The sequence below is a fragment of the Pristiophorus japonicus genome, chromosome 6 (genome assembly GCF_044704955.1).
Source record: "Pristiophorus japonicus isolate sPriJap1 chromosome 6, sPriJap1.hap1, whole genome shotgun sequence".
In the NCBI taxonomy this organism is placed as follows: Eukaryota; Metazoa; Chordata; class Chondrichthyes; family Pristiophoridae; genus Pristiophorus; species Pristiophorus japonicus.
The window spans coordinates 77559041-77631129 of NC_091982.1; the positions used below are offsets into that span (position 1 = coordinate 77559041).

Below are 72089 nucleotides of genomic sequence, written 5' to 3' on the forward strand. Positions count from 1 at the left end.
TCCCTTCCGGCAATTCTTGTCCCCTCCTGATAGCCAAGTTGTGCAGCATGCAGCACACCTGCTCAGGGTGGTATTGTAACTCACCTCCTGTGTGGTCCAGGCATCTAAAGCATTGCTTAAGCACCCCAATGGTCTTTTCAGCGATATTGCGTGTGGCTATGTGGCTTTCGTTGTATCGCTTCTTGGATTTTGTCTGGGTGTTACGCAGGGGCGTCATCAGCCAGGTGGCAAGGCCATTTCCTTTGTTACCAAGCATCCAGCATTGACCTTGTGACTAACTGGTAAACATGTCAGATACAGCGCTCTCACGCAGGATGTGAGCATCATGGATGCTGCCCTGAAATTTGGTATTTATTGCCATTCTAATTTGCTTATGGTCGACAACGAGTTGCACATTCAGGGAGTGGAATCCCTTTCGGTTCCGAAAAACCTCTGCATCCTGAAAAGGTGCCTGCATGGCGATGGGAGTACAGTTTATTGCTCCCTGCACCTTGGGGAAGTTTGCTATTCTGGAGAATCCTAGAGCCCTCTCAGTCTGTGCCTCCCTGGTCATAGGGAAGCTTTTAAAGTCCATCCGGCGTGCATAAAGGGCTTCAGTCACCTGTTGAATGCAGCAATGTGTGGCATGTTGAGATATAGCGCAAATGTCACCAGGTGAGGCCTGAAAGGAACCCGATGCATAGAAGGAAAGTGCCGCAGTTACCTTGACCTCAACGGACAGTGAGATCCTGATGGTGCTGGTAGGCTGCAGATCTCCTCTAATGAGCTGGCATATCTCACTGATGACCTCTTTCTGGAAGCGCAGTTTCCTAAGGCATGTATTATCAGACAAGTTCAGGTAAGACCACTTCTCCCTGTAAGTGCATTGGGTGTAAGTTCTCGTCCTCCTCAGCAGTCTGCCACCTCTTTGATTGGGCACATAATGCTCTTCAATATACCTTCTGCCATCTTTAGTTTGCAGCATGTGTGTTGTCATCAAGACAGGCAGAGAAATTACAGGCCCCATTACAATAACAATCAGTATTATACCTATTGTTCACAAACAATAAATTTACCTACTAAAACACCTAAAACAAATTCAAATCATCTACAGTATGATAAGATGTTTGTTCAGATTTTCAAATCATTTTAAAGTAACTCCACATTACATCAAAACTCCCCTGAGGTTGAAGCAGCCTTTTATATAAAAAGTCCTCCGATTTACAAAATGGCGTCCATACCGCTGGGCTAAGGTCAGGTGAGAGCAACTTTTTTTTCAGCATTTTTTTCGGCGAACGATATTTTTGCCGATATGTGGGCGAGATGCCAAAAGTAATGCTCGCCGATATTATGGGCGTTAGTTTCAGCTATTCTGATCTTTACGGCAAAAAAAAAATAGGTGGGCGGTATTATTAATTCTCAACGTTAACCAAATGCTGTAAATAACACTGAGCAATAAGTGAGCGATAAATTAGTGTTAGTTTCCATTTTTTTGTAAAATGGGTAATATCTGGGCGGTATACCTCATATCCACGTTAAAATAGACATTAAGTGGGCAGTAGCGATGCAAAACTAATGGAGTCTAGCCCCATGAAACTATCTGTTTGTCGTAAAAACCCATCTAATGTCCGTCCGGGAAGGAAATCTGCCGTCCTTACCTGGTCTGGCCCATATTGCCCATCTGATTCCAGACCCATAACAATGTGGTTAACTCTTAACTGTCCTCTGAAATGGCCTAGCAAGCCACTCACTTGTACACAACCACTATGAAAAACAGTAATAAGAATAAAACCGGATAGACCATTTAGCAACAGCTTCGGACATGACAACAGCAGCTACCTAGCCCAGTGGATCCTGCAAATTCCTCCACATTAACATCTGGGAATTTGTACCAAAATTGGGAGAGCTGTTCCACAGACGAGGCAAGCAACATAGTCATATTCACAGAATCATACCTTTCAACCAAAGTCCACTATTCCTCCATCACCATCCTTGGGTATGTCCTGTCCCACCGGCAGGACAGACCCACCAGGTATATCGGCATAGTGGTAGACAGTCGGGAGGGAGTGGCACTGGGAGTCCTCAACAATTATTCCAGACCCATGAAGTCTCATGGCTTCAGGTCAAGCATGGACAAGGAAACCTCTTGCTGATTAGTACCTACCGCCTCTCACATCTTATGAATCAGTACTCCTCCATGTTGAACACCACTTAGAAGATGCACTGAGGGTACCAAGGGCACAGAATGTACTCTGGATGGGGGAGTTCAATGTCCATCACCAACAGTGGCTCAGTGGCACCACTACTGACTGAGCTGGCCGAGTCCTGAAGGACATAGCTGCCAGATTGGGCTTGCGACAGCTGGGAGAGAACCAACATGAGGGAAAAACCTACTTGACTTCGTCCTCACCAATCTACCTGTTTCAGATGCATCTGTCCACGACAGCATTGGTAGGAGTGTCCACCACATAGTCCTTGTGGAGACAAAATCCCGTCTTCACACTGAGGACATCCTTCATTGTGTTGTGTGGCACTACCACTGTGGTAAATGGAAACAGATTCAGAACAGATCTAGCAGCTCAAAACTGGGCAGCCATGAAGTGCTGTGGGTCATCATCAGCAGCAGAATTGTATTCCACCACAATCTGTAACCTCATGGCACAGTATATCCCTCACTCTACCATTCCCATCAAGTCTGGGGACCAACCCTGGTTCAATGAGGTCTGCAGAGGAGCATGCCAGGAGTAGCACCAGGTATACCTAAAAATGAGATTTCAAACCTGGGGAAGCTGCAACACAGGGCTACATGCATGATAAACAGTGGAAGCAGCATGTTATCGACAGAGCTAAGTGATCGCACAATCAATAGATCAGATCAAAGCTCCACAGTCCTGCCATATTCAGTCATGAATAGTGGTGGACAATTAAAAAACTAACGGAAGGTGGAGGCTCCATGAATATCCCCATCTTCAATGATGGTAGAGCCAAACATGTGAGTGCAAAAGACAAGGCTGAAGTGTTTGCAACCGTCTTCAGCCAGAAGTGCCGAGTAGATGATCCATACCGGCCTCCTCCTGAGGTCCCTACCATCACAGGAGCCAGTCTTCAGCCAATTCGGTTCACTCCACGTGATATCAAGCACTGAATACAGCAAAGGCTATGGGATCAGATAACATCCTGGCTGTCGTGCTAAAGACTTGTGCACCTGAACTAGCTGCGCCAGCAGCCAAGCTGTTTCAGTATAGCTACAACATTGGCATTTACCAGGCAATGTGGAAAATTGCCCAGGTATGTCCTGTCCACAAAAAGCAGGGCAAATCCATTCTGGCCAATTACCGTCCCATCAGTCTATTCTCAATCATCGGCAAAGTGACGGAAGGTGTTGCGACAGTGCTATGAAGCAGCACATTCACTAACAACCTGCTCACCGATGCTTAGTTTAGGTTCCGCTAGGACCACTTGGCTCCAGGCCTCACTACAGCCTTGGTTCAAACATGGACAAAAGTGCTGAATTCCAGAGGTGAGGTGAGAGTGACTGCCCTTGACATCAAGGCAACATTTGACCGAGCATTGAATCAAGGAGCCTAAGTAAAATTGAAGTCCATGGGAATTAAGGGAGGAACCTCTCCACTGGCTGGAGAAATGCCTAGTACAAAGGAAGGTGGTTGCAGTTGTTGGAAGTCAATCATCTCAGCCCCATGACATCGCTGCAGGAGTTTCTCAGGGCAGTGTCCTAGGCCCAACCATCTTCAGCTGCTTCATCAATGATCATCCCCCCATCATAAGATCAGAAGTGGGGATGTTTGCTGATGATTGCACAGTATTCAGTTCCATTCTCAACTCCTCAGATAATGAAGCAGTTCATTCCCGAATGCAGCAAGACCTGGATGACATTCAGGCTTGGGCTGATATGTGGCAAGTAACATTCACGCCACACAAGTACCAGGCAATAACTATCTCCAACATGCGAGAGTTTAGCCACCGCCACTTGACATTCCATCGGCAAATCCCCCACCATCAACATCCTGAGGGTCACATTGACCAGAAACTTAACTGGACCAGCCACATAAATACTGTGGATACAAGGGCAAAGGCAGGATATTCTGTGGCGAGTGTCTCACTCCCTGACTCCCCAAAACCTTTCCACCATCTACAAGGCACAAGTCAGGAGTGTGATGCAATACACTCCACTTGCCTGGATGAGTGCAGCTCCAACAACACTCAAGAAGCTCGACACCATCCAGGACAAAGCAACGCGCTGGATTGGCACCCCATTCACCACCATAAACATTCACTCCCTCCACCACTAGCGCACCGTAGCTGCAGTGCAGCAACTTGCCAAGACTTCTTCGGTAGTACTTCCCAAACCCGTGACCTCTACCACCTAGAAGGGCAGCAGGCACAGGGGAACAACATAATCTCCAGGTTAAATATATATTGCCGTGCCTTCATCGTCGCTGGGTCAAATTCCTGGAACTCCCTCCCTAACAGCATTCTGGAGTAATGCCTAGCACAAAGGAAGATGGTTGCAGTTGTTGGGGGTCAATCATCTCACCCCCAAGGGCTTCTCCACATGGACTGCAGCGGTTGAAGAAGGCAGCTGACCACCACCTTCTCAAGGGCAATTAGAGATGTGCAATAAATGCTGGCCTTGCCAGCGATGCCCACATCCCAGGAACGAACAGTCATTTAAAAAAATCTCCAAAGTGAATAGACTTACCATTTTAAACCATTCTAAGTACTAAGATTTTTTAAGCTGACAATCATTTACATGGCCGTCTTCTGATCCTTTCCAAAGCTTATACATTACCAACCATATGAGGAGAGCAAACCTGGATGCAGTATTCTAAAACAAAAGCAAAATACTGCAGATGCTGGAATCTGAAATAAAAACAGAGAATGCTGGAAATCTCAGCAGGTCAGGCCACAATCTTCTATTTCAGAATCTGTGTTGAGTGTCGTTGATAACACATTATTTATCCAGCATCTCATCATCCCTTCCAGCATCTTTTCTATAACTGATGTCAGACTAATGGTCTTACAGGTCCCTTGATTGGGCTTATCACACTTACTGAAAATCGGGAGTATCTTTTCAATCCAAGGGAACAATTCCAGATTCTAGTGAACTGTTAAAGACATGAGCAAGTGACTTGCAAACCACATATCATCTCTTTAATCACCATTGGATGGATGTTATCTGGACCAGCAGTCTTCACTATTTTAAGGTTCTTTATTCTGTCTATGATATCCTCAGCTATTTTTTATATTTACAATTTTCTTATCTACAGTGCAACCCATAGCTGCTAGTCAATAATTTAACCTTTCAAATATAAATTTTGCCCAATTGCGCTTCAAGGGATAAACTACCTTTTAAGTTGAAATTCTAACTGAGGCCAAACACTACATTCTCCTGGTGTGTTTTATTCCTCTGGTCTCTCACTGCTCAGAATTATTCTCTCATTATTAAGTTATATTGTCTTAAATTACACAATAACTGAACTGCCACAAAAATAACAGCCAATCACAGTACTGTCTCACGATTATCAAGATCCATGACGAGGCCTTGGACAACATAGACCATTTCCATACCTCGGGAGCCTACTGTCAATGACGAAGTCCATAACTGCCTTCAGTGTGTCAGTGCAGCCTTCGGTCACCTAAGGAAGAGAGTGTTTGAAGACCAGGTTCTCAAACCCGGCACCAAGCAGATGGTCTACAGAGCAATAGTGATATCCCCGCTCCTATATGCTTCAGAGACATGGACTATGTACAGCAGGCACCTTAAAGCACTGGAGAAGTACCAGCAATGCTGCTGCCGCAATATCCTGAAAATCCATTGGCAGGATAAGCGCACCAACATCAGTATTCTCACTCGGGCCAGCATCAAAGCATTGACCATGCTCGATCAGCTCCACTGGACTTGCCACATTGTCCGCATGCCCGATACGAGACTCCTAAAACAAGCGCTCTACTCGGAGCTCCGACATGGAAAGTGGGCCCCAGGTAGACAGAGGAAATGCTTCAAGGACACCCTCAAAGCCTCCTTGAAAAAGTGCAACATCCCCATCAATACCTGGGAATCCCTGGCCCAAGAACCCTCAAAGTGGAGGAGAAGCATCCGGGAAGGCGCCGAACACCTCTAGTCACTTCGTCGGGAGCACACAGAAGGCAAGCGGAAACAATGGAAAGAGTGCACAACAACCCACGCACCCCACCCACCCGTCCCTCCAACCACCGTCTGCCCCACCTGTGAAAGAGACTGTAGGTCCCACATTGGTCTCATCAATCACCTGAGAACTCATATTAGTGTGGAAGCAAGTCATCCTCGACTCTGAGGGACTGCCTAAAGAAGAGAAGAGTTACAGTACTTATTTAATCAGTTAATAACTATCTGCAAATCAGCCAAGGATAATACACCAAATAAACAAGTTTAAATGGTTCCTTGTATTGAATAATTAGAATGCAATTAATTAAATTCAAAATATAATAAAATAAATCAATAAAAATGCCAATACGTATGCTCTAATCACTCCCTAACACTGGCTGATATATGTCCCCTTCAGATCCAAAGAACTCATACTTTAGAACTTCTTTTTAATATTTAACTTATTTTGATTCCCTTCTATCAACCATTTTTCTAATTATTTCACAACAGGATCTGTTTGCTACCATACACCTCCTTCAGCCATGAAAAAGGGATGCTATTACACATATGCTGCTAATAACTTGCTGTTGATGCTGATCCAAGATCAGACGGTTGATTGTTGTGCTGATAGTGGAGTAAGTGAGTTATATCAGATTTCTGTTCTCCCAGAAGATGAATAGCTCTTCATATTGAGTGAGCCCCACTTAATAACCATAGCCAAGAACAGACAAGGCTAACGTTATCATTGGTATGTCCAAGTGATTGGCATCTCTCATACTTAAACCTGAAACCATCTGGTTAGGAATACATATTTAAGCTGAGAAACTATGTGAAGGGGCGAGCAGCAGCCATGGGCAGCGGGGAGGGCCCGACCTGTGAGAGAACATCAGCGGCAGGTCGGGGCCATAAAAGGAGTGGCGAGTGGCGGCCATGGCAGCATGGAGGCCCCGACCTGCAAGGGAACATCAGCGGCAGGTCGGTGCCATAAAAGGAGCGGCGAGCGGCGGCCATGGGCAGCGTGGAGGCATGTCACTACAAGATACAGCGTGAGCTGGTGCAGGAGGGCGACGGTTGCGAAGAGTGATGTCATCAAGGTCCAGATCGGTAATTGGAGCATGGGCAGATACAGCAGGTGCGGCGAGGTTGGGGCGAAGGAGCGGCGAGAAACTATGGAGGGACGTGATCGGGGCCCAGGGGAGGCGCGAGTTCGGGGCCAGGGACTCAGGGGTAGCACAGACCAGCCCACACTGTGATATGTGTGCGCACTAGGTCAGTGCAGCAGAGCTGGTCTCCAGTTGTCTTGAGTAACCCTTGCCACTGGACCAAGACCTAGCTCTGTCAAGCCCATGTGGTGGCTGGTGTGCAACTGCTACCCCACGTTAAAAAAATGTACGCACAGGCATCTTCCACCCTTCAGGATGTAGTTCGGGTCCTTCATTGAAACACCTGTGAACTCGTCCTTTTTTTGGCATGGAAGCAAGTCATCCTCGTTTCGAGAGACCGCCTATGATGATGATGATAATGCAGGACACCACCAAGCTTGAAAAATGTCAGAGAGTGGATGAGATGAATCAAGAAATAGTGATCAGGGTTGCCAACCTTGTCTGTTAAAAGCTGTAGATTATAGAAGGAAGTGAAGACTGAGGGTGATAAGGAGTTCCATAGTTTTATTATTAATAATAACTTTTATATGTATAGCGCCTTTAACATAGTAAAATGTCCCAAAGTGCTTCACAACAGTGTTACAAGACACAGATAAATTTGACACCGAGCCACAGAAAAAGAAATTAAGGCAGATGACCAAAAGCTTGTTTAAAGGAGGTAGGTTTTAAGGAGCTTCTTAAAGGAGGAAAGAGAGGTAGAGAGGTGTAGAGGTTTAGATAGGGAGTTCCAGAGCTTAGGGCCCAAGCAGCTGAGGGCACGTCCACAGATGGTTGAGCAAATGTTCAAGAGACCAGAATTTTAGGAGCGCAGACATTTTGTGGGGTTGTGAGGCAATGGGAAATAATAAATTGAAACAAACGATGCAATGAGTCTTGGCTTTAATGTTATGTACAGAGAAAAAAATATGCAGCACAGCTTATTTGGAAATTGTGAACGAGAAAAGAATTCAGTGTAGAAATAATCGTAGTCGTATTAATAAAAGAGAGAGAGGTTGGTGAAGGAGATTGAGATGGTGAAGAAAGCTAAAGATGAAAGAAGCCCAGCTAACAGTTGACAGTCTAACTCATATATCCTGCCCAGAAGTGCATTAGAAATGCTAGATGAGCCTCACCAGATAGGGAATCCGTATTCGGTACTTGGACTTTGGCAATAGAGAGTAGGCGGAGTAAATAACAATTATGGAATGAATAAGGCAGCTGAGCTTCTTGGAATCAGCTTTAGGAGATGTAAGCAGTTCATTTGAGAACAATGAAGACAACAAGGCCAAAATGTCAATAGATGAAGAAAGACTCCTATCATAGAATCATAGAATAGTGCAGCACAGCTACTGCCTAAAGCTACTAGTTCACTGGTTATAATTTTTTATTCCTGGTACTTCAACTTCGTAAAAGCTATTAAATATCCTGAATATCTTCTCACATTCACTAGATTTTTAAATTTACATTAATTGGCATTGCTTCAATCTAGTATACCTACTCGAGCACTTCAAACTGTTGCTTTCAGGACCCACACTTTATGTCTTGGAATTGAACTTCCTTGTTGGTTTGACTTTAGTAGATATCAGGATACTTTCTCTCCATGTAACAATTTAATCACAGAACGATTTTATTCTAATTGCTTTCCTTTTAATGACTCCAGTTGTACATCTGACATGGTCCTGTTATTTTTATGTTACTATATAATCTTCTACTGGACATAATGGCCCGGAATTTGCGCTCGCCGCCATTTTGCCTTTGAAACTGACCGTAACTTCAGGATTTAGCGTATATGCAGCCTAACAAGGGAATCCTAAAGTTACGCTTGTCATTCACTGTTGCTCGACAGGCTGCGTTATCTCCCCACGATCCTCCTCCACGCCCCCCGCCTCCCCACCACTCACTCCCTCCCCAGAGCAGATAATTAGTGTGATCTGTCAAATCAAGGAAATTGATGAAAATTCGGCTCTTCAGCGGTATTGCCGCTGTTAATTACCCCATTAAAAGTTAAGACCTTTTTGGATTAGGTGTAACTGGGGTTTTGACAGTGTATTGACTGCTAACCAAAGGTTATGACCCTGAAAAACTAATTTTAATTTTCTGGAGTGTCAAATTTATCCATTTTAATAAAAACTAAAATTTTAAGAAACTTAAAAAAAAAGTTTTAAGTTTGTTCATCTTTATTTCAGGTTTGCCTCAGAATCGCATCTTTGTTTTGCTCCCTCTAACATTTAAAAAAAGTTAGAATCAAAGGAGCTTACCCCGGCTTCCTGGTTTACTGTCTGTGGGAATTCTGTGTTTTGATTGGCTGCTGAGATAGTTTGTTGATGTCACAGCAGCTCTTTGCTGGAAACTCTTTTTGGGCCAATCGTTCCAATTCTTTGTCAAATCACAAACGCCAGAGGTCACCTTGCACATGCCAAGGATCACTCTGCGCCAATGCTCTTAGCCAAAAGGCCTAGAGCCACTGCACCGTTCCTGGAAGTACTGCAATACCAGGTTCGTGCCATGGAGGTGGATGGGTCAGGTCCCCCACACACCTCCGTGGAGGTGGATGGGTCAACCCTCCCCAATATCCCCATTTCAATTACGCGTCGGAAAACCCAAACTCCTCACCACAGAGGTCGCGAGATCTTTGTCTAAAGCTTACTTCGGAGCCAATGGCGAACGCCTTTGCTTCGCCGCTGACTGCAAATTACGGGCCAATGTAATAATCATTTCGTAAGTTCTTAGTCTACATTTGGAATTAATACCTTTTCCTGGATACTGTCGTTTTCTTTCTTCATGTGGTATGTATTCTTTAACTTCGGATAAGGCAAACCTGTCCAAAACGAGGCTCACGATTAATTGAGATAGTGCTTTGATTGCTTCTGGATGAAGTTCTAATTGGTAAGGGACCCTGTCACCAGGTAACATTTTTGAATCTAGTTTTGTGTCTTTGCCTGTGAGTTTTTTTGTTTCTTTGCCTGTTTCTGATTTTGTGTCTTTGCCTGTTTCTGGTTTTGTGTCCTTGCCTGTTTCTGGTTCTGCATCTTTGTCTGCTGGTTTTTTTGCGTCTTTGTCTGCTGTTTTTTTTGCGTCTTTGTCTGCTGTTTTTTTTGCGTCTTTGTCTGCTGGGTTTTTTGTGTCTTTGTCTGCTGGTTTTTTAATGTCTTTATCTGCTGCTTTTTTTGGTTTTTTGCCTGCCACTTGTTTTGTGACTTCCTCTGTCTCTTGTTTTGTGACTTCCTCTATCTCTTGTTTTGTGACTTTCTCTATTTCTTGTTTTCTGTCTTTCTCTATTTCTTGTTTTGTGGCTTCCTCTGTCTCTTGTTTTGTGACTTCCTCAGTCTCTTGTTTTGTGACTTCCTCTGCCTCTGGTTTTGTGTCTTCCTCTGTCTCTTGTTTTGTGTCTTTCTTTATTTCTTGTTTTGTGTCTTTCTCTGTCTCTTGTTTTGTGACTTCCTCAGTCTCTGGTTTTGTGACTTCCTCAGTCTCTGGTTTTGTGACTTCCTCAGTCTCTGGTTTTGTAACTTCCTCAGTCTCTGGTTTTGTGACTTCCTCAGTCTCTGGTTTTGTGTCTTTCTTTATTTCTTGTTTCGTGTCTTTCTCTGTCTCTTGTTTTGTGACTTCCTCAGTCTCTTGTTTTGTGACTTTCTCTATTTCTTGATTTGTGACTTCCTCAGTCTCTAGTTTTGTGTCTTCCTCAGTCTCTTGTTTTGTGTCTTCCTCTGTCTCTTGTTTTGTGTCTTCCTCTGTCTCTTGTTTTGTGTCTTCCTCTGTCTCTTGTTTTGTGACTTCCTCTGTCTCTTGTTTTGTGTCTTTCTCTGTCTCTTGTTTTGTGACTTCCTCTGTCTCTTGTTTTGTGTCTTTCTCTGTCTCTTGTTTTGTGACTTCCTCTGTCTCTTGTTTTGTGTCTTTCTCTGTCTCTTGTTTTGTGACTTCCTCAGTCTCTGGTTTTGTGTCTTTCTCTATTTCTTGATTTGTGACTTCCTCTGTCTCTTGTTTTGTGTCTTTCTCTGTCTCTTGTTTTGTGTCTTTCTCTGTCTCTTGTTTTGTGACTTCCTCTGCCTCTGGTTTTGTGTCTTCCTCTGTCTCTTGTTTTGTGTCTTTCTTTATTTCTTGTTTTGTGTCTTTCTCTGTCTCTTGTTTTGTTACTTCCTCAGTCTCTGGTTTTGTGACTTCCTCAGTCTCTGGTTTTGTGTCTTTCTCTCTTTCTTGATTTGTGACTTCCTCTGTCTCTTGTTTTGTGTCTTTCTCTGTCTCTTGTTTTGTGACTTCCTCAGTCTCTGGTTTTGTGTCTTTCTCTGTTTCTTGATTTGTGACTTCCTCAGTCTCTGGTTTTGTGTCTTTCTCTGTTTCTAGATTTGTGACTTCCTCAGTCTCTGGTTTTGTGTCTTTCTCTGTCTCTTGTTTTGTGACTTCCTCTGTCTCTTGCTTTGTGTCTTTCTCTATTTCTTGTTTTGTGACTTTCTCTGTCTCTTGTTTTTTGACTTTCTCTGTCTCTTGTTTTGTGCCTTTGCCCGTGTGTTCTTTTGTGCCTTTGCCTTTGTGGTGTTTTTTCTCTTTGGCTATGTGTTGTTTTGTTTGTACTTTTTTGTCTTTACGTCGGCATCTTTTTGGTATGGTTTGTGTCTCTTTTGGGTTTTTTTCAGGATGAAGATCAACAGTCGAAGTTCCCTCAGACTTCTTGAACAATTTCTCCAATAAGCTCCCTTTAGGAATGTCTTTTGGTTTATAAGCAAGTTCCTTCTCATTAAGATCATGTTTGATGGGTGGCTTGGAATCCCTCCTGGGTGTACTTGGAAATGTTGTACCTTTTTCTGGTTCATCAGGTTTCTTGTCAGCTTCAGAGCTCTGCTGAATCACAGGGGCAGCCTCAGGCATTTGTCGTCCTGGTGGAGTTTTGACTGGTGGGATATCACTAACTTCCTCCATTTGTGGATAAATCACCATTCCAGGAATATTCAGAGCTGGGAGTGTTTCATTTTTAGGTGTAGAAATCACTTGCTCAGCTGGCTTTTTATGTGATGTCTTCAGTTTAGGTTTCGCCTCTGAGGGGGGACTTGAGGATCGTTTATGTTTTACTATCTTCTCCAATTTTAGTTTAGTGAAATTGTCAGCTGTTTTACCACAAAGAGACTGCAAAATAGCACCAATTATTTCATCTACTAAAATAGTTTCATTTAGCAGTGACATATCAGTTCCAGTTTTAAGTCTTGCAACAATTTTTCTTTTTACCTCATTATGTATTGCTTTCAGTATATAAAGTACTATGTTCTTGGCGTGCTTACTGAAATCTATTTCTGGGTTTTCACATGGTGACACAGGAGGATCAGCGCATATAATTGGCTTCAACTTAGCAGATGTGATAGTCTCAAGCCTTATCGACACAAATTTATTCATGTCTTCAATAATTTTGAATACCTCTGAGCCTTCCAATTCTGAAGTGACCTGAGGTATTTCCGTTGTTATTCCCAAACAGATTTCATGTATATATGTTGTGGAAGACTCTTGTTCTATATTAATTAGACAAAGATCGTCATTTTTGTCATTTTCTGCTTTGATCTCAGAATTATGAACCTGTTCATTTTTAACTGTTATATTATCTTTATTATGTAAACTTGAGATGGTTGGTTTGCCTTTTAAAATAGCAGCAACTACATCACTTGTTAGAATACAATGCAGTTTCTGAAGAATATTATGTATAATATCTGTGGCAAGACAACGGACTTTGCAATTCAAAATTAATTTCTTGGAATTCAAAGATGTTTTCTGAGTACTGGGAAAACCAGTGAGAATGTATACGAGGTGAGGGTATGCAGTTGTTAATTTTTCGAGACATGCCCTTATAACTTTTTCAGCTGCTGGAAGTATTTGTGATCTGGAAATACCCAGAACATCCTTATTATCCACATCTGTCTTTTCTAGAGGTTTACGTAGGATTTCTGAAACACATTTGAGCGAGGGGAGTAGTTTCATAGGTGGGCTGAATGGATCCTCATTAACTGATGTAATTACATCATTTACCATTTCGTCAGCTATGTCACTGATTTCTGATGGAGAAATCTGACCAGTTGACATAATATGCTCCTTGAAACTTTGTCTTTCTGTGTCATCTTGCCTTTGTGCGATGGTTTGGCTTTCATTTAGATATTGACTTTCAAAGGAATCTTGGCTTTTGAAGGAACTTTCGCTTTCTGCAACACTTTGGCTTTTTGTGATGTCTTTTTGACTTTTGACAGCATCTTGGCTTTCAACATCTTGAACTTTGGTGACATCTGGGTCTTTGGAAACTTCTTGGCCTTTGGTGACTACTTGGCCTTTGCTGGCAACTTTGATTTTGGTGGTATCTGGGATTTTAGCAGCTTTTTGGACTTTGGCAGCAATTTGGCTTTCAATGGCTCCTTGTCTCTTGTTGGAATCTCGGGTCTTGGCAACATCTTCGTTCTCAGAGTATTCTTCACATTCAGTGGAGTAGCTTACACCAGATTCTTGGCTTTCAGCAGATTCTTCGCTTTCAGCAGATTCTTGGCTTTCAGCAGATTCTTCGCTTTCAATAGATTCTTTCCTTTCACTAGATTCTTTCCTTTCATCAGATTCTTTCCTTTCATCAAAGTCTTGGATTTCAGTTTCAACTTCCTTTTCAGCAAATTCAATTAGTCTAGTTCCAATTTTCTTTTCAATAAATGCAGTTTTTTCAGTTTGAATTTCCCTTTCAGAGAATTCAAGTGTTGCCTGTCGTTCAGTTTGAACTTCCTTTTCAGACAATTCAAGTGTTACCTGTCGTTCAGTTTCAACTTCCTTCTCAGACAATTCAAGTTGTTCAGTTTCAACTTCCTTTTCAGACAATTCAAATGTTGCCTGTCGTTCAGTTTCAACTCCCTTTTCAGACAATTCAAGTGCTACCTGTCGTTCAGTTTCAACTTCCTTTTCAGACAATTCAAGTTGTTCAGTTTCAACTCCCTTTTCAGACAATTCAAGTGCTGCCTGTCGTTCAGTTTCAACTCCCTTTTCAGACAATTCAAATGCTACCTGTTGTTCAGTTTCAACTCCCTTTTCAGACAATTCAAATGCTACCTGTCGTTCAGTTTCAACTTCCTTTTCAGACAATTCAAGTTGTTCAGTTTCAACTTCCTTTTCAGACAATTCAAGTAGTTCAGTGCCGACTTGCCTATCAGTCAATTTGAGGCCTTTGGCAACAACTTGGGTTTCCATGAGATCTTGGGTCTCAATGAGTTCTTGACTATCATCGACAGATTGCCTTTCAGTGAGAGCTTGCCTGTCAGCGAGATCTATTTTCATTTCTTCATACTTCTGAATAGCTGGATAGATGATGCTGGTCAATACTGCCACTACAAATGTTATTATATTCTGAATTAATTTGTTGAGTTCTTCCATAGTCATCTATACAAAAGGAAACATGTCATATTATAATCAAATATTGTTTTCAGCTTATTTGAGACTTACAATTACAAATATAGAAACATATTTTTTTAATTTGTAGTTATTTAAAGTTATTCATACATTTGCAACTTGAATAAAATAATGGGGTAAACTTTTTACTGCAGAAGATAGAGGTACGCGGAGTCAGAGGAAATGTATTAGCATGGATAGAGAATTGGCTGGGGAACAGAAAGCAGAGAGTCGGGATAAATGGGTCTTTTTCGAGTTGGAAATCGGTGGTTAGTGGTGTGCCACAGGGATCGGTGCTGGGACCATAACTGTTTACAATATACATAGATGAGCTGGAAGAGGGGACAGAGTGTAGTGTAACAAAATTTGCAGATGACACTAAGATTAGTGGGAAAGCGGGTTGTGTAGAGGACACAGAGAGGCTGCAAAGAGATTTGGATAGGTTAAGTGAATGGACGAAGGTTTGGCAGATGGAATACAATGTCGGAAAGTGTGAGGTCATCCACCTTTGGAAAAAAAACAGTAAAAGGGAATATTATTTGAATGTGGAGAAATTACAACATGCTGAGATGCAGAGGGACCTGGGGGTCATTGTGCATGAATCCCAAAAAGTTAGTTTGCAGGTGCAGCAGGTAATCAGGAAGGCGAATGCAATGTTGGCCTTCATTGCGAGAGGGATGGAGTACAAAAGCAGGGAGATCCTGCTGCAACTGTACAGGGTATTGGTAAGGCCGCACCTGGAGTACTGCATGCAGTTTTGGTCACTTTACTTAAGGAAGGATATACTGGCTTTGGAGGGGGTACAGAGACGATTCACTAGGCTGATTCCAGAGATGAGGGGGTTACCTTATGATGATAGATTGAGTAGACTGGGTCTTTACTCGTTGGAGTTCAGAAGGATAAGGGTTGATCTTATAGAAACATTTAAAATAATGAAAGGGATAGACAAGATAGAGGCAGAGAGGTTGTTTCCACTGGTCGGGGAGGCTAGAACTAGGAGGCACAGCCTCAAAATATGGGGGAGCCAATTTAAAACCGAGTTGAGAAGGAATTTCTTCTCCCAGAGGATTGTGAATCTGTGGAATTCTCTGCCCAAGGAAGCAGTTGAGGCTAGCTCATTGAATGTATTCAAGTCACAAATAGATAGATTTTTAACCAATAAGGGAATTAAGGGTTATGGGGAGAGGGTGGGTAAGTGGAGCTGAGTCCACAGCCAGATCAGCCATGATCTTATTGAATGGCGGAGCAGGCTCGAGGGGCTAGATGGCCTACTCCTGTTCCTAATTCTTATGTTCTTATGTTCTTATATTTAACTATCAAGAAGCTGACTGGGGAAACATACCATCCAGCTGCCCAATATGAGTGAGGTCAACGTGAGGCCCGGCCCATTTCAAGGGTTGGGCATCATTAACATACATTCAGTGGGCTGTGGACGCCAAACAAGCATCCTGTGCAACTCACTGACTCTGGGCTAGTGCAATTTTGGGTGGCCCAGAGATGACCTGGTTGGGAAAATGGTAGGTTCAGGAGGGAGTTACAATCACGGCGGGGCAGAAGCCCAGTCGGCAGCAGTCGACATTATTCTTCTGGAGCTCGGAGGACCGCTCTTGTTCCTCCTGGCTCTACAAAATAATTTAAGCACCTAACTTTGAGATGGTAGCAAAAGTAAGCATTGGTCCTTTAGAGGCTGAGACAGATGAAATTGTAATGCGGAATAAGGAAATGGCAGGGACTTTAAACAAATATTTTGTATCAGTCTTCAAAGTAGAAAACACAAAAAGCATACCAAAAATAGTAGGGAAATACGGGGCTAATAAGAGTGAGAAACTTAAAGTAATTAATATCAGTAGAGAAGGAGGAGGTGCAGGAGGAGGCGCAGGAGGAGGAGGAGGCGCAGGAGGTGCAGGAGGAGGAGGAGGAGGCACAGGAGGAGGAGGAGGTGCAGGAGGAGGCGCAGGAGGAGGAGGAGGTGCAGGAGGTGCAGGAGGAGGAGGAGGCGCAGGAGGTGCAGGAGGAGGAGGAGGAGGAGGAGGTGCAGGAGGAGGTACATGAGGAGGCGCAGGAGGAGGAGGAGGCACAGGAGGTACAGGAGGAGGAGGGAGGAGGAGGAGGAGGCACAGGAGGAGGCGCAGGAGGAGGAGGAGGTGCAGGAGGAGAAGGAGAAGGAGGAGGCACAGGAGGAGGTGCAGGATGAGGAGGAGGAGGAGGCGCAGGAGGAGGCGCAGGAGGTGAGATAAGAACTCATGCGGTTGGGAATAATATATTAGCATGGATATAGGATTGGTTAACGGACAGAAAACAGAGAGTAGGGCTAAACGGGTCATTTTCAAATTGGCAGGCTGTAACTAGCGGGGTGCCGCAAGCATAAGGAAGGATATACTTGCATTGGAGGCAGTTCAGAGAAGGTTCACTAGATTGATTCCGGAGATGAGGGGGTTAACTTATGAAGAAAGGTTGAGTAGGTTGGGCCTATACTCATTGGAGTTCAGAAGAATGAGAGGTGATCTTATTGAAACATATCATCATCATAGGCAGTCCCTCGAAATCGAGGAAGACTTGCTTCCATTCCAAAAGTGAGTTCTCAGGTGACTGAACAGTCCAATTCGGGAATTACAGTCTCTGTCATAGGTGGGACAGACAGTCATTGGAGGAAAGGGTGAGTGGGGAATCCGGTTTGCCACATGCTCCTTCCACCACCTGCGCTTGTTTTCTGCATGCTCTCGGTGACGAGACTCGAGGTGCTCAGCACCCTCCCGGATGCTCTTCCTCCTCTTAAGGCGGTCTGTGGCCAGGGACTCCTAGGTGTCGGTGGGGATGTTGCACTTTATCAAGGAGGTTTTGAGGATGTTCTTGAAACATTTCCTCTGCCCACCTGGGGCTCGTTTGCCGTGTAGGAGTTCCGAATAGAGCGCTTGCTTTGGGAGTCTTGTGTCCGGCATGCGGACAATGTGGCCCGCCCTAGATTAAGAATAAGGGGTCGCCCATTTAAAACTGAGATGAGTAGGAATTTCTTCTCTCAGAGGGTTGTAAATCTGTGGAATAATCTGCCCCAGAGAGCTGTGAAGGCTGGGTCAATGAATATATTTAAGGCGGAGATAGACAGAATTTTGAGCGATAAGGGAACAAAGGGTTATGGGAAGCGGGCAGGGAAGTGGAGCTAAGCCCATGATCATATCAGCCATGATCTTATTGAATGGCAGAGCAGGCTCGAGGGGCCAAATGGCCTACTCCTGCTCCTATTTCATATGTTCTTATGTTCTTATCAGTGCTTGGGCCTCAGCTATTTACAATCTATATTAATAACTTCGATGAAGGGACCGAGTGCAATGTATCTAAGTTTGCTGATGATACAAAGCTAGGTGGGAATGTAAGCTATAAGGAGATGCAAAGAGGGTGCAAGGGGATATAGACAGGCTAAGTGAGTGGGCATGAAGATGGCAGATGGAATATAATGTGGGGAAATGTGAAATTATCCACTTTGGTAGGAAGAATAGACAAGCAGACTATTTTTAAAAGCTTAGAGACTAGTAAATGCTGGTATTCAGAAGGATTTGGGTGTCCTTGTACATAAATCACAGAAAGTTAACATGCAGTTACAGCAAACAATTAGGAAAGCAAATAGTAGGTTAGCCTTTATTGCAAGGGGTTTGGGAGTATAATACAAAAGAAGTCTAGCTGCAATTACATAGAGCTTTGGTGGGACCACAACTGGTCTCTTAAGATTTATTTCACATAAGAAACTACTTGGCTGATTTTCTGTCATACAGCAAGTGGCACTTCATCCCAATTGATTAAAGGGGCATTGTGCTGGAAATTTTCAAGTTATCTTTGGTTGGATGATGCACTGCAGTACGTCTGCAGTACAATTAGAAACTAATCTATCTATGTCCCTCAACCCCACTGGATCACCAGCCTGGTGTGGTTAGAGCAACAGCAACAGTAGTGGCAAAAAGTGCAGGAGGGAATGGGCTCTCAAGCGTCAAGGCCACAGATAGGGAAAGAGCAGGGAACAACACTTGGCAAAAACAGCTAAATAGCTAGCAGAGTAAAGAGATAAACGCTGAAAATTGACTCAAAGCAAACTTGGGGAGCATTAATGGTGCTCAGCAGGAGGGAACTAACCACAAAAAGGACAAGGAAGGCAGCTGCAGTGGGTGCTGTGATCTTAGCAGGGGAGTGAGGTGGGTGGGGAGGAGTAACACAAATGTTTTCATTGAGTAAATAAAACATTCCAACACAAACCAAGCTCATGGTCTACAGAGCAGTCATGATTCCCGCCCTCCTATATGCCTCAGAAACATGGACTAAGTACAGCAGGCACCTCAAAGCACTGGAGAAGTGCCACCAATGCTGCCTCCGCAAGATCCTGCAAATCCATTGACAGGACAGGCGCACCAACATCAGAGTTCTCGCTCAGGCCAACATCCCCAGCATCGAAGCACCGACCACACTTGATCAGCTCCATTGGGCGGGCCACGTCGTCCGCATGCCGATACGAGACTCCCAAAACAAGCGCTCTACTTGGAGCTCCGACACAGCAAGCAAGCTCCAGGTGGGCAGAGGAAACGCTTCAAGGGCACTCTCAAAGCCTCCTTGAAAAAGTGCAACATCCCCACCGACATCTGGGAATCCCTGGCCCAAGACCGCACAAAGTGGAGGAAAAAGTTCCGGGAAGGCGCTGAACACCTCGAGTCTCTATGCCGAGAGCAAGCTGAAAACAAACGTAAACAGCGGAAGGAGCGCACGGCATCCCAAGCACCCCACCCACCCGTTCCTTCAACCACTGTCTGCCCCACCTGTGACAAAGACTGTAGGTCCCGCATAGGACTCATTAGTCACATAAGAACTCATATTTAGCGTGGGAGCAAGTCATCCTCAATGCCTAAGAAGAAGAAAACATTTGGGTCAAATTATGAGCAAAAATATTAATTGTGCAATTCCAAAATGCAAACCTGACAGAAAAATTCAGCTCTGAAATAAAATGACTTTGGAGCAGTGAAAGGCATCAAAGTGTTCCAAATGTGCAGGCCATGACCAGAGCATGGAACTGCAGAGAGACGCAAGCCAAATCTTTTAGAAGCAATCTGCATAGTTAGGCCTTTGTGACTGAAAAGTGTGACAACAAGTTGAGTGTTGTAATTTGGAAACCCTATTACAGTGTCACCATAGGCAATTGCAAATGGTGTGGGCACGATTAATATGGAAATCTTCATAAGTAATACTGACAGGTGACAGAACATACTGATTTTAATAATATATAGACATTCACTGTTATTGCCTACTCAATTATGTAAACTTATACAATAACATCAGATTCACTTATCTACACACCATAGGTTTCGTGGAACCTTTCAACTTCGACTTTTCTGTAATCACTGCTGAACGACCTTCGGGGAGTAATGCACATTCACCTAGAAAGAAACAATTCTCAAATCTTTAATTGAATTAAGATTTTTGGGGGCATTTTTTTCTTAGGCAGGTAGAGTTCTTGTATAAGCCAGAAATGATGATAAAATTTCTATGGCAAAGTTCCCTCAGGTAGTCTACATGAACAAGTTTGTACTGAGGTTGATGTTACTCCTGCAATGCAGTTTGCCAATTATCCTGGATCAATTAAAAGACTGAAATAAATTGTTTCAACAGCACATATTATCAGTGATATAATAACACCATGAGCCTTGATTCTCTTTGCCTATTAGTCTTATTCTCAGGTACCTGTATATCACTGCAGCCAGATAAGGAAAATTGGCAATAGTCCTACCCTGTTAAAAATGCGCAATGTTTGCATTCAAACACATTTTCTGATGGGCAGAACTAGAGGCAGTTGAAATGACCACTACAAATGGTGGGCACTTCATTTCAACATATATTTCGGGGATGTAAATCCTGCAATTGTGGTATGCAGGATGCCTAACATAAAGAACTGAATGGGTATCCATGATTGCTGGAAATCAAGGAAAGAATACAGTAGTACTAAGATAAGTACATTTTAATTATTTTTTCCTGCTGACATTTAGGCTCTCATAAGCCTTTGTGCCAATGGATGCAAATAATTATCCCCTAACATCTTGGCACTGCTTGGTTTCTTAATAAAAATTCCATTATCCTATGTGTTTAGAAGAACAGAAGGACCTACGGAAGATGCTAGGCAAGATAGCCTGCACGAGAAATACTCTGTGCCTACCCACTGGTACCTGTATACCTGCATCTGCAGATAGTGATGCACACAACTTGCTTTGATAATTGCTTAGTATTGGTAGAGGTTCCTCTTCTCAAAGAAAGCTGGGAGAGCAGATGCAATGGTTAATGACCATATTTTGGGATACTTCAGAAGCACTCCAATCACAGTATGTTATGCTTTTAGTACTGCTGCATGAAAGAAAGCATACTACGGTGACTACACACAAGTAACACTCAAATGGCCACGCTTGTCAAGACACTACCAACCATTTCTACAGGCCCTGCCGCCTATGTGGTAATGACTATGAGGAACTGTTTTCTTCGAGGCAGATCAGCAGAGGGGCAAATGCAGTGCTTAAACTAGCTGCTGCAAGGACACCTGCAAGTATCATGTAGCAGATGGCTATTACATTTGGTGACAGTAATGATCAGCTATGACCTGAAAACTGGCTGCACCTCCTTACATACATGGAAAATGCAGGGCTGATTTGTGAAGAGTAGCATAAAGGTCAACCCTCCTTACAATCACTTTAGGGTCAATTGCCTGCAGACTCATCCCAGCATCCTGCGTTACCTTTCTCTTCATTTTTGTCAGTTATTTTAATTGCTATGCACCTTCAACCTTAGCAAAGGATAATAATCGGTTTAGATGCCTTTTGAAACTCTCGAAGGGCTTTCAGAATGAATCTGCGTTTTACACATTAAATTATGCTAAGGAGCTGATTTTGGGAAATGGCTGGAAACAGTTCACTTCCACCAGAGTCTGTCTAAAACTTTCCAATAGTCATTCTGGTCATAATACAGAATCAACGTGCAAAATCCGGAATCCTCTTGACTGAGTCCGTTCCAGCTTTTGAGGTTTTCCGGATTTCAAACAAGAACATCAATAGTCTGAAATCCAGAATCCTCAACCGAATCCGTGCTGGATTTTGAGTGGCGAGGTCCGAAATCTGGCAAAACTTGAAATCCGGCATGGATTCGGTTGAGGATTCCGGATTTCAGACTTAATTTTCTTGTCTGAAATCCAGAATCCTCGACTGAATCCATGCCAGATTCTGGGTTTTGACTCAAAAATGTCGGGTTTTCGGACAATAATTACGGATTACGGATGACTCCATCAGCTATGTGCAAAATGTCCGTTTTTTGGACAATTTCGGTTTTTGGAGTTCCGGATTCGGGATGTTGCACCTGTAATGCCAAGAGAAAAAACTTCAGGTTACACATGTTGTGCCCTCCTCCGTGTGCAAAGAAGCTAAACAGCACAGGAGTTATGGTGGTGCATAATACTATGAATAAGGAAAGGGTTGGGTATCTGAGCAGTGTGGCAAAATGTGCTTCATATTGTTACCCTGGTGAGCGTGCTCACATTCCAGCCTTAAGGGTATATCTGAACCATTGGTTCCACAGTGTAATGTCTTCAAGCCTTTCCTTTCTTTCTTCAAATTCTTTTTACTTCAATGTTAAAAACTGAACAATCAGGTACTCCCAGACTCCAATTTCACAAAAGGGTGCTGATTCAGACGCAGGACCCATATTAATATGTTTTAATGAGGTCAGCATTTGTTTCAGACCGCCACCAGGGACTAAACGAGCGCTTGGCCCAATGTGGCTTAAATCCTCTCCCACACAGTCATATACTTAATACCCCTATCCTCACCCAGATCCACTAGCCCCCTATGGTCTATTGCATCAACTTCAAGGTCCTCATTCTTTTTAAATGCATCTGCAGTCTTGTCCCACTATATCTCAGGCATATGTTGCAGCTCTCACCCCTGTTCTTCTGACTCTGGTTTATAGATTATCCACTGGCTTCTCCACTCCACGACCAGGGGCTGATCTTTTACACAGGGCTAGAAATTCGTTGGCTTAGCGCCACCCGTTAACAGGCCACATGTACCGCCTGAGCACCGCTCTATGACAGCCTGCCGCAAACTTCATTGCTGCTTTAGCGGCGGTGCTGTCATTTAGAGCTGCGCACTCTAGCGCCATCCATTTGGTGACATCACACACTGCAATGCCCTCTTAGCGCCGCGTTCACCAACTTGAGTGCTTTCGCCTGCCGTATCGTCTGGCGCTACTCCCGACAGGGAAAGAAAGCACTGCAAAGAGGATCCTGGAGCTGTAGGACTGACCAGGTAAGTGTCCAGATTGCAATTCATTTACAATTATTTACCATTCTGACCTCTAGAAGACTTGCTAATGTTTGATCCATTTCCTTGTCGTTTTTGCCTGTTCCGCCTCACCTCCTCTTTAGGCACCAGGATTCCGGTATCCTAGCGTCTCAACTTCAGTATCACTCTCATGCTACCGTCCCGTTAGTGCCCTAAGAGGTGTGTGGAACATTTCAGTTAGCGCTCCACTCCCCTCTTGGGGCGCTAAAAATAAATATCCCGGTTAGAGGCGGTAAACATCACTCGGTGCTAAAGTTAGCGACCAGGTGGTGTCACTGCCTCAAACCAGGCTATACTGAATTTTTCACCCTATGCCCTTACTCCTGTTCTTTGGAATACTCTTCCAAAATCAGATTGTCTTGATATTTCAGTGCTGGACAAATGGCTCCATGCAGTGGATATACCATAATAGTTGCTACTACTTGGACCCACACAAGACATAATGTGGTTCAGATTCAGCAGGGAGACTGTACCATCTTGTCTATGGTGAACTGCAAAGAGAATCAACCATTCATATGCCAATTAAGATCACTACTGCCTTCAATTATTATGTCACAGGGACCTTCTAGAAATCACAGGGAACATCGTGGCAGTCAACTACTTTGTCACATATCACTCTATTAAGGAGTTACCTAAAGCACTATCTTACTATGTGCCACATTGCATGTACCTCAACAAGAACAAGCAGTAGGCGAGAAATCAAGCGGTCTCATTGTCAAGATCTTCCAATGGGCTCTGCAATTAAGTACTCTTGTTTTCTACTGACCATATTTACAACCTGGTAATTTCTAATTGCTTTACCTATTTACTTGTGCTTAAGGATTGTGTATGTTCAGTTTAGTCTACTTTTTGTTTAAATTATGTTTTTTTTTCTGAATGACTATACAAAAGATGAGGGACAGGAAAGACCAACAGGTCCAATAAAGGAATGGCAGACTACAAGATATATCATAGAATCATAGAGCAGTGGAGAAGCCATTCGGCCCATCGTGCCTCTGCAAGCTTTTTGGTAGAGATATCCAATTAATCCCATTCCTCTGCTCTTTCTCCATAGCCCTGTAATTTTTCCCTTCAAATATGTCCTTCTCAACGGCAATTAGGGATGAGCAATAAATGCTAACCTTGCCATCAGTGCCCACATCCCATGAACAAATAAGAAAAATATATCCAATTCTCTTTTGAATGTTACTACTGATTCTGCTTCCATCACCCTTTCAGGCAGTGCTTTCTAGATCACAATAATTCACTGTGTAAAAAAAATGTTTCCTCATGTCGGCTCTGGTTCTTTTGCTAATCACAATCTGTGTCCTCTGGTTATTGCCACTGCAAACAGTTTCTCTTTATTTACTCTATCAAAACCCTTCCTGATTTTGAACACCTCTATCAAATCTCATCTTAACATTCTCTGTTCTAAAGATAACAACCCCAACTTCACCAATCTCTCAAAATGTATGACAGAAGGAGGCCATTTGGTCCATCGTGTTTGTTTCGCCTGAAAAAGAGCTTTCCAGCCTAATTGCACTGTCCTGCTCTTGGTCCGTAGCCCTATAGGTGATTGCACTTCAAGTGCACATCTAAGTACTTTTTAAATGTGATGAAGATTTCTGCCTCTACAACTCTTTCAGGCAGTGAGTTCCAGACGCCCAACACCCTCTGGGTGAAAAACGTTCTCCTCAACTCCCCTCTAATCCTTCTACCAATTACTTTAAATCACTGCCCCTGGTTATTGACATATCTGGTGAGAGAAATAGGTCCTTCCAATTCACTCCTGTCTAGACCCCCCATCATTTTATACGTCTCAATTAAGTCCCCCTCAACCTCCTCTGTTCCAAAGAAAACAACCCCAGCTTATCCAATCTTTCTTCATAGTTAAAATTCTCCAGTTCTGGCAACATTCTCTTAACCTTCTCTGTACCCTCTCTAGTGCAATCACATCTTTCCAGTAATGTGGTGACTAGAACTGTATGCAGTACTCTAGCTGTAGTCTAACTAGAGTTTTATACAGTTCAAGCATAGAAACATAGAAACATAGAAAATAGGTGCAGGAGTAGGCCATTCGGCCCTTCTAGCCTGCACCGCCATTCAATGAGTTCATGGCTGAACATTCAACTTCAGTACCCCATTCCTGCTTTCTCGCCATACCCCTTGATCCCCCTAGTAGTAAGGACCTCATCTAACTCCTTTCTGAATATATTTAGTGAATTGGCCTCAACAACTTTCTGTGGTAGAGAATTCCACAAGTTCACCACTCTCTGGGTGAAGAAGTTCCTCCGCATCTCGGTCCTAAATGGCTTACCCCTTATCCTTAGACTGTGACCTCTGGTTCTGGACTTCCCCAACATTGGGAACATTCTTCCTGCATTTAACCTGTCTAACCCCGTCAGAATTTTAAATGTTTCTATGAGGTCCCCTCTCATTCTTCTGAACTCCAGTGAATACAAGCCCAGTTGATCCAGTCTTTCTTGATAGGTCAGTCCCGCCATCCCGGGAATCAGTCTGGTGAACCTTCGCTGCACTCCCTCAATAGCAAGAATGTCCTTCCTCAGGTTAGGAGACCAAAACTGTACACAATACTCCAGGTGTGGCCTCACCAAGGCCCTGTACAACTGTAGCAACACCTCCCTGCCCCTGTACTCAAATCCCCTTGCTATGAAGGCCAACATGCCATTTGCTTTCTTAACCGCCTGCTGCACCTGCATGCCAACCTTCAATGACTGATGTACCATGACACCCAGGTCTCTTTGCACCTCCCCTTTTCCTAATCTGTCACCATTCAGATAATAGTCTGTCTCTCTGTTTTTACCACCAAAGTGGATAACCTCACATTTATCCACATTATACTTCATCTGCCATGCATTTGCCCACTCACCTAACCTATCCAAGTCGCTCTGCAGCCTCACAGCATCCTCCTCGCAGCTCACACTGCCACCCAACTTAGTGTCATCTGCAAATTTGGAGATACTACATTTAATCCCCTCATCTAAATCATTAATGTACAGTGTAAACAGCTGGGGCCCCAGCACAGAACCTTGCGGTACCCCACTAGTCACTGCCTGCCATTCCGAAAAGTACCCATTTACTCCTACTCTTTGCTTCCTGTCTGACAACCAGTTCTCAATCCATGTCAGTACACTACCCCCAATCCCATGTGCTCTAACTTTGCACATCAATCTCTTGTGTGGGACCTTGTCGAACGCCTTCTGAAAGTCCAAATATACCACATCAACTGGTTCTTCCTTATCCACTCTACTGGAAACATCCTCAAAAAATTCCAGAAGATTTGTCAAGCATGATTTCCCTTTCACAAATCCATGCTGACTTGGACCTATCATGTCACCTCTTTCCAAATGCACTGCTATGACATCCTTAATAATTGATTCCATCATTTTACCCACTACCGATGTCAGGCTGACCGGTCTATAATTCCCTGTTTTCTCTCTCCCTCCTTTTTTAAAAAGTGGGGTTACATTGGCTACCCTCCACTCCATAGGAACTGATCCAGAGTCAATGGAATGTTGGAAAATGACTGTCAACGCATCCACTATTTCCAAGGCCACCTCCTTAAGTACTCTGGGATGCAGTCCATCAGGCCCTGGGGATTTATCGGCCTTCAATCCCATCAATTTCCCCAACACAATTTCCCGGCTAATAAGGATTTCCCTCAGTTCCTCCTCCTTACTAGACCCCCCGACCCCTTTTATAACCGGAAGGTTGTTCGTGTCCTCCTTCGTGAATACCGAACCAAAGTACTTGTTCAATTGGTCCGCCATTTCTTTGTTCCCCATTATGACTTCCCCTGATTCTGACTGCAGGGGACCTACGTTTGTCTTTACTAACCTTTTTCTCTTTACATATCTATAGAAACCTCCCTGCTGTTATATTCTATGCCTTGGCTAATAAACGAAAGTATCCCATATGCCTTCTTCACCACCTTATCTACCTTCAGGGATCTATGGACATGGACTGCAAGGTCCCTCTGTTCCTCGACACTTCTCAATATCCTAGCATTTATTGTGTATTCCCTTGCCTTGTTAACCTTCCCCAAATGCATTGCCTCACACTTCTCCAGAATGAATTCCATTTGCCACTTTTCTGCCCGCCTGACCAGTCCATTGATATATTCCTGCAGTCTACAGCTTTCTTCCTCATATCAACAACACAGCCAATTTTTGTACCATCTGCAAACTTCTTAATCATTCCCTCTACATTGAAGTCTAAATCTTAGATATATACCACAAAAAACAAGGGACCTAGTACTGAGCCCTGTGGAATACTGCTGGAAACAGCCTTCCAATCACAAAACATCCATCGACCATTACCCTTTGCTTCCTGCCACTGCGCCAATTTTCGATCCAATTTGCCACTTTCCCTTGGATCGCATGGGGTTTTATGTTTCTGACTTTGGAACTTTGTCAAAAGCCTTGTTAAAATCCATGTAGACTATATCAAATGCACTACCCTCATCGATCCTCCTTATTACCTCCTCAAAAAAGTCAATCAAGTTAGTCAGGCACGACTTTCGCTTAACAAATCCATGCTGACTGTCCTTGATTAATCTATGCCTTTCTAAATGACGATTAATACTGTCCCTCAGAATTATTTCCAATTATTTGCCAACCCAAGGTGAGGCGAACTGGCCTGTAATTATTCAGTCTATCACTTTCTCTCTTTTTAAACAACAGTACAACATTAGCAGTCCTTCAGTCCTCCGCCACCACACCTGTAGCCAGAGAGAATTGAAGAATGATGGTCAGAGCCTCTGCTATTTATTTCCTCCCTTGCCACAGCCTGGGGCACATTTCATCCAGGCCTAGTGGTTTATCTACTTTCAAAGATGCTAAACCCCTTAATATTTCCTCTCTCACAATGTTTATCTCATCTAATATTTCACACCCCTCCTCCTTAACTACAATGACTGCATTGTCCCTCTATTTTGTGAAGACAGATGAAAAGTATTCATTAAGAACCCACATCTTCCTCCTCAACGCACAGGTTACCTTTTTGGTCTCTAATAGGCCTTACTCTTTTTTTAGTTATCCTCTTGCTCTTTATGTATTTATAAAACATCTTTGGGTTTTCCATGATTTTACTTGCCTATATTGTTTCATGCCCTCTCATTTGCTTTCCGAATTTCCTTTTTAATTTCACTCCTGCATGTTCTATACTCATCTAGACTTCAAGCAGTACTTAGTTCTCAGTATCTGTCAAAAGCCTCCTTTTTTTCCCTTATCCAGCCCTGTTTGCCCCTTGACATCCAGGGGATTCTAGATTTGGGAATTCCACCCTTTTTCTTTCTGGGAACATATTTGCTCTGAACCCTTACTGTCTCCTCCTTGAATGCCTCCCACTGCTCTGACACTGATTTACCGTCAAGTAGCTGTTTCCAGTCTATTTTTGCTAAATCGTAGTAAAAAAGGCCTTTCCCCAATTGAGAACTTTTACTCCATGGGACCCGAACTTGGTGGCCTTACCGCCCACTGCCGCTGAGTTTTCTGGGCGGTCTCCCCTCGGTGCCATTTTCGTGGAGGTCTCCTGCCGGCGGGAGTACCACTGGGAACCGCCCGCTGACGGCCGCTGGCTAGCAAGTCGTGTAAGTGACCTCCCGCCTGCCGAGCTGCCATATTGGTGCGGGCGCAAGTCGGCGCCAGCAGGGTGAAGGACCGTTGGGTGAAGGCAGATCCCACCCAACGGTAAGTATGAAGACCTGCAAAAAAAGGTTAGTAAACTTGTGTTATTTTTTCAGCGAATCAGGTGATGGGGGTCCCCTGAAGGTGTTCAACTGGGGTTTTTTTTGTGTTAAGTTTTATTTTTATGTGTTCCCCCCTCCCTGGACATGACTCAATCCTCAGCGGCACTTTGGCGAGGATTGGAAGCTCCCGCCCACTGCCGCCCAGATTTAGGGTGTAAGTTGGTATTTTGCTACCAGGCGGTACTGGCAGATCTTTTAGAGGAATCTTCCTGCCAAAGTACCACCCGGTCTCTTGGCGGTTCTTTGGGCGGCACTTGGGCGGGCCTAGGCTTTCACCAAGTTCGGGCCCCATGTCTAATTGTCCTTTTCTATAACTACTCTAAATCTAACTGAATTATGATCGCTATCACCAAAATGGTCTCCCACTGATATCCTTTTCACCTGCCCAGCTTCATTCCCTAAAACAAAGTCCAGAACTGCTCCCTCTCTTGTTGAGCTTGCTATGTACTGGCTAAAAAAGTTCTCCTGAATGCATTTTAAAAATTCTGTACCCTCTATACGTTTCACACTGATTCTATCCCAGTTAATATTAGGGTAGTTGAAATACCCTACTATTACTGCCCTATTGTGTTTGCACTTCTCAAAAATTTGCCTGCATATTAGCTTTTCTATCTCCCTCCAACTATTTGGGGGTCTATAGTATACTCACAGCAGTGTGATTGCCCCTTTTCAGTTCTTCAAAAGAAAAGGACGCCCATTGTTCAATTACAGTTTAATCGATCAATTTTTCATTCCAAGGTGATATGATTTTAGTTAATGAAACAATGCTTATAGTGCCAGTCTTTAACATATTTCCTGAAATGTTTTAAACTATCTCGCATGATTCATGCAATTCTCTGTATTGGCTGTTGAAGTGGCTTCCTTCTCGGTGCTCAGCTGGCTGCAGGATTCATCATTATCATAGGCAGTCCCTCGGAATCGAGGAAGACTTGCTTCCACTCTTAGCATGAGTCCTTAGGTGGCTGAACAGTCCAATACGACAGACCCTGTCACAGGTGGGACAGATAGTCGTTGAGGGAAAGGTTTGCAGCACGCTCTTTCCGCTGCCTGCGCTTGATTTCTGCATGCTCTCGGCGATGAGACTCGAGGTGTTCAGCGCCCTCCTGGATGCACTTCCTCCACTTAGGGCGGTCTTTGGCCAGGGACTCCCAGGTGTCAGTGGGGATGTTGCACTTTTTCAGGGAGGCTTTGAGGGTGTCCCTGTAACGTTTCCTCTGCCCACCTTTGGCTCGTTTGCCGTGAAGGAGTTCCGAGTAGAGCACTTGTTTTGGGAGTCTCGTGTCTGGCATGCGAATTATGTGGCCTGCCCAGCAGAGCTGATCAAGTGTGGTCAATGCTTCAATGCTGGGGATGTTGGCCTGGTCGAGGACGCTAATGTTGGTGCGTCTGTCCTCCCAGGGGATTTGTAGGATCTTGCGGAGGCATCGTTGGTGGTATTTCTCCAGCGACTTGAGGTGTCTACTATACATGGTCCATGTCTCTGAGTCATACAGAAAGGCAGGTTTTAATACAGTCCTGTAGACCATGAACTTGGTTGCAGTTTTGAGGGCCTGATCTTCAAACACTCTTTGCCTCAGGCGGCCGAAGGCTGCACTGGCACACTGGAGGCGATGTTGAATCTCGTCGTCCATGTCTGCTCTTGTTGATAAGAGGCTCCTGAGGTATGGGAAATGGACCACGTTGTCCAGATCCGCGCCGTGGATCCTGATAACTGGGGAGACAGTGCTGTGCGGCGAGGACAGGCTGGCGGAGGACCTTTGTCTTACAGATGTTTAGCGTAAGACCCATGCTTACGTACACCTCAGTAAATACATCGACTATGTCCTGGAGTTCAGCCTCTGTATGTGCACAGACGTATGCGCATCCGCGTACTGTAGCTCGACGACAGAGGTTGGGGTGGTCTTGGACCTGGCCTGGAGATGGCGAAGGTTGAACAGCTTCCCACTGGTTCTGTGGTTTAGTTCCACTCCAGCAGGGAGCTTGTTGACTGTGAGGTGAAGTATGGCAGCGAGGAAGATTGAGAAGAGGGTTGGGGCAATGACGCAGTCCTGCTTGACCCCGGTCCGGAAGTGGATTGGGTCTGTAGTGGATCCGTTGGTAAGGATCACGGCCTGCATGTCGTCGTGGAGCAGGCGGAGGATGGTGACGAACTTTTGGGAGCATCCGAAACCGAGGAGGACGCTCGCGGCTGATAGTGTCAACGGCCTTTGCAGGTTGCAGGATAGTAATGGATTGTAATGGGTTGTCTGCTGAGCCATCTATCTAGCGGTCTGTGAAATAGAAGATACTCTACCACCTTTTGCAAGTAACTCTGATGAACCTCTCTTCTTTTAGGCAGTCTCTCGGAGTCGCGGATGACTTGCTTCCACACTAAAAATGAGTTCTCAGGTGACTGATGAGTCCTATGCGGGACCTACAGTCTCTGTCACAGGTGGGGCAGACGGTGGTTGAAGGAACGGGTGGGTGGAGTACTTGGGTTGCCATGCGCTCCTTCCACTGTTTATGCTTGGCTTCAGCTTGCTCCCGGCGAAGAGGCTCGAGGTGTTCGGCACCTTCCCGGAAGCTTTTCTACCACTTTGAGTGGTCTTGGGCCAGGGATTCCCAGGTGTCAATGGGGATGTTGTACTTTTTCAAGGAAGTTTTGAGAGTGTCTTTAAAGCGTTTCCTCTGTCCACCTGGGGCCCGCTTTCCGTGTCGGAGCTCTGAGTAGAGCACTTGTTTTGAGAGTCTCGTATCGGGCATGCGGACGATGTGGCCCATTCAACAGAGCTGATCGAGCATGGTCAATGCTTCGATGCTGGGGATGTTGGCCCGAGCGAGAACACTGACATTGGTTCGCCTATCCTACCAATGGATTTGCAGGATCTTGCGGAGGCAGTGTGTGTGGTACTTCTCCAGTGCTTTGAAGTGCCTGCTGTACATAGTTCATGTCTCTGAAGCATATAGGAGGGTGAGTATCACTATTGCTCTGTAGACCATGAGCTTGGTGCCGGGTTTGAGGTTCTGGTCTTCAAATACTCTCTTCCTCAGGCGACCGAAGGCTGCACTGGCACACCGGAGGCGGTGTTGGACTTCGTCATCGATATCGGCCCTTGTTGACAGTAGGCTCCCGAGATATGGAAGTCCAAGGCCTCGTCGTGGATTTGATGATCAGTGTGCAGTACTGTGTGGCGGGGGCAGGTTGGTAGAGGACCTTTGTCTTACGGATATTTTGTGTGCGGCCCATGCTCTCGTCTGCTTCGGTGATGGTGTTGACGATGGCTTGGAGTTCAGCCTCCGAGTGTGCGCTGACGCAAGCGCCATCTGCATACTGTAATTCAATGACAGTGAATGGGACTGGAGGCGATGGAGATTGAGCAGTTTCCTGTTTGTTCTGTAGATTAGCTCCACTCCAGTGGGGAGCTTGCTGATGGTGAGATGGTGCATTGCAGCAAGGAAGATCGAGAAGAGCATTGATGCGATGTCACAGCCTTGCTTGATCTCAGTCCGCACGTGTATTGGATCTCTGATGGATCCGTTGGTCAGGATCACGACTTGCAAGTCATCAGAAAATAGACGGAGGATGGTGACAAACATTTGAGGACAACCGAATTTGAGGAGGATGCTCCATAATCCCTCACATTTGACAGTGTCGAAGGCCTTTGTGAGGGCAAAGAAGGCCATGTACAAGGGTTAGTGCTGTTCCCTGCATTTCTCTTGGATTTGCCACGCAGTGAAGATCATGTCCATTGTGCCCCTCAGTGGGCGGAATCCACGTTGCGACTCTGGGAGGAGCTCTTCAGCCACAGGGAGAAGGTGATTGAGGAGGATTCTTGCGGCGCGAGTGTCCTCAACTCCAGCCCGCAACATGCTACCCGCCATCATCTCAGCACAACCCCAGACCGGCATGAGGTAGAAAAGGCCATCCGACAATTGAAGAACAACAAAGCCTCAGGTGCAGATGGAATCCCCGCAAAAGCACTAAAACATGGCGGAGAAACACTATTGGTTCGAATACATGATAACATTTCTCTTATCTGGAAGGAGGAGAGCATGCCAGGGGATCTCAGAGATGTCATAATCATGATCACCTTCAAGAAAGGTGACAAGTCCGATTACGGTAATTGCAGAGGAATTTCCCTGCTGTCGGCCACAGGGAAACTCATCACAAGAATCCTGCCCAATCGCCTTCTCCCTGTGGCTGAAGAGCTCTGATGGACCAACAACTTATCAGCAGTTCAAGGGTTGCCATGTGCAATAGTCTCTGGGAGCTCATTACTTCCTGAGGCACTGCCTGAAATTACTTGTGCGGGGCTAGCTCATGAATGCTATTCACATTACTGTACTCAATTGTTCCTTTGCTTCTCTGTGCTGCTGGAGGCTATGACCTCATGAAGTCCAATGAACCATGTGAGTGTAATACAATCGGCCTCTCAAGGATTTCGACGTAAAATTGAAGTCAATGGGGACCTGAGGGAAAACTCTCCACTGTCTGGAGTCATACCTAGCACAAAGGAAAAGAGTTGTGGTTGTTGGGGACCATCATCTCAGCCTCAGGACATTGCTGCATGAGTAGCCATGCGTCTAGCTAAGCTGTTTCAGTATAGCTACAACACTGGCATCTACCCGACAATGATTACAGTTGCCCAGGTAGGTCCTATCCACGAAAAGCAGGACAAATCCAATCGACTAATTACCTATCAGCTTAGGTCCTGCTGCAACTGTACAGGGTATTGGTGAGGCCGCACCTGGAGTACTGCATGCAGTTTTGGTCACCTTACTTAAGGAAGGATATACTAGCTTTGGAGGGGGTACAGAGATGATTCACTAGGCTGATTCCGGAGATGAGGGGGTTACCTTATGATGATAGATTGAGTAGACTGGGTCTTTACTCGTTGGAGTTCAGAAGGATGAGGGGTGATCTTATAGAAACATTTAAAATAATGAAAGGGATAGACAAGATAGAGGCAGAGAGGTTGTTTCCACTGGTCGGGGAGACTAGAACTAGGGGGCACAGCCTCAAAATACGGGGGAGCCAATTTAAAACCGAGTTGAGAAGGAATTTCTTCTCCCAGAGGGTTGTGAATCTGTGGAATTCTCTGCCCAGGGAAGCAGTTGAGGCTAGCTCATTGAATGTATTCAAATCACAGATAGATAGATTTTTAACCAATAAGGGAATTAAGGGTTATGGGGAGCGGGCGGGTAAGTGGAGCTGAGTCCACGGCCAGGTCAGCCATGATCTTGTTGAGTGGCAGAGCAGGCTCGAGGGGCTAGATGGCCTACTCCTGTTCCTAATTCTTATGTTCTTATGTACTATAAATCATCAGCAAAATAATCGAAAGGGTCATCGACAGTGCTATCAAGCGACACTTACTCACCAATAATCTCCTCATCAATCCTCAGTTTGGGTTCCACCAATGCACTCGGCTCCAGACCTCATTACAGCCTTGGTCCAAACATGGACAAAAAAGCTGAATTCCAGGTGTGAGGTGTGTTATGCATGTAAACATTGTAACTGTGTAAGACTCGCCACTAGAGGGCGCAACTGTTTGAGGCCTAAGGGTCACCTGCACACCTCGTGCAAGGGAGTATATAAAAAGGTTATCTGCCATGCTGCTTTGGCACTCTGGAGTTATATTAAAGAGACTAAGGTCACATCAGTTTTAGCTCACAGTACTCAGTCTTGTGGAGTTCTTCCATACTTAACAATTGGCAACGAGTAACAGATTACGAACTTTCACACGGTCATGGCTACCATTGGCATTTTAAAGAGATTTGTAGAGGGTGATGATTGGGAAGCCTTCATTGAGCGTCTCGACTAGTACTTCGTGGCCAACGAGCTGGATGGGGATGATAAAGCGATCAAGCGCAGGGCGATTCTCCTCACTGTGTGTGGGTCCACAATATAAGGCCTCATCAAGAATCTGATAGCACCGGAGAAACCAATGAAGAAGACATATACAGAGTTGTGTACGCTGGTTCGGGAACACCTCAAGCTGAAGGAGAGCACCTTAATGGCCAGGTATCGCTTCTACACGCACCACCGCTCCGAGGGCCAGGATGTGGCAAGTTATGTCACTGACCTGAGACACCTTGCAGGAACTTGCGAATTGGCTGGATTTTGCCGGGAAATGCTGCAGGACTTTTTTGTGCTTGGCATCGGCAACAAGGCCATGCTTCGCAAGCTGCTGTCCGCCGAATCCCGAGACCTGAGCAAGGCCATCACAATAGCCCAGGCATTCATATCCACAAGTGATAACACCAGACAGATATCTTCCCAGCATCGAAGCTCACCGGCAAGTACTGTGCATAAAATAACGTCGCTAGCAGGCAGAACTGCATATGGCAGGGCCCACAAGTTTGCAGCTGCAAGACCTAGGATGATTCAGAGTCTGCCATCGGGCGTGAATGCAAATCCATTAGCACCATGTTGGCGCTGCGGGGGTAATCATCGAGCCCATCAATGTCGATTCAAGTATTACGTGTGCAAAGGTTGCAAAACAATGGGGCACCTCCAGCAAATGTGCAAGAGTGCTGCGACTCACCACGTGGCCGAGTCAGCAGAGGGTGATCGTTCCGGCGCGGATCACGCAGAACAAACAAGAGAGACAACTCAACCCGAGGAAGAAGTGTATGGGGTACACACCTTTACCACCAAGAGCCCTCCTATTATGCTGAAAGTCAAATTGAATGGTATTCCGGTATCAATGGAGTTGGACACAGGGGAGAGCCAATTATGAGCCAGAAGGCTTTTGAGAAACTGTGGGGCAACAAGGCACAAAGGCCCAAACTGAGCCCGATTCAGACAAAGCTGTGCACCAAAGAGCTCATACCAGTCACTGACAGTGCGGCAGTTAAGGTATCGTATGATGGAGCTGTGCATGATTTATCACTGTGGATTGTACCAGGCAATGGCCCAACGCTATTAGGCAGAAGCTGGCTGGGAAAAATTTGATGGAACTGGGACGACATCAAGGCACTGTCTTCAGTGGATGATGCCTTGTGCGCCCAAGTACTGAGCAAGTTTCCATCGCTATTTGAACTAGGCATCGGCAACTTCACAGGCGCGTGCCAAGGTGCAGATCCATCTAGTCCCCAATGCAAGACCCGTTCATCACAAGGCTCGAGCGGTTCCATATATGATGAGGGAGAAAGTCGAGATCGAATTGGACAGACTTCAACGAGAGGGAATCAATATCGCCAGTCGAGTTCAACGAGTGGGCCAGTCCGATTGTTCCGGTGTTGAAAAGCGATGGCACGGTCAGAATCTGTGGAGACTACAAGGTAACGATCAACCGAGTCTCGTTACAAGACCAGTACCCGCTACCCAAGGCAGATGACCTGTTCGCAACGTTAGCGGGGGGGGGGAAGTCGTTCACCAAGTTGGACCTAATCTCCGCCTATATGACACAGGAGCTGGCTGAATCTTCGAAAAGATTGACGTACATCAACACGCACAAAGGACTGTTTATATACCACAGCAATCTCTGGATTGCTACCTGTTCCACGTGCTAATCAGAGTAGAGGGAGCAGGATAGTTATAATAAATACGTGGCTTGAGCAGTGGTGCAAGAGGGAGGGATTCAAATTCCTGGGACATTGGAACCAGTTCTGGGGGAAGTGGGACCTGTACAAAAGGGATGGTCTGCACTTAGGTAGGACTGGAACTGATGTCCTGGGGGTAACATATGCTAATGCAGTTCGGGAGTGTTGAAACTACTATGGTAGGGGGATGGGAACCAATGCAGCGAGACAGGGCGAAGTAATATGGAGTCAGAAACAGATGGTAGAAAGGTAAAAAGCAATAGTGGAAGGCTGAGTAAACAAAGGCAAGAAACAAAAAGGGCCACACTACATCATAATTCTAAAAGGACAAAGGGTGTTAAAAAAAACAAGTCTGAAGGCTTTGTGTCTTAATGCAAGGAGTATCCGTAATAAGGTGGATGAATTAACTGTGCAAATAGATGTTAACAGATATGATGTGATTGGAATTACAGAGACGTGGCTCCAGGATGATCAGGGTTGGGAACTCAACATCCAAGGGTATTCAACATTCAGGAAGGATAGAATAAAAGGAAAAGAAGGTGGGGTAGCATTACTGGTTAAAGAGGAGATTAATGCAATAGTTAGGAAGGACATTAGCTTGGATGATGTAGAATCTATATGGATGGAACTGCAGAACACCAAAGGGCAAAAAACGTTAGTGGGAATTACGTACAGACCTCCAAACAGTAGTAGTGATGTTGGGGAGGGCATCAAACAGGAAATTAGGGGTGCATGCAATAAAGGTGCAGCAGTTATCATGGGTGATTTTAATATGCATCTAGATTGGGCTAACCAAACTGGAAGCAATACGGTGGAGGAGCATTTTCTGGAGTGCATAAGGGATGGTTTTCTAGACCAATATGTCGAGGAACCAACGAGGGGGGAGGCCATCTTAGACTGGGTGTTGTGTAATGAGAGAGGATTAATTAGCAATCTCGTTGTGCGAGGCCCCTTGGGGAAGAGTGACCATAATATGGTGGAATTCTACATTCGGATGGAGAATGAAACAGTTAATTCAGAGACCATGGTCCAGAAATTAAAGAAGGGTAACTTTGAAGGTATGAGGCGTGAATTGGCTAGGATAGATTGGCGAATGATACTTAAGGGGTTGACAGTGGATGGGCAATGGCAGACATTTAGAGACCGCATGGATGAACTACAACACTTGTACATCCCTGTCTCACATAAAAATAAAAAAGGGAAGGTGGCTCAACCGTGGCTATCAAGGGAAATCAGGGATAGTATTAAAGCCAAGTAAGTACATTGGCCAGAAATAGCAGCGAACCCGGGGACTGGTAGAAATTTAGAACGCAGCAGAGGAGGACAAAGGGTTTGATTAGGGCAGGGAAAATAGAGTACGAGAAGAAGCTTGCAGGGAACATTAAAACGGACAGCAAAAGCTTCTGTACATATGTAAAGAGAAAAAGGTTAGTAAAGACAAACATAGGTCCCCTGCAGTCAGAATCAGGGGAAGTCATAACGGGGAACAAAGAAATGGCAGACCAACTGAACAAGTACTTTGGTTCGGTATTCACTAAGGAGGACACAAACAACCTTCCGGATATAAAAGGAGTCAGAGGGTCTAGTAAGAAGGAGGAACTGAGGGAAATCCTTATTAGTCGGGAAATTGTGTTGGGGAAATTGATGGGATTGAAGGTCGATGAATCCTCAGGGCCTGATGGTCTTAAGGAGGTGGCCTTGGAAATAGCGGATACATTGACAGTCATTTTCCAACATTCCATAGACTCTGGATCAGTTCCTATGAAGTGGAGGGTAGCCAATGTAACCCCACTTTTTAAAAAAGGAGGGAGAGAGAAAACAGGGAATTATAGACCGGTCAGCCTGACATCGGTAGTAGGTAAAATGATGGAATCAATTATTAAGGATGTCATAGCAGCGCATTTGGAAAGAGGTGACATGATAGGTCCAAGTCAGCATGGATTTGTGAAAGGGAAATCATGCTTGATAAATCTTCTGGAATATTTTGAGGATGTTTCCAGTAGAGTGGACAAGGGAGAGCCAGTTGATGTGGTGTATTTGGACTTTCAGAAGGCTTTCGACAAGATCCCACACAAGAGATTAATGTGCAAAGTTAAAGCACATAGGATTGGGGGTAGTGTGCTGACGTGGATTGAGAACTGGTTGGCAGACAAGAAGCAAAAAGTAGGAGTAAATGGGTACTTTTCAGAATGGCAGGCAGTGACTAGTGGGGTACCGCAAGGTTCTGTGCTGGGGCCCCAACTGTTTACATTGTACATTAACGATTTAGACGAGGGGATTAAATGTAGTATCTCCAAATTTGCAGATGACACTAAGTTGGGTGGCAGTGTAAGCTGCGAGGAGGATGCTATGAGGCTGCAGAGTGACTTGGATAGGTTAGGTGAGTGGGCAAATGCATGGCAGATGAAGTATAATGTGGATAAATGTGAGGTTATCCACTTTGGTGGTAAAAACAGAGAGACAGACTATTATCTGAATGGTGACAGATTAGGAAAAGGGAAGGTGCAACAAGACCTGGGTGTCATGGTACATCAGTCATTGAAGGTTGGCATGCAGGTACAGCAGGCGGTTAAGAAGGCAAATGGTATGTTGGCCTTCATAGCAAGGGGATTTGAGTACAGGGGTAGGGAGGTATTACTACAGTTGTACAGGGCCTTGGTGAGGCCACACCTGGAATTTTGTGTACAGTTTTGGTCTCTTAACTTGAGGAAGGATATTCTTGCTATTGAGGGAGTGCAGCAAAGGTTCATCAGACTGATTCCCGAGATGGCGGGACTGACATATCAAAAAAGACTGGATCAACTGGGCTTGTATTCACTGGAGTTCAGAAGAATGAGAGGGGATCTCAAAGAAGCGTTTAAAATTCTGACGGGGTTAGACAGGTTAGATGCAGGAAGAATGTTCCCAATGTTGGGGAAGTCCAGAACCAGGGGTTACAGCCTAAGGATAAGGGGTAAGCCATTTAGGACCGAGATGAGGAAAAACTTCTTCACCCAGAGAGTGGTGAACCTGTGGAATTCTCTACCACAGAAAGTTGTTGAGGCCAATTCACTAAATATATTCAAAAAGGAGTTAGATGTAGTCCTCACTAGTAGGGGGATCAAGGGGTATGACGAGGAAGCAGGAATGGAGTACTGAAGTTGCATGTTCAGCCATGAACTCATTGAATGGCGGTGCAGGCTCGAAGGGCCGAATGGCCTACTCCTGCACCTATTTTCTATGTTTCTATGTTTCGATGTTTTGGGATTCGCTAGGCTGCTGCCATCTTCCAGAGGAACACGGAGAGTCTGCTGAAATCGGTTCCGTGCACTGTTGTGTTTCAAGACGACTCCTGATCACTGGCCGTGACACCACCGAACAGCTGCACAACCTGGAAGAGGTTCTGACTAGACAGAGTGGGACTCAGGCTGAAAAGCTCCAAGTGTATTTTCCTGGCGCCAGAGGTCAAATTTTTGGGCAAAAGATTGCGGCAGATGGCATTAGACCCACGGACTAAAGACACAGCCATCAAGAATGAACCCAGATCACAGAATGTGACGGAGCTGCGTTCGTTCCTGGGACTCTTCAACTATTTTGGTAACTTTTTACCCGGTTTAAGCATTTTGCTGGAATCGTTGCACATGTTGCTATGTAAGGGTGACGACTGAGTTTGAGGTAAATCTCAAGAGACAGCCTTAGAGAAGGCCAGAAACCTACTTTGTTCTAATAAGTTACTTGTACTGTCTGACCCGTGTAAACGATTAGTGCTAGCTTGTGATGCATCTTCGTACGGGGTCGGCTGTGTGTTACAGCAAACCAATGTATTGGGCAAACTTCAACCGGTTGCATACGCGTCTAGAAGTCTGTCTAAGGCTGAAAGAGCCTACAGTATGGTCAAGAAAGCGGTGTTAGCATGTGTATATGGGGTTAAGAAAATGCACCAATACCTATTTGGACTTCGGTTTGAGCTTGAAACCAACCACTCATTTTGCTGTTTTTGGAAAGCAAAGGTATTAACACCAATGCTTCGTCCCGTATCCAAAGATGGGCACTAACATTGTCCGCCTATGACTATGTTATCCGCCACAAACCAGGCATGGAGAACTGTGCTGATGCCCTCAGTCGGCTACCATTGCCCACTACCGGGGTGGAAATGGCGCAGCCTGCAGACTTGCTTCTGGTCATGGATGCTTTTGAGAGCGAGTGGTCACTCGTCACTGCTCACCAGATCAGGACCTGGACCAGCCAGGATCCTGTGCTATCATTTGTAAAAAGTTGCGTCCTCAATGGGAGCTGGTCAGCCGTTCCCGGGGAAATGCAAGATGAAATTAAGCCGTTTCACCGACGCAAAGATAAAATATCCATCCAGTCGGGTTGTCTATTCTGGGATAATCGCGTGGTTTTGCCAAAAAGAGGCAGGGAAACGTTTATACGCAACCTACACAATACCCATCCAGGCATAGTTATGATGAAGGCTATAGCCAGGTCGCATGTTTGGTGGCCCGGCATTGACTCGGACTTATACACCAGTGCAACACGTGCTCACAATTGAGCAATGCACCAAGGAAGGTTCCATTGAGTCTGTGGTCATGGGCTTTCAAACCGTGGTCCAGGATCCACGTAGATTTTGCTGGCCCCTTTCTCGGAAAGATGTTTTTAGTTGTAGTTGACGCTTATTCTAAATGGATTGAATGCGTAATCATGTCATCCAGCACATCCACTGCCACCATTGAAAGCCTCCGGGCTATGTTCATCACCCATGCCTTGCCCAACTTCCTTGTCAGTGACAATGGACCGTGTTTCACCAGTTCGGAATTTAACGAGTTTATGACCTGCAATGGCATCAAGCATGTCAGGTCTGCCCCGTTTAAGCCTGCATCCAACGGTCAAGCGGAATGGGCAGTCCAAACTATCAAGCAGAGCTTGAAATGCGTGACGGAAGGCTCCTTGCAGACCCACTTATCTCGGGTTCTGCTCAGCTACCGGACGCGACCCCACTCTGCAGGGTTCCCCCTGCAGAATGGTTAATGAAGAGAGCACTCAAAACGCAGGCTCTCCCTAGTCCACCCGGATCTAAATGATCATGTGGAAGTGCGGCATCACTGGCAAAACATGTACCACGATCGCGGGGCTGTATCACGTGACATTGATGTAAACGACCCTGTGTTTGTCCTTAATTATGATCATGGTCCTAAATGGGTCGCTGGCACTGTTTTGGCCAAGGACGGGTATAGAGTGTTTATAGTCAAACTATTGAATGGACAAATGTACAGAAAGCATTTGGATCTGACCAAACTGCGGTTCACCGACAACCAGGGACAACCTGAAGAGGACATCACCATCATCGATCCACCAACACACACCCAACCAGCAATCGACCTCGTTGTCAATCAAGAGGATGAACCCATCATTCCCAACAGTCCTGTCAGACCAGCTGCGCTGCGGTTCAGCAATGGTCCGACCAACTCACCCATGCCAGGGTTTGAACTCAGACGATCAACCAGGGAGCATAGGGCCCCGGATCATCTCAACTTGTAAATAATGTGTATCAAAGACTTTGGGGGGGGTGGTGTGGGGGGGTGGGTGGTGTGGGGGGGGGGGTGGTGGGTGGTGTGGTGGGGGGGGGGGGGTGGTGGGTGGTGTGGGGGGGGGGGTGGTGGGTGGTGTGGGGGGGGGGGTGGTGGGAAGAGAGTGATGTTATGTATGTAAACGTTGTAATTGTGTAAGACTTGCCACCAGAGGGCGCAACTCTTGGAGGTCCAAGGGTCACCTGCACACCTTGTGCAAGGGAGTATAAAATGTTGTCTTCCATGCTGCTTAGGCACTCTGGAGTTGTATTAAAGAGACTAAGGTCACATCAGTTTTAGCTCACAGTACTCAGTCTTGTGCAGTTCTTCCATACTTAAGGTGAGACTGCTTTTGACATCAATGTAGCATTAGACCAAGTGTGGCATCGTTACAGGAGTTCCTCAGGCCAGTCCTAGGCCCAAACATCTTCAGCTGCTTCATCAATGACCTTCCCTCTATCATATAGTTAAAAGAGGGGATGTTCACTGATGATTGCACAGTGTTCAGTTTCATTCACAACTATTCAGATAATGAAGCCGTCCGTACCCGCAAGCAGCAAGACCTAGACAACATCCAGGCTTGGGCTGATAAGTGGCTAGTAACATTCGCGCCTTACAAATGCCAGGCTATGACCATCTCCAACAAGAGAGAGTCTAACCACCTCCCTTCGACATTCAATGGTATTACCATCAGCGAATCCTCCACCATCAACTTCCTGGAGGTCACCATTGACCAGAAACTTAATTGAACCATCCACATAAATACTGTAGCTACAAAAGCAGGTCTGAGGCTTGGTATTTTGCGGTGAATGACTCAACTTCTGACTCCCCAAAGCCTTTCCACCATCTACAAGGCACAAATCAAGAGTATGATGGAATACTCTCTACTTGCCTGGATGAATGCAGCTCCAACAACACTTAAGAAGCTCGACCCCATCCACCATTTTAAACATTCACACCCTCCATCACCGACGTACCGTGGCTGTAATGTATACTATCTACAGATACAATTCGCCAATGCTTTTTCAACAGCACCTCCCAAACCCGTGACCTCTACCAGCTAGACGGACAAGGGCAACAGGCGCATGGGAATGCCACCACCTCCAAGTTCCCATCCAAGTCACATACCATCCTGACTTGAAATATATCTCCGTTCTTTCAAAATCCCAGAACTTCATCCCTAACAGCATTGTGGGAGTACCTTCACCACAAGAAGGCGACTTACCTCCAGCTTCTCTAGGGCAACTAAGCACTGACAATAAATGCTGGATTTGCAATCGATGTCCACATCCCGTGAATTAAAACATTTTAAAATTTAAAAATCCCTCTGTGGCGATTGGCTGTTAGCAATGGGGAGAGGGAGGGAATCAGAGTGAGGAGAGAGAGGCTCGGAGGGGGAGAGAGAGGATGGGGAAGAGAGAGTGGATCAGACAGGGAGAGAGAGAGAAACGGAGAGGGAAGTGAGAGAGAGAAATCAGAGGGAGAGAGAGAAAGGGCATAGGAGGAGGAGGAGAGAGAGGATTGTAGGGGGAGAGAGAGGAGGGGGTTGCAAGAATTCGGCGATAACATCAACAGCAAAAGCATAAACTTTTGGACTTATACTTTTGGACTTTAAGTTTTGGAACTTGGTTGTTATTGCAGTCGGGCAGACAGCACTGATGTGGAACTGGTCTAAACATGTCCCACAGGAATACACATCAGGTGGGCAGGAACTGATGGCTGAAATAGCAGGAAGATGGTTGATGGGGGCAGGGGGGGGCGGGGGCGGCTTTTGTCATGTAATCAGTGAGAGGTCAAGAAGATTGGTCGGTGCTCAAGACACAAAGGAAGCTTTTTAAGCACCTAGGCTTGTTGGAGCCTTATTGAGGAAACAGCCCAGTATAAAAGAACAGGCCAAAGACATGATTTTGCTCTTTCAGTTTCACTGCCTGAGACAAAGGACTGATTTTTGGAGCGAAGTTTCAGAAGCATTTTGCAGGTATAAGAGAGGCAGTATCGGCTGCCATCTCTCTCTCTCTCTCTCTTCTCTTCTACGCTTACTCACTTCGTTCAACGCACAAGGACTGAGCACTCCGTCTGGGACGGAGAGAAGAAACACCATCTACGAGCAAAGAGAGCCTCGCTATTTCAACTGAGGGAAGCTGACCTTGAGACTGGACTTGAATACCACATATTGGTACAGAACCAGAAGATACGCCTCATCGGGAGAAGCAGCGAGTAAGCCAGAGGGGTAATTGGTGAGCATTTATCCCAGCCCACGTATCTTTAAGACTTCTGCATTGTTTGAAGGGGTGTCGTCTGTCCCAACCAAGCCGTAGGGTTTTAGTGGGGCGGTTTTTGCACGGATCATAAGCGTACGCACAATTCTGTTGGACAGATTTGAATCCGAGCAGGGTTGTTTTAGTCATGGGTACTTCGCATTCGGGGCCTGTCCAGAAGGGCCAGGGTTATGTGTTGTACTGCGTTTGTTTGTTTTACACCACCAGGGAGTGTTTTGCTGGGTGCAGGTTTGTGCTTTAACTTGAATAAAAGCATTGTGACGGTTGAGACCGAAAGATCTGTCTATAACTGTGTATTTCTGTTCACCACTATAATTCCGGTGTCTAGAACTGTTGAAGGGGAATGATTCGAAACCACCAAAGGCAAAACCACTTACAGGGTGAGGGGATTGGAGGGGAGAGGAGGTCAGGAACTCAGGGGGGTGGGTAAAGAGTACAGTGGGGAGAGGGAAGAACATGATCCACATCTCAAGGGAGGGAATGAGAACGAGAACGTGATCCAGATGGGAAGATGGATTACATTCTTCCAATCCCATCCCCACCCACTTTACACCCAAACCACATTCTCCCTCTCCTCCCCCTAGTTCGGTGCGTGTGTGGCAAGTGGTAGCATGTGACTGGATAAAATCCAGAAATCATGACACTATTCACTTCATATCTAGTAAACCTGTTAACAATCCGCGACCCCACAACAATGCCCATCTATGGAGTGGGCGGGGGGGGGGGGCAGGGGGAAGGAGAAAGTCAGGAACTTATTGAGGGGAGGAGATCCTGAACCCAAGGTGGGTGAAAGAAGGTCAAGACCTTGGGCAGGGGGAGAGGGTCAAGAACTTGCAGGGGGTAGGGAACTTGAGCAGGATGAGGAGGGGGGTCAGGAACTTGGGCGAGGAGGCAGTCAATAAATCGGGCGTGGGGGAGGTCAGAAATTTGGGGGATGGGTCAGGAACCTGGGCAGGGGAGGTCAGGAACTTGGGAGGGCGAGGGGTGGGGGGGAATTTGGGTGGGGTGGGAGGTCAGGAACTTGAACAGGGGGCAAGTCAGGAACTCGGGCGGGGGTGGGGCGGGGGGGAACAGTCAATAAATCAGGAGTGGGGGAAGGAGGTCAGAAATTTGGGGGGGGTCACGAACCTTGCTCAGGGGTGAAGGCCAAGAACTTGGTGGGGGGGGAAATTTGGGTGGGAGGTCAGGAACTCGGGTGGGGTCAAAATCTTGGGGGAGGTCAGGAACTTGGGTAGGGGAGGTGGTCAGGAAATTGGGTGGGGGCAAAGGTCAGGAAATTGGGCAAGGGGAGAAGATCAGGAACTTGAGGTGGGGGGGGGAATGGAGAGGTCAGAAATCTGTTGGTGAGGGAAAAGGTCAGAAACTCGGGGGTGTGAAGAAGGTTAGGAACTTGTTGGGCGGAGGTGGGTGGGGGGGGTGGTACGAACTTGTTTTGGAATGGGTGAAGGTCTTAATCCGCGAGGTAAGCCCTGTCTGTTCTCGGTGAGCTCTGTTCTGTCTGGAGCAAGGTAGTTAGAATGCCTGAATGACACTTTGCAAACGAATTGATTACTTAGGCAGGCAGAATTTAATTACACATTCCAGAGAAACTGCTGGGTGTGTCTTGTCCTCCAAAGAGACCAATCAGAAATCAGGTGTTGCCTTCAAGGTGACCAATCAGAGATTTGGTGTTGTAAATAAACGTAACCCTACTTAAAGGAGAGGTGCCTTGATGCTGTAGCATCTCATTGTCAGTGGAGTTTGAACACATGGTTCAGCAACAACAAAGAACGAGCAAGAAGGTTCTTGGATGTGGCTCTCAAGGCCTTGGTCGTGGCAGTGGAGAGAACGCTAGGTGTTCTGATCCCGTAGAATGGCAGGAAGCCATCAAAGCCCACTTGCAGAAGGCTCTGGCAAGAGATAGTTGCCTACGTCATGGCCAACAGTGTTGTGCTGTGGACTTGGATCCAGTGCCGAAAGAAGTTTAATAACCTCACATGGCTTGTTAAGGTGAGTGAAGGCTTCAGCAAATGCCATATTCATCATCTGCATCACAAGCCTCACACACAGCTCAATGCATGACACTCCATCACTCACCTACCAACAATCTCAACCTATCACCACTCATACCTCAAAATCATAGCTGCACTTCACCCTGACAACCATACCACTGCTGCAACACTCATAATCACATCTCACACCTTGCACACACTGACAGCTATTCAACTATGGCAGGCACATCACCCAAACACATTGCACCACACTCACTCACACAATTCCTTTTCTCTTGCAGGCAAAGGTGGCTCACAACTGCCGGAGCAGTAGCAGATAGGAGGTAGCCAAGCCATTTTAGATACCTTGAGCAAAGTGGAGGAGACAGTGCTCAACATCATTAGAGGGGAAGTCACCAAGGCTGTGCCAATGGGCAAAGTTGAAGCCCTTGGGGAGCATAACGATATAGCCATTCCTCATCCTTCTTCTCATGTAGTTCCAGGGTTTTGATCCAGCGACGATGAAAGAACGGTGAATTGGAGGAGACATCACTGAGTCCGTGATGAACGACGAAGTTGAAAGCATTGCTGATGATGACAGTATGTGCATACCTAATCCTTCTCCTCACATCTCACATTCCCCTCATACCACAATATCTTCTCACTTACAAGCTGCTGATGGTGTATGTCTGAATATCTTGCTTTCCCCACCAACTTTTCCCTCACAACAACCCGATTCTTGTGCCTTTCTGCTTTCAGATAACCAAGAATTGTCACCAGCTCAGCCTGTTCCCAATGAAGGAGAGTGGAGATGAAGAAGATGACACACTGCCACTGCATCTGACACGCGCAGACACCAGCTCAGAAACTGGCACTGCGCGAATGTAGTGGATACTATAGATGCGGGATCTGCGCATGGTGAGGCACTGGGCACAAGTGGACTGCAGCAAGGCCAGGGGGAAAGTGTAGCTTGGGGGCCAGCTCCACGGAGGACGAGTTCTGCTGCACATGACTCAGAAGAAGGGTGATGGACATGCACACCAAAATCATAGATGCAATGGCAAGCCTGTCAAAGAGCCTTATGTCAGTATCAAGGAGAATGGAGGAGTCCAACTCCAACATTGAACGGGGCTTTGTGCAGAGCTTGGAGCCCATGATTTCCAGGGTGGAAATGATGGACAACTCCAGGAGAGACCTCGTGAACCCAGCCATGATGGGCAATGTCATGGCTTCTATTACAGCACAAGTGGAAGCGACCCAACATCTCACTCCTGCAGTGAAATCTCAGACTGCTGCCATCGAGTCTCAAAAGGGGCCTGTATGATGTCACAGGAGTCCAGCAATCTATCTTTCAACTGATTGCCAAGAATGCTGAGGCGCCACCCGGGGGTAGTGGCAATGGGTCTGTAGAGCAGGCACCTGCTGTTCTTTCTCAGGGTGACAGCATTCCTACTCCCACCACTGCCACTCCGCAATTGCCCTTGCTCAGACTGCTGCCACCCATGCCCAGGTGGTGAAGTTTATAGCCGGGCCTTCTTGGTCCACAGCTGGTCAAAGTAATCCTACAAGGACATCTATAGTCTCCCTCACTGAAACTCACCAGCCTACCAGCAGCCATGCTGCAGTCACTGGGGATGCACTGGATAGGAGCTCTAGACTAGGAAAGGCCACACGAACGACAGGCACGGAGGGAATGCTCAAGGGTGATTAGTTCATATTGCAATGTTAATTGAATACTAATAAATTTATTAATTTTGTTTGGAATGTTTGTTTTGTGGTGGCTCTCATTTCAGCTTTATGCTCAGGAGGACGCTATAATGTTCTGTGACAGGGGGATGGTATGATAGAGATGTGGTGAGCAATGGGGACCTGGGATTTCATTCACTGGAATCAGAGTCTGATGAGGCATTCACAAACAGCCTGTCCAGAAGGGGGACATTCTGCCTGTCTCTTCCCTCCCACCTCCTCCTCCTACTCTCCTTCGTCCTTTTCCTGTGGTGGTCCCACAATCCCTGCTGGCAAGGGCTGAACCTTCATGATGGCCAAGTTGTGAAGCATGCAGCAGATCATCACGAAATGGGACACCTGCTTCCAAGGAGAACTGGAGGGCTCCTCCCGAGCGGTCAAGACAATGAAACCGTTGCTTCAGCAGCCCGATGGTCTGCTCGATGATGTTCCTAGTGACAGCATGGTTCTCATTATATGAGTGCTGGGCAGGAGTGGTAGGGTTGCAAAGGGGAGTCAGCAGCCAGATGCAGAATGGACAGCCCTTGTCTCTGAGCAGCCACACTCGGTTTGATTTGGTGGCGGAAGATTGCTGGCACACCGGACTGATGCAGAATGGCATCATGTCTGCTGCCAGGATAGCGGGCATTGACCATCAAGATGCACTGGGCTTGGTCGCACAACAACTGCACACTAAGTGAGTGGAAGCAGTTATGGAAGATCTCAGGGTTGGTATACAGCGGCTGCAAAGCCACATGGATGCAGTCGATGGCGCCCTGCAACATGGGGAAACCTGCTATCCTGGCAAAGCCACATGCGCTCCTGCTGCTTCCCTGTGTTCAGAGAGAAGACAACATAGTCCCTTCTCCTGGTGTAGCGATGGTCGGTGAACTGGGAGATGTTAGCTATGACTCTTGCTGCAGACTGGAAGGATCCGCTGGCGAAGAAATTGAGGGCCGCGGTGACCTTGAGGGCTACTAGGAGAGCTGATGTCGCCCTGCTCGGAGGCTGCTGGAAGAGGCAGAATTCTGTGGCCACCTCCTTGGTGAAGCGGAGCCTCCTAATATACTACTCCTCACTTAGGTGGAGATAAGAGACATTCTCTTGGAAGACCCGAGGTGGGTAAGGTCTCCTGTTGGGAGTCCTCCTGACCCTCCTCATCCTCCCTCTGCGCGCATCTTCTCCTCTTCTTCGCTGCTGTCGGTCCCTCTCCTGAAGATACTCAAGCGCGAGGGGGACTGCAAGAAGAGCCCCAACGACTGTGAGCAAGTGGTGTGAGCAGAAGCCTTTAAATAACATTGAAAATGTTCTCCACTTGCACCAACAGTCTCTGTTACCTTCGGGACTGGAAACAAGTTTAAAAAGCTGCAAGAGTTGCAGAAAGTTATACAGAGCCAGTCAAACTGAAAAAGCATGTCAGCTGCAAGTTGTTGCTGATGATCCGTTTAGATAGCACTACTAAAAACCCATTGGAGTTCCACCAGTCTTCCACCATAACTCCTCAGGAGACCAGCAGACCAGATAACAGCATTAGTGTCTTGATCTGAGCTGTTAAATGCTGCAAATGAGGGTGAATGTTTTTTTGTGCTGCACCAAAATGACCATTGGATTTTCCATGCCTGTGAAGACAGCAGACGAGACTTGAGCCTAGATATAACTGTTGGTGATTGTCTTCAATGGGCGATTGTGAATAAACTTTATTCAGTCCACGTCTGGATAGAAGGAATTTATTTTTTACTCATTCACGGAATGTGGGAGTCGCTGGCACAGCTAGCATTTATTGCCTATCCCTAATTGCCCCTGAGAAGGTGGTATTGAGCCGCCTTCATAAACCGCTGCAGTTGGTGTGGTGGAGATACTCCCACAGTGCTGTTAGGTAGGGATCTCCATGATTTTAACCCAATGATGATGAAGGAACGGCGATATATTTCCAAGTCAAGATGGTATGTGACTTGGAGGGGAACTTAGAGGTGGTGGTGTTCCCATTTGCCAGTTACGTCTTATACCAGTTTAGTTGCTTGAAAAGTGTGAAAGTTATATATTACAAGTGGGTCCCTTTTGCTACGGAGTTAGATTGCACAGAAATTTTAGAAAATAATGGCATATTCCTGCAATATTGATTTAGGTCAGTTAAATTCTGCAAAATGGGGACTATTAACCCTGAATTGGTAAGTAGGAAAAGGTACCCCTTTACATCTTCTATTACTTTTTTCTAAAATGTTAATACTTTTGTCATGTATGTATGCTTGGATTTACTACCCACCAGGTGGCGCCACTGTCAGAGATCATTGAGCTGTGCGCATGTGTGTGCTGCCCAGGTATAAAAGGCCAGCCATCTTGTAATGTAATCACTTTGGGCCCTAATAAGATTTGTACCTGTTCGGAGTTTACAGTATTCAGTCTATTGAGTTATTGCATACACAACATTTGGCGATGAGGTAACAAGAACCTTCGCATGTAAAAATGAGCACAATTGGAATTCTGGAGCGATTTGTGGAGGGAGAAGATTGGGTAGACTTTGTAGCCCACTTGAACCAGCACTTCGTGGCCAACAAAATGGAGAAAGAGGCAGTCGCAGTTCGGCGCCGGGCGGTTCTCCTCACGGTTTGCGGTCCGAAAATCTATGGACTCAAAGAATCTTCTCTCGCCCATAAGTCCAATGGACAAGGACTATGAAACATTGTGTGCTCTGGTGCATGACCATCTCAAACCAGATGAAGGCATCATCATCTCAAGATATCGATTCTATACGCACGTTCGTTCTGAGGGCCAGGATGTATCGGAATTCGTTGCCAACCTAAGATGTCTAGCTGGACTGTGTAAGTTCGAAATTGCGTTGACAGACATGCTGCGGGACTTCTTTGTTATCAACATCAACCACGAGGTGATCCTGTGTAAGCAACTGGCGGCGGAGACGCTGGATTTGAGCAAGGCCACCACGATTGCCCAATCATGCATGACAACGGACAAAAGCTTAAAGCAGATATCATTGAAAAATTGGAACTCAGCAAGTACTGTAATCAAGATAGAATCGTCGTTTGGCAGAGCTGCATATGGCAGGGCCTACCTGACTGTGTACGCAAAACCTGTGGCTGCTCAAAGTCCGCCAATGGGAATGAATCTGATATCACCATGTTGGCATTGTGGAGGAAATCATCGGCATCATCAGTGTCGGTTTAAATAGTATATTTATAAAGACTGTTCGAGAGTGGGGCATCTCCAACGCATGTGTCCACAACTGAGCAAGCATGCTGCGACACATCATGTGGAGGATGATGACCAGTCTAGCGCGGATCCGGATATGCAATCCGTGGTACCAGAGGAGGAAGTGTATGGACTGTATTCATTCCTAACAAAGAGCCAACCGATAATGATTAATGTAAAACTTAATGGTGTGCAGGTATCAATGGAATTAGACACGGGTGCGAGTCATAGAAACATAGAAAATAGGTGCAGGAATAGGCCATTCGGCCCTTCGAGCCTGCACCACCATTCAATAAGATCATGGCTGATCATTCACCTCAGTACCCCTTTCCTGCTTTCTTTCCATACCCCTTGATCCCTTTAGCCGTAAGTGCCATATCTAACTCCCTCTTGAGTATATCCAACGAACTGGCATCAACAACTCTCTGCGGTAGAGGTTAACAACTCTCTGAATGAAGAAGTTTCTCCTCATCTCGGTCCTAACTGGCTTACCCCTTATCCTTAGACTGTGACCCCAGGTTCTGGACTTCCCCAACATCGGGAACATTCTTCCTGCATCTAACCTGTCCAGTCCCGTCAGAATTTTATATGTTTTTATGAGATCCCCTCTCATTCTTCTAAACTCCAGTGAATACAGGCCCAGTCGATCCAGTCTCTCAATAATGAGCCAGAGGACATTAGACAGGCTGTGGGATACTAAGGCTATGAGGCCTAAGCTGAGTCCAGTCAATGCCAAGTTGCGTACCTATACTAAAGAACTCATAACTGTGATTGGCAGTGCAGTTGTCAAGGTGTCGTATGATGGTGCGGTTCATGATTTACAGTTATGGATTGTTCCAGGCAATTGTCCAACGCTGTTCGGCAGGAACTGGTTAGAAAAAATCAAATGAAACTGGAACGAGATCAAAGTGTTGTCGTCGGAGGAGGATACTCCATATTCTCAAGTGCTGATACATTGAGCCATCTGCCGTTGCCCACACCGGAGGTGGAAACGCCACAACTGGCAAACCTACTGTTCATCATGGATGCTTTTGAAAGTGAAGGAAGCCCTGTCACAGCCCAACAAGTTAAGACCTGGATCAGCCAGGACCCGATATTATTGGTTGTGAAATGTTGTATCCTTAGTGGTGATTGGTCTGCCATACCCAAGCAAATGTGTAAGGAGACCAAACCTTACATCCATCGCAAAGACGAACTAGCCATTCAATCAGATTGTATGCTGTGGAATAATCGTGTCAAATACAGACATCAAATTCAGCAAGGGTATCATGATCGCGCTACTGTGTCAAGTGATATTTATATCAATGATCCTGTGTATGTACTGAATTATGGTCAAGGTCCCAAATGGATTTCCGGTACTGTTACAGCTAAGGAGGGTAACAGAGTGTTTACCGTTAAGCTCAAAAATGGGCAGACATGCAGGAAACATGTCGCTCAAATAAAGTTGCGGCACACAGATGAACCGGAGCAGACTGAGGAAGACACAATCAGTCAGGAATGGTGCAAGAAGGAGGGATTCAAATTCCTGCGACATTGGAACCGGTTCTGGGGGAGGTGGGATCAGTACAAACCGGACGGTCTCCACCTGGACAGGACGGGAACCAATGTCCTAGGGGGAGTGTTTGCTAGTGCTGTTGGGGAGGGGTTAAACTAATATGGCAGGGGGATGGGAACCTATGCAAAGAGACAGAGGGAAATAAAATGGGGGCAGAAGATAGAAAGGAGAATAATAAAAGTGTAGGGCAGAGAAACCCAAGGCAAAAATCAAAAAGGGCCATATTACAGCAAAATTCTAAAGGGACAAAGAGTGCCAAAAAGACAAGCCTAAAGGCTCTGTGCCTCAATGCGAGGAGTATTCGTAATAAGGTGAATGAATTAATCGCGCAGGCAGCTATTAACGATTATGATATAATTGGGATTACGGAGACATGGCTCCAGGGTGACCAAGGCTGGGAACTCAACATCCAGGGGTATTCAACATTCAGGAAGGATAGACAGAAAGGAAAAGGAAGTGGGGTAGCGTTGCTGGTCAAAGAGGAAATGAACGCAATAGTAAGAAAGGACATTAGCTTGGTTGATGTGGAATCTGTATGAGCAGAGCTGCGGAATACCAAAGGGCAGAAAACGCTAGTGGGAGTTGTGTACAGACCACCAAACAGTAGTAGTGAGATTGGGGATGGCATCAAACAGGAAATTAGGGATGCATGCAATAAAGGTACAGCAGTTATCATGGGAGACTTTAATCTACATATAGATTGGGCGAACCAAGCTGGTAGCAATGCGGTGGAGGAGGATTTCCTGGAGTGTATTAGAGATGGCTCTTTAGACCAATATGTCGAGGAACCAACTAGAGAGCTGGCCATCTGAGACTGGGTGTTGTGTAATGAGAAAGGACTAATTAACAATCTTGTTGTGCGAGGTCCCCTGGGGAAGAGTGACCATAATATGGTAGAATTCTTCATTAAGATGGAGAGTGACAGTGTTAATTCAGAGACTAGGGTCCTGAACTTAAGGAAAGGTAACTTCGATGGTATGAGAAGTGAATTGGCTAGGATAGACTGGAAAATGATACTTAAAGGGTTGACAGTGGATAGGCAATGGCAGACATTTATAGAATACATGGATGAACTTCAACAATTGTACATCCCTGTCTGGAGTAAAAATAAAACGGGGAAGGTAGCTCAACTGTGGCTAACAAGGGAAATTGGGGATAGTGTTAAATCCAAGGAAGAGGCATATAAACTGGCCAGAAAAAGCAGCAAACCTGAGGACTGGGAGAAATTTAGAATTTAGCAGAGAAGGACAAAGGGTTTAATTAGGAGGGAGAAAATAGAGTATTAGAGTAAGCTTGCAGGGAACATAAAAACTGACTGCAAAAGCTTCTATAGATATGTGAAGAGAAAAAGATTAGTGAAGAACAACGTAGGTCCTTTGCAGTCAGAATCAGGTGAATTTATAATAGGGAACAAAGAAATGGCAGACCAATTGAACACATACTTTGGATCTGTCTTCACTAAGGAAGACGCAAATAACCTTCCGGAAATACTAGGGATTTGGGGGTCTAGCGAAAAGGAGGAACTGAAGGAAATCCTTATTAGTCAGGAAATTGTGTTCGGGAAATTGATGGGATTGAAGGCTGATAAATCCCTGGGGCCTGATAGGCTGCATTCCAGAGTACTTAAGGAAGTGGCCCTACAAGTAATGGATGCATTGGTGATCTTTTTCCAACTTTCTATTGGCTCTGGATCAGTTCCTATGGACTGGAGGGTAGCTAATGTAACACCACTTTTTAAAAAACGAGGGAGAGAGAAAACAGGGAATTATAGACCGGTTAGCCTGATATCGGTGGTGGGGAAAATGTTGGAATCAATTATTAAAGATGAAATAGCAGCGCATTTGGAAAGCAGTGACAGGATCGGTCCTAGTTAGCATGGATTTATGAAAGGGAACTAGAATTTTTTGAGGATGTAACTAGCAGAGTGGACAAGGGAGAACCAGTGGATGTGGTGTATTTGGACTTTCAAAAGGCTTTTGACAAGGTCCCACACAAGAGATTAGTGTGCAAAATTAAAACACATGGTATTGGGGGTAATGTACTGATATGGATAGAGAACTGGTTGGCAGACAGGAAGCAGAGAGTCGGAAGAAACCGGTCCTTTTCAGAATGGCAGGCAGTGACCAGTGGGGTGCTGCAGGGTTCAGTGCTGGGACCCCAGCTATTTACAATATACACCAATGATTTAGATGAAAGAATTGAATGTAATATCTCCAATTTTGCAGATGACACTAAGCTGGGTGGCGGTGTGAGCTGTGAGGAGGATGCTAAGAGGCTGCAGGGTGACTTGGACAGGTTAGGTGAGTGGGCAAATGCATGGCAGATGCAGTGTAATGTGGATAAATGTGAGGTTATCCACTTTGGTGGCAAATACAGGAAGACAGAATATTATCTGAATGGTGACAGATTAGGAAAAGGGGAGGTGCAACGAGACCTGGGTGTCATGGTACATCAGTCATTGAAGTTTGGCATGCAGGTACAGCAGGCGGTGAAGAAGGCAAATGGCATGTTGCCTTCATAAGAACATAAGAAGAATTAGGAACAGAAGGCCATCTAGCCCCTTGAGCCTGCTCCGCCATTCAACAAGATCATGGGTGATCTGGCCATGGACTCGGCTCCACTTACCCGCCCGCTCCCCATAACCCTTAATTCCCTTATTGGTTAAAAATCTATCTATCTGTGATTTGAATACATTCAATGAAATAGCCTCAACTGCTTCCTTGGGCAGAGAATTCCACAGATTCATAACCCTCTGGGAGATTATCTCAAGGTCCTCCCTTCCCACATTCCCGTGACCAGAAATTTTTGGCATGGTTTTTGTGTCTTCCACTGTGAAGACCGAAGCAAAATAATTGTTTAAGGTCTCAGCCATTTCCACATTTCCCATTATTAAATCCCCCTTCTCATCTTCTAAGGGACCAACATTTACTTTAGTCACTCTTTTCTGTTTTATATATCGGTAAAAGCTTTTACTATCCGTTTTTATGTTTTTGGCAAGTTTACTTTCGTAATCTATCTTTCCTTTCTTTATTGCTTTCTTAGTCATTCTTTGCTGTCGTTTAAAATTTTCCCAATCTTCTAGTTTCCCACTAACCTTGGCCACCTGTATGCATTGGTTTTTAATTTGATACTCTCCTTTATTTCCTTGGTTATCCACGGCTGGTTATCCCTTCTCTTACTGCCCTTCTTTTTCACTGGAATATATTTTTGTTGAGCACTATGAAAGAGCTCCTTAAAAGTCCTCCACTGTTCCTCAATTATGCCACCGTTTAGTCTGTGTTTCCAGTCTACTTTAGCCAACTCTGCCCTCATCCCACTGTAGTCCCCTTTGTTTAAGCATAGTATGCTCGGTTGAGACACTACTTCCTCACCCTCAATCTGTATTACAAATTCAACCATACTGTGATCACTCATTCTGAGAGGATCTTTTACTAGGAGATCGTTTATTATTCCTGTCTCATTACACAGGACCAGATCTAAGATAGCTTGCTCCCTTGTAGGTTCTGTAACATACTGTTCTAAGAAACAATCCCGTATGCATTCTATGAATTCCTCCTCAAGGCTACCCCGTGCGATTTGATTTGACCAATCGATATGTAGGTTAAAATCCCCCATGATTACTGCCGTTCCTTTTTCACATGCCTCCAATTATTCCCTTGATTATTGTCCGCCCCCCCATGAAGTTATTATTTGGGGGCCTATAAACTACGCCCACCAGTGACTTTTTCCCCTTACTATCTCTAATCTCCACCCACAATGATTCAACATTTTGTTCATTAGAGCCAATATCGTCTCTCACAACTGCCCTGATATCTTCATTTATTAATAGAGCTACCCCATCTCCTTTCCCTTCTTGTCTATCTTTCCGAATTGTCAGATACCCCTGTATGTTTAATTCCCAGTCTTGGCCACCCTGCAACCACGTTTCTGTAATGGCCACCAAATCATACCCATTTGTAATGATTTGTGCCGTCAACTCATTTACTTTATTTCGAATGCTGCGTGCATTTAGGTAGAGTGTTTTAATACGAGTTTTTAAACCATGATTTTTAGTTTTGATCCCTCCTGCAACCCCTTTATATTCATACATATTGTCCCTTCCTATCACCTTGTGGTTTACACTTACCAGTGCTACTCTGCTCTGTTGCCTCCTGCCTTTTGCATTCTTTCTTGGGGTCCTGTTCATCTGAGCTCTCACGCACTCTAACTAGCTCAGAGCCCTCTCCTGGGTTCCGAATACTCCTCGCATTGAGGCACTGAGCTTTCATGCTTGCCTTTTTATTACACTTTGACCCTTTAGAATTTTGCTGTACAATGGCCCTTTTAGTTTTTTGCCTTGGATTTCACTGCCCTCCACTTTTACTCATCTCCTTTCTGTTTTTTGCTTCTGTCTCCATTTTGTCTCCCTCTATCTCCCTGCATTGGTTCCCATCCCCCTGCCATATTAGTTTAACTCCTCCCCAACAACACTAGCAAACACTCCCCCTAGGACATTGGTTCCGGTCCTGCCCAGGTGCAGACCGTCCGGTTTGTACTGGTTCCACCTCCCCCAGAACCGGTTCCAATGCCCCAGGAATTTGAATCCCTCCCTGCTGCACCACTGCTCAAGCCACGTATTCATCTGAGCTATCCTGCGATTCCTACTCTGACTAGCACATGGCACTGGTAGCAATCCCAAGATTACTACTTTTGAGGTCCTACATTTTAATTTAGCTCCTCGCTCCTTAAATTCGTCTTGTAGGACCTCATTCCTTTTTTTACCTATATCGTTGGTACCAATGTGCACCACGACAACTGGCTGTTCACCCTCCCTTTTCAGAATGTCATGCACCCGCTCCAAGACATCCTTGACCCTTGCCACAAGGAGGCAACATACCATCCTGGAGTCTCGGTTGCAGCCGCAGAAACGCCTATCTATTCCCCTTACAATTGAATCCCCTATCACTATCGCTCTCCCACTCTTTTTCCTGCCCTCCTGTGCAGCAGAGCCAGCCACGGTGCCATGAACTTGGCTGCTGCTGCCCTCCCCTGATGAGTCACCCCCTCAACAGTACTCAAAGCGGTGTATCTGTTTTGCAGGGGGATGACCGCAGGGGACCCCTGCACTACCTTCCTTGCACTGCTCTTCCTGCTGGTCTTCCATTCCCTAGCTGGCTGTGGACCCTTCACCTGCGGTAAGACCAACTCGCTACACGTGCTACTCACGTCATTCTCAGCATCGTGGATGCTCCAGAGTGAATCCACCCTCAGCTCTAATTCCGCAACACAGACCGTCAGGAGCTGGAGGCAGATACACTTCCCGCACACGTAGTCGTCAGGGACACTGGGGGTGTCCCTGAGTTCCCACATGGTACAGGAGGAGCATATCACGTGGCCGAGCTCTCCTGCCATGACTTAACCCTTAGATTAACTTAAATTGGCAACAACAATGCTAAAATGGCTAGAGAATTTGTATGGGAGCAGGGAGGTCTTACTGCAGTTGTACAGAGCCTTGGTGAGGCCGCACTTGGAATATTGTGTTCAGTTTTGGTCTCCTAATCTGAGGAAGGACGTTCTTGCTATTGAGGGAGTACAGGGAAGGTTCACCAAATTGATTCCCGGATTGGCGGGACTGACCTATGAGGAGAGACTGGATCAACTGGGCTTGTATCCACTGGAGTTTAGAAGAATGAGAGGAGATCTCATAGAAACATATAAAATTCTGACAGGATTGGACAGGTTAGAGGCAGGAAGAATGTTCCCGTTACTGGGTAGTTCCAGAACCACGTGTCACAGTCTAAGAATAAGGGGTAAGCCATTTAGGACCGAGATGAGGAGAAACTTCTTTACTCAGCGAGTGGTTAACATGTGGAATTCTCTACCGCAGAAAGTTGTTCAGGCCAGTTCATTAGATATATTCAAAAGGGAGTTGGATATGGCCCTTATGGCCAAAGGGATCAAGGGGTATGGAGAGAAAGCAGAAAAGGGATAACAAGGTTCAATGATCAGCCATGATCTTATTGAATGGCGGTGCTGGCTAGAAGGACCGAATGGCCTGCTCCTGCACCAAATTTCTATGTTTCTATGTTTTTATGACCAACCAACCTACCCTCAGTCATCTGAGGACTCTGCTGTCATCAATGAATCAGGACTTTCAATCACTGATATGGTCAATGAATTTGGACTTTCAATCCCTGACGTGGTCATTACCATTCCCACCAGATCGGCTACCCAGCCCCCAGTCATAACAGACACAGAACGCTCGCCCAAGGCTGGAGTTGAACTGAGACATTCAACTCAGGAGCGGAAAGCCGCGGACCGTCTCAATTTGTAAAAAGACCATTACATGACAATATCCCCCTTCAAGATATTAGTTTGTGTGCTTGGGTTTACTAGTTACCAGGTGGCACCACTGTCGAAGCTCATTGGGCTGTGCGCACGTGTGTGTGGCCCAAGTATAAAAGGCCAGCCATCTTGTAATGTAATCATTTGGGCTCTAATAAAGTAGAGCCAGGTTTGTACCTGTTCGGAGTTTACAGTATTCAGTCTATTGAGTTATTGCATACACAACAACTTTATTTTCCTGTTTTGTGTGGCTTCTGAAGTCAATGTCCAGTTTAGCGGTTGAGCCCATTTTGAATAATTGCTCTCTGAATTGTTGAAAATGGATTGAGTGGTTATTTTTCCAGTCAATCAGTGATCAGGAATACAAAGACTGACATGGTTGCCTCAGATATGTAAGCAGGTCAACTTGTGATGTAAGTTCTAACCATCAAAATAAAGGACAATTCTTCAACAATTTTTTTCATCAGCACTCATCAATGAATCGATAATTAATTTGTGTTCTGAGAGTTAAGCTGGAAAAATATTCACTGTCACTAAACTATCTCAATAAGGCTATCTTTGGGTGCGATACAAAAGCATGTTAAAATGAGTCTTATGTGGCTGCCCTGTAAATATACAATAAAAGGAACTTATATCACAAGTTGACCTGCTTACATAACTGATGCAACTATGTTATTACAGCTTAAGTCATGTGAAAGAAGGGCACATTAGCTCAAAATATATGATTCAATTGTGCTTTCTAACACCAAAATTAAACCCAAATGTTACAAAGCAAAATGATGTTACTGTTACAAATGTCCCACTTGAATGTCTTACTTAACTGAGCAATTATACCACAAAATCAAATCAAAGTTCAAAATGTTCCTGGTGATAGCAGGTAACAACATACTTTCTGCCTATTGCACACATCTTACCTCTGGATAGCCGAGCCCACTTTTCATCTAGACATCTTGGATCAGTTTTCTTTAACTTTCTAGAAGTCCCTGTTCAAATAAATAGATATAGTTACACGATACAAGACTTGAAGCACAACAAAACATTTGTAAAATATAGTCCACATTAAATGTATTGCACACCATTTCCTTAATGCTATTTAATTTAAGCTCAACACATTCTCTAGCAGCACATCTACCAGATTTTGCCATAATTTTCCATATCTTGTGATTCTTTCAGCTATGGTTACTCTATAGCTCTAAAGTCCAGCTCTTGAAAATCTTCTTGATTGCACTGGCCCCATATTTGCTTATCATTATCAGAGAGTGTTTGGCATTGGAATAGCATTTGTACTCAGGGAAATTGGGGCACATTCCGTTTCCACCAGGTTTCCACTCCATTTCCAGTCAGATCTAGGGCCTTCTGGCAGTGTGTGTGCCAATGCAGTTGAGAACTCATTATCATATATTGGTGTAGGAGTGCCTAAATCTTTTTTTTAGCATCCCTATTACCCCAAGGATAATTCATGATTACATGTAAGAGTCATACCTGCTGCCAGAAGAGTTGTACTTTGGAGCCTGCAGTCTGGAGAATCTTTAAAAACCAACTTCTGGACTTACGCAAGAAATTTATAGCGGGTTTGTTTGCTTTGCACCTGGGCAAAGTTGATGCTGTCTCTGACAACCTGAAGGTTTGTGAGACCACTAAGAAATGTTTGCACCCATACAAAGTGAAGGTTCTGAGTTATACTGATGTGATTGCCAATGGGAATTCCCTTGTTGGTTATTATGATGGAGGAGGAGCAACAGCACAAAGTGGACGAAAGGAGAGTGAGATAGTTTTTCATAAAAGAGGCACCACGCAAGATATTACCACTTCCCTACAAAAAGCCTACAAGACACATGGATCTTATATATTTAGTGTGGAGCTCTGCATGAGAAAAGTCCGCTTCACCAAAGAGGCTACAGGAGAACTGTACTACTTTCTGCATGAAGAACAGTAGCCAAAACAGTCCAAACAGCTCTGCCTGTAGCAGTAAAAGTTACATGGCACTCAACTTTTACGCCAGCAGCTCCTTTCAATGAGTCACATGGTCTTGTATAGTAACACCGATGGTGCCAGCCTTGTCAAGAAGTATGTCAAGTCACTGAGACCATTTTTAGGTTTAGGAATCATGGAATGGTTACATCACAGAAGGAGCCATTCGACCCGTCAAGCCCGTGTCGGCTAGCTGCAAAAGTACTTCAGCTAGTCCCACTCCCCCGCCCTTTCCCCGTAGCCCTGCAAATCTTTTTCCTTTGGGTACTTAACCAATTCCTTTTTGAAAGCTATGATTAAATCTGCCTGTACCACCCTCTCACGCAATGCACTCCAGATCCTAACCACTCGCTGCGTAAAAAAAGTTTTTCCTCATGTCGTCTTTGGCTCTTCTACCTTAAATCTGTGTCCTCTGGTTCTCGACACTTCTGGGAACAGTTTCTCTCTATCAACTCTGTCAAGACCCCTCATGATTTTGAACACCTCCATCAAATCTCCTCTCAACCTTCTCTGCTCTAAGGAGAACAAACTCAGCTTCTCCAGTTTATCCATGTAACTGAAGTCCCTCATCCCTGGAACCATTCTGGTAAATCCTTTCTGCACCCTCTCTGAGGCCTTCACATCCTTCCTAAAGTACAGTGCCCAGAATTGGACACAATACTCCTGTTGAGGTCGAACCATTGTTTTATAAAGGTTCATCATAACTTCCTTGCTTTTGTACTCTATGCCTCTATTAATAAAGCCTAGGACCCCGTATGCTTTTTTAAACTGCTTTCCCAACCTGCCCTGCCACCTTCAATGATTTGTGCACATATACCCCCAGGTCTCTCTGGTTATGCACCTCCTTTAGAACTGTACCTTTTAGTTTATATTGCCTCTTACCAAAATGAATCACTTCTCACTTTTCTGCGTTAAATTTCATGTGCCATGCGATCGCCCATTCTATCAGCCTGTCTGTGTCCTCCTGAAGTTTATCACTATGTCCTCCTCATATTTCTAAATTTTGTGTCATCTGAAAATTTTGAAATTGTGCCCTGTATACCCAAGTCCAAGTTATTAATATACATCAAGAAAAACAGTGGCCCTAGTACCAACTCCTGGGGAACACCACTGTATACCTTCCTCCAGTCTAAAAAACAACTCTCTGTTTCCTGTCACTTAGCCAATATCGTATCCATGCTGCCACTGTCCCTTTTATTCCATAGGCTTCAACTTTGCTGGCAAGCTTATTATGTGTCACTTTATCAAACGCCTTTTGGAAGTCCATGTACACTACATCAACCACATTGCCCTCATCAACCCTCTCTATTACCTCATCAAAAAACTCAATCAGGTTAGTTAAACACGATTTGCCTATAACAAATCCGTGCTGGCTTTCCTTAATTAATCTACACTGTCAAAGTGCCTGTTAATTTTGTCACGGATTGTCGTTTCTAAAAGCTTTGAACAAGGGTGTAACATTTGCTATTCTCCGGTCTTCTGGCACCACCCCTGTATCTAAATAGAATTGGAAGATTATGGCCAATTCCTCCGCCATTTCCATCTTTACTTCCCTCAGCATCCTAGGATTCATCCCATCGAGTCCTAGTGACTTATCTACTTAAATTACAACCAGCCTTTCTAAATTGGATCCCATCCAGTATCTCAACTACTTCCTCTTTCACAATGACTTTGGCAGCATCTTCTTTCTTAGTAAAGACAGATGCAAAGTACTTAGTTAGCATAGGCCTATAGAAGACTTTTGGATTCTCTTTTTTGTTAGCTGCCAATCTATTCTCATCCTCTCTATTTGCTCCTTTTATTTCCGTTTTTCACTTCCCCTCTGAATTCTCTATATTCAGCCTGTTTCTTAGTTGCATTCTTAACCTGGCATCTGTCATCTTTTTCTGCTTCATCATAGTCTCTAACTTTTCCTCATTCAGGGAGCTCTGACTTTGGTTGCCCTGCCTTTCCCCCTCGTGGGAATGTACCTCGACTATAGCAGACTCATCCCTTCTTTAAAGGCTGCCCATTGTTCGATTACACATTTGCCTGCCAATCTTTGATTCAAATTTACCCAGGCCAGATCCATTTTCAAACCACTAAAATTGGCCTTCCTCCAATTAAGTATTTTTACTCTACATTGCTCCCCGTCTTTTTCATAGCTAATCTAAACCTTATAATACTATGGCCACTGTTTCCTAAATGTTCCCCTACTGACACTTGCTCCACCTGACCCATCTCATTCCCTGAACCAGATCCAGTAATGCCTCTTTCCTCATTGGGTCAGAAAGATACTGATCAATAACGTTCTCTTGAACACACTTGAGAAATTACTCCCCTCTCTGCCATTTACACTATTACTATCCCAGTCTATATTAGAATAGTTGAAGTCCCCCATTATCACTACTCTATAATGTTGTGTATCTGTAAAGCATGCACTCCCATGTTCTGCCACCAGGGAGCTCATCCCCTGAAGCAGCATCCCTTGGGAGCACTGTAGATAAGCCAGCCCCTAAAGCCTGTTCCTCACTCTGTGTCTTATTAAAGACTGAGGTCTTTGTTCATCCCTGTCTAGAGTAAAAATAAAACTGGGAAAGTGGCTCAACCATGGCTAACAAAGGAAATTAAGGATAGTGTTAAAACCAAGGAAGAGGCAGATAAATTGGCTAGAAAAAGCAACAAATCTGAGGACGGGGAGAAATTTAGAATTCAACAGAGGAGGATTAAGGGTTTAATTAGGAGGGGGAAAATAGAGTTTGAGAGGAAGCTTGCAGGGAATATAAAAACTGACTGCAAAAGCTTCTATAAATATGTGCAGAGAAAAAGATTAGTAAAGACAAACGTAGGTCCCTTGCAGTCGGATTCAGGTGAATTTATAATGGAGAACAAAAAAATGGCAGACCAATTGAACCAATACCTCGGTTCTGTCTTCACGAAGAAAGATACAAATAACCTTCCGAAGGTACTAGGGGACAGTGGGTCTAGTGAGAAGGAGGAACTGAAGGATATCCGTATTAGGCGGGAAATTGTGTTAGAGAAATTGATGGGATTGAAGGCCGATAAATCCCCGGGGCCTGATAGTCTGCATCCCAGAGTACTCAAGCCCTAGAAATAGTGGATGCATTGGTGATCATTTTCCAACAGTCTATCGACTCTGGATCAGTTCCTATGGACTGGAGGGTTGCTAATGTAACACCACTTTTTAAAAAAGGAGGGAGAGAAAACGGGTAATTATAGACCGGTTAGCCTGACATCAGTAGTGGGGAAAATGTTGGAATCAATCATTAAGGATGAAATAGCAGCGCATTTGGAAAGCAGTGACAGGATCGGATCAAGTCAGCATGGATTTATGAAAGGGAAATCATGCTTGACAAATCTTCTGGAATTTTTTGAGGATGTAACTAGCAGAGTGGACAAGGGAGAACCAGTGGATGTGGTGTATTTGGACTTTCAAAAGGCTTTTGACAAGTTCCGCACAAGAGATTGGTGTGCAAAATCAAAGCACATGGTATTGGGGGTAATATACTGACGTGGATAGGGAACTGGTTGGCGGACAGGAAGCAGAGAGTCGGGATAAACCAGTCCTTTTCAGAATGGCAGACAGTGACCAGTGGAGTGCCACAGGGCTCAATGCTGGGATCCCAGATCTTTACAATGTACATTAACGATTTAGATGAAGGAATAGAATGTAATATCTACAAGTTTGCTGATGACACTAAACTGGGTGGTGGTGTGAGCTGTGAGGAGGAAGCTAAGTAGCTGCAGGGTGACTTGGACAGGTTAGGTGAGTGGGAAAATACATGGCATATGCAGTATAATGTAGATAAATGTGAGGTTCATTTTGGGGGCAAAAACACGAAGGCAGAATATTATCTGAATGGTGGCAGACGAGGAAAAGGGGAGGTGCAACGAGACCTGGGTGTCATGGTTCATCAGTCACTGAAAGCGGGCACGCAGTACAACATGTGGTAAAGAAGACAAATGGTATGTTGGCCTTCATAGCTAGGAGATTTGAATATAGAAGTAGGGAGGTCTTAATGTAGCTGTACAGGGCCTCAGTGAGGCCTCACTTGGAATATTGTGTTCAGTTTTGGTCTCCTAGTCTGAGGAAGGACGTTCTTGCTATTGAGGAAATGCAGCGAAGGTTCACCAGACTGATTTCAGGGATGGTTGGGCTGTCATATGAGGAGAGATTGGATCAACTGGGCCTTTATTCACTGGAGTTTAGAAGGATGAGAGGGGATCTCATAGAAACGTATAAGATTCTGACGGGACTGGACAGGATAGATGCGGGAAGAATGTTCCCGATGTTGGGGAAGTCCAGAACCAGGGGACACAGTCTTAGGATAAGGGGTAGGCCATTTAGGACTGAGATGAGGAGAAACTTCTTCACTCAGAGAGTTGTTAACCTGTGGAATTCCCTGCCGCACAGAGTTGTTGCCAGTTCACTGGATATATTCAAGAGGGAGTTAGATATGGCCCTTATGGTTAAGGGGATCAAGGGGTGTGCAGAGAATGCAGGAAAGGGTTACTGAAGGAATGATCAGCCATGATCTTATTGAATGGTGATGCAGGCTCGGTGGGCCGAATGGCCTACTCCTGCACCTATTTTCTATGTTTCTATATTTCTATGTTACTTTAACCTTCCTGTGTGCAGCCTCATCTGTGTTAGGAACACAATAACTGGCGATGAGAATACGAATCCAATGCAAAGATACAGCAAACTGTGGGCATCCTGGAGAAGTTATCAGAGGGTGAGGACTGGGAAGTCTATACCGAACGGCTAGACCAGTACTTTGTAGCCAACGAGCTCGACGGCGAAGGAAGCGCTGCAAAAAGGAGAGCGGTCCTCCTCACAGTCTGTGGGGCACCGACCTACAGCCTCATGAAGAATCTTCTGGCTCCGGTGAAACCCACAGATAAGTCGTATGAGGACATGTGAACACTGGGTCGGGAGCATCTTAACCCGAGGGAGAGCGTGCTGATGGCGGGTTATCGGTTCTACATGTGCCAGCGATCTGAAGGTCAGGAAGTGGCGAGCTACGTCGCCAAGCTAAGGCGACTTGCAGGACAATGTGAGTTTGATGGCTAACTGAAGCAAACACTCAGAAACTTTTTTGTACTGGGCATTGGCCACGAGACCATCCTATGAAAACTTTTGACTGTAGAGACACTGACCCTCAGTAAGGCCATTGCGATAACACAGGCGTTTATGTCCACCAGTGATAACACCAAACAAATCTCTCAGCAATGTTCATAAATTAACTGGAACTGTGTTTGCGAGCAGAAATGTACAGGGCAGAAATCACGAGTCTGCAACTGCCAGCAGGCCTCAGGTGACCCAGATGACTCAGAGACCGCAACAAAGGATGAATGCAAGGCAATTCACACCTTGTTAGCCTTGTAGAGGCTTCCATTCTGCCTATTCATGCCGCTTCAAAGGGTATGTTTGCAAGAGCTGTGGAACAATGGGGCACCTCCAACGAGCTTGTAAACGAGCTGCAAGCTCTGCAAAACCTGCTAACCACCACGTGGCAGAGGAAGATCGGTCCATGTTGGATCAAAGTAATTTCGAGCCTCAGAGAGAGGAGGCAGATACTGAAGTACACGGGGTGTACACATTTTCGACGAAATGTCCACCTATAATGCTAAACGTAAAATTGAATGGCTTACCCGTAGCCATGGAACTGGACGCTGGCGCTAGCCAATCCATCATGAGTAAAAAGATGTTTGAGAGACTGTGGTGCAACAAGGCATTCAGACCAGCCCTGAGCCCCATTCACACGAAACTAAGAACATTCACCAAAGATCTTATCACTGTCCTGGCAGCGCCATGGTCAAGGTCACCTATGAGGGCACGGTGCATGAACTGCCACTCTGGATTGTCCCGGGCGATGGCCCCCACACTGCTTGGAAGTAGCTGGCTGGGCAAAATCCGCTGGAACTGGGATGACATCCGAGTGCTATCACATGTCAATGAGGCTTCATGTACCCAGGTTCTTAACAAATTTCCTTCCCTTTTTGAGCCAGGCATTGGAAACTTTTCCGGGGCGAAGGTGCGGATCCACTTCGTCCGAGAGGCACGACCCATTCACCACAAGGGGTGAGCGGTACCCCACATGATGAGGGAGTGGAAATCGAGCTGGACAGGCTGCAACGCGAGGGCATCATCTCCCCAGTGGAATTCAGCAAGTGGGCCAGCCCGATTGTTCCAGTACTCAAAAGTGATGGCACGGTCAGGATTTGCGGCGATTATAAAGTAACTATTAATTGTTTCTCGCTACAGGACCAATACCCGCTACCTAAAGCAGACGACCTATTTGCGACACTGGCAGGAGGCAAGACGTTCACCAAGCTCGACCTGACTTCGGCCTACATGATGCAGGAGCTGGAAGAGTCTTTGAAGGGCCTCACCTGCATCAACACGCACAAGGGACTGTTCATCTACAACAGATGCCCGTTTGGAATTCGGTCGGCTGCAGTGATCTTCCAGAGAAACATAGAGAGCCTACTCAAGTCGGTACCACACACGGTGGTCTTTCAGGACGACATATTGGTCACGGGTCGGGACACCGCCAAGCACCTACAAAACCTGGAGGAGGTCCTCCAGCGACTGGAAGGCATAGGGCTGTGGCTGAAGAGGTCGAAATGCATCTTCATGGCAACAGAAGTGGCGTTTTTCAGGAGAAAGATCGCGGCGGACGGCATTCGGCCCACAGATGCCAAGACAGAGGCTATCAGGAACGCGCCCAGGCCACAGAACATCACAGAGCTGCAGTCGTTCCTGGGACTCCTCAACTATTTTGGTAACTTCCTACCAGGGTTAAGCACCCTTTTAGAGCCTCTGCGCAATAACACATGTAAAGGTGAGAACTGGGTATGGGGAAAAAAACAAGTAATTGCTTTTGAGAAAGCCAGAAACATTTTATGCTCCAACAAGCTGCTCGTATTGTATAACCTGTGTAAAAGATTGTGCTAGCATGTGACGCGTTGTCGTACGGAGTCGGGTGTGTATTATAACAAGCTAATATTGCGAGGAAGTTGCAACCTGTCGCTTATGCTTCCAGGAGCTTGTCTAAGGCCGAGACGGCCTACAGCATGATTGAGAAAGAGGCATTAGCGTGTGTGTTCGGGGTAAAGAAAATGCATCAGTACCTGTTTGGCCTCAAATTTGAGCTGGAAACCGATCACAAGCCCCTCACTGAAAACAAGGGGATAAATACCAATGCCTCAGCCCGGATACAAAGGTGGGCACTCACGCTATCAGCGTTTCACTATACCATCCACCACAGGCCAGGCACCGAGAACTGTGCGGATGCTCTCAGTCGGCTACCATTGCCCACCACGGGCGTGGAAATGGCGCATCCTGCAAACTTGTTGATGGTGGCGCAGCCCGCAGACGTGTTGATGGCCATGGAAGCTTTTGAAAATGATAAATCACCTGTCACGGCCCGCCAGGTTAGGACTTGGAGCAGCCAAGATCCTCTGCTGTCCCTAGTAAAAAACTGTGTACTGCATGGGAGCTGGGCCAACATCCCCGTTGAAATGCAAGAGCCAATCAAGCCGTTCCAGCGAGGAAAGGACAAGCTGTCCATTCAGGCAGACTGCCTGTTGTGGGGTAACCGCGTAGTGCTACCAAAAAAAGGCAGGGAGACGTTCATCTCGGATCTCCACAGCGCACACCCGGGTATAGTAATGATGAAAGCGATAGCCAGATCCCACGTGTGGTGGCACGGTATCAGCTCTGACTTAGAGTCCTGTGTACGGCAATGCAGCGTATGTGCTCAGTTGAGCAACCACTAAGTTTGTGGTCCTGGCCCTCCAGACCATGGTCGAGAATCCATGTCGACTATGCAGGCCCGTTTCTCGGTAAAATGTTCCTGGTGGTGGTGGATGCTTTTTCAAAATGGATTGAATGTGAAATACTATCGGGAAGCACCGCCACCGCCATCATTGAAAGCCTGAAGGCCATGTTTGCCACCCACGGCCTGCCTGACATACTGGTCAGTGACAACGGGCCATGTTTCACCAGTGCCGAATTTGAATAATTCATGACCCGCAATGGGATCAAACATGTCACCTCGGCCCCGTTTAAACCAGCCTCCAATGGGCAGGCAGAGCGGGCAGAACAAACCGTCAAACAGAGTCTTAAACGAGTCGCAGAAGGGTCACTCCAAACCCGTCTATCCCGAGTACTGCTCAGCTACCGCACGAGATCCCACTCGCTCACAGGGGTGCCCCCTGCTGAGCTACTCATGAAAAGGACACTTAAAACCAGACTCTCGCTGGTTCACCCCAACCTGCATGATCAGGTAGAGAACAGGCGGCAGCAACAAAATGTAAACTATGGTCGCGCCACTGTGTCACGGGAAATTGATCTGAATGACCCTGTGTATGTGCTAAACTATGGACATGGTCCCAAGTGGATCGCGGGCACGGTGATAGCTAAAGAAGGGAGTAGGGTGTTTGTAGTCAAACTAGACAATGGACAAATTTGTAGAAAGCACCTGGACCAAACGAGGCTGCAGTTCACAGACTGCCCTGAACTACCCACAGCAGACACCACCTTTTTTGAGCCCACAACACACACCCAAAGGATCAACGACACCACGTCGGACCAGGAAATCGAACCCATCACGCCCAACAGCCCAGCAAGGCCAGGCTCACCTAGCAGCCCTGCAGGGCCAACAACGCGCCAGTCCAGCGAGGGCACAGCCAACACACCAGAACAGACATTTGTCCCGAGGCGGTCCACCAGGGAAAGAAAGGCTCCCTAACGCCTCACCTTGTAAATAGTTTTCACTCTGACTTTGGGGGGGGAGTGATGTTGTGTATCTGTAAAGCATGCACTCCCATGTTCTGCCACATCCCCTGAAGGTCCAAGGGATCCCAGCATCCCTTGGGAGCACTGTATATAAGCCGGCCCCTAAGGACTGTTCCTCACTCTGGAGTGTCTTATTAAAGACTGAGGTCACTGTTACTTTAACCTCCCTGTGTGTAGCCTCATCTGTTTTAGGAACACAATATATAATTTTTGCACCTCTCTGTAATTTCCCTTTAAATTTGCTCCTCTATATCCTTCTCATTAGTAGGTGGCCTATAGAAATACACCTAGTAGTGTAATGACACCTCTGAACTCTAACCAAATAGATTCTTTCCTTGACCTCTCCAGGACATCCTCTCTCTCCAAGACTGTGATATTCTCCTTAATCAATACTTCCACCCCACCTCCTTTCTTTCTTTCCCTATCTTTCCTGAACACTTTGGGCTCAATTTTCCGCAATGCCGTTTTTTGACGTACTGCAAGAGTTACGCCCTATTTTTTGGCCTCGACTACTCCAAAAAAATAACTAGCAAGTTTCCCCATTCTCTTTTTTGAATTTGGCGCCACGCAAACTGTCCTTTAGCTTCAGCGGGTGGAGCTTGTTATATCTCAAATAAAGCAATGTGACTAAGTACTGTAGACTTGAGTAAGTGCGACCTTAATCTCTTTATTCTGACTCCAGGGTGCTGGCACAGCATGGGAGGCCTGCTTATATACAGTGCTCCCAAAGGATGCTGGGATCCCTTGGGACTCCAACAGATGCGCCCTCTGGTGCCGGTAGAATGCTGGTTACAAGATCTTGCATACATAACATCACTCCACCCCAAAGTCAATCGTACACTTACTTACAGGGTGAGACGATCTGGGGCTTTCCGCTCTCTAGTCGATCGTCTCGGTACAAACACAGGTGCAGGTGAGTTGGTTGGGTCTTTGCTGGGCTGCTGCACAGCTGGTCTTGCTGGGCTGCTGGGGTTGATAAGTTCAGTTTCATGGTCAACCGTGATGTCAGTTGCCACTTGTGTGTGTATCAGAGGGTCGAAGTTGGTGGTGTCCTCTTCAGGTTGCTCGTGGCTGTCTGTGAATCGCAGTTTGGTTTGGTCCAAATGCTTTCTGCAAGTTAGTCCACTTGCAAGTTTGACCTCAAATACCCTACTCACTTCTTTGACTACGACAGTGCCAGCAAACCATTTGGGACCATGTCCATAGTTGAGTACAAATATAGATAGGGTCATTGACTTCAATATCACGTGACAAATTTGCGCGATCATGGTACATGCTTTGTTGATGCCGCCTGCCCTCGACATGATCATGGAGATCAGGGTGGACTAGAGAGAGCCTTGTTTTGAGTGCCCTTTTCATCAGCAGTTCGGCAGGGGGAACCCCGGTGAGCAAGTGGGGTCTTGTGCGGTAGCTGAGCAGGACTCGGGACAGGTGGGTCTGCAGGGAGCCTTCCGACAGGCATTTCAAGCTTTGCTTGATGGTTTGGACTGCCCATTCTGCCTGGCCGTTGGATGTGGGCTTGAACGGAGCAGATGTGACGTGTTTGATCCCATTGCGGGTCATGAATTCCTTGAATTCAGCGCTGGTGAAGCAAGGCCCATTGTCGCTGACAAGGACATCAGGCAGGCCGTTTGTGGCAAACATGGCTCGTAGGCTTTCGATGGTGGCAGTGGACGTGCTTACAGATACTCAATCCATTTTGAATAAGCATCCAGGCCAACCAAAACAACCAAAAACATTTTGCCTAGAAACAGGCAAGCGAAGTCAACGTAGATCCTAGACCACGGTTTGGGGGGCCATGACCACATTGCTCAGTTGAGAGCAAGTGTTGCATTGGCGCACGCAAGACTCCAAATCCGAGTCGATGCCGGGCCACCATACATGGGACCTGGCTATAGCTTTCATTATTACTATGCCAGGGTGGGTACTGTGTAGGTCGCGTATGAACATTTCCCTGCCTTTCTTAGGCAAAACCATGCGATTACCCCATAAAAGACAGTTCGCCTGTATGGACATTTCGTCTTTGCGCCACTGGAATGGCTTGATCTCTTCATGCATCTCTGCTGGGACACTGGACCAGCTCCCATGGAGGACACAGTTTTTTACAAGGGGCAGTAAAGGATCCTGGCTGGTCCAGGTCTTGATCTGGTGGGCTGTAACGGGTGACTTTTAATTTTCAAATGCATCCATCACCAAGAGCAAGTCTGCAGGCTGTGCCACTTCCACCCCAGTGGTGGGCAATGGTAGCCAACTGAGAGCATCAGTGCAGTTCTCTGTGCCTGGCCTGTGGCAAATTACATAGTTATATGCGGACAACATGAGCGCCCATCTTTGGATGCAAGTAGAGGCATTGGTATTAGTACCTTTGCTCTCTGAGAATAGCGATATGAGCGACTTATGGTCAATTTCTAACTCAAACTTAAGCCC

At 45.7% G+C, this 72089-nt stretch overlaps 1 protein-coding gene and 1 long non-coding RNA gene across 2 annotated transcripts; both read right to left on the bottom strand.

Moving 5' to 3' along the window:
- Positions 1-2190: 2190 nt before the first annotated feature.
- LOC139266130 (titin homolog) lies at positions 2191-14547 on the bottom strand. The gene is made up of 3 exons (XM_070883976.1): positions 10017-14547; positions 8400-8503; positions 2191-2340 (listed from the first exon to the last, which is right to left on the bottom strand). Exons 1-3 carry the CDS (start codon positions 14545-14547, stop codon positions 2191-2193), a joined length of 4785 nt encoding a protein of 1594 aa, XP_070740077.1.
- Positions 14548-14566: 19 nt separating this feature from the next.
- On the bottom strand, positions 14567-59862 carry LOC139265166 (uncharacterized). The gene is made up of 3 exons (XR_011593487.1): positions 59800-59862; positions 19990-20069; positions 14567-14649 (listed from the first exon to the last, which is right to left on the bottom strand). It is a non-coding gene; the product is annotated as an uncharacterized lncRNA (long non-coding RNA).
- Positions 59863-72089: the final 12227 nt, after the last annotated feature.

Coding starts and splice junctions, on each gene's coding strand:
- LOC139266130 (XM_070883976.1), bottom strand. CDS start 14,547: ATGAAAATAGATCTCGCTGACAGGCAAGCTCTCACTGAAAGGCAATCT. Junction 8,504..10,016: donor ACGACAGTATCCAGGAAAAG/GTATTAATTCCA, acceptor CATCTCCTAAAG/CTGATTCCAAGAAGCTCAGC. Junction 2,341..8,399: donor GAATACGGATTCCCTATCTG/GTGAGGCTCATC, acceptor GTTCTCTCCCAG/CTGTCGCAAGCCCAATCTGG.